The sequence below is a fragment of the Tachypleus tridentatus genome, chromosome 2 (assembly GCF_004210375.1).
Source record: "Tachypleus tridentatus isolate NWPU-2018 chromosome 2, ASM421037v1, whole genome shotgun sequence".
Taxonomy (NCBI): Eukaryota; Metazoa; Arthropoda; class Merostomata; order Xiphosura; family Limulidae; genus Tachypleus; species Tachypleus tridentatus.
Genome location: NC_134826.1, coordinates 118,992,254 through 119,056,429, shown reverse-complemented (window position 1 = coordinate 119,056,429; position 64,176 = coordinate 118,992,254). Strand labels below are relative to the sequence as shown.

Genomic DNA, 64,176 nt, shown 5'->3' with positions numbered 1-64,176 from the left:
TCCCTAATTTAGCAGTGTAAGACTAGAGGAAAGGCAGCTAGTCATCACCACCCACCGCCAACTCTTGGGCTACTTTTTTTACCAACGAATAGTGGGATTGACCGTCACATTATAACGTCCCCACGGCTGAAAGGGCGAGCATGTTTGGCGCGACCGGGATGCGAACCCGCGACCCTCAGATTACGAGTCGCACGCCTTAGCACGCTTGGCCATGCCGGGCCCTGAGCATTGTCTAACTTTATAATTTTAAATTTAAGGTTTTCTGTATAATATTTTGTTTTAGACAAGCAGTTTATGCGCTTGCTAAAAAGCTTTATCTAATTTGTTTTAAATTTGTAAGATATGCTCTGTTTTTCTTATATCTCCAACCCTTAAGACTGAAATTAATCCGTACGTTAATTTGATGTTTAAAGTTTAAATCCCACAGCTACAAGTCTGTACTATATTTTTCCATTGCGATCGATAAGTTTTCATTTCACATTTTGTTTGCTGTAGATTAAATAATTTTTATTTGGTACGAACGATCGAGATTGAAATTATTATTTTTTAAATTTCGCACAAATCTACACGAGGGCTATCTGTGCTAGTCGTCCCTAAGTTAGCAGTGTAAGACTAGAGGGAAGGCAGCTGGTCTATCATTACCATCCACCAGTTCTACGGCTACTTTTATACCAACGAATAGCGGGATTGATCGTCACATTTTAACGCCCCAATTGCTCAATATGTTTCGTGTGAAGGGGATAATGAACCCGCGACCCTCAAGTTAGGAGTCGAGCGCCCTAACTGAAATTATACTAGACAACTGTTTAATTGCTAGGTTTAAAGAATAACAAAGAAAAACAAAAGCTTTTAGTAAAAACAAGGTTGACATGCACTTCGAATGATTTTTCTTCTTCTTTACATCACAGTAATACCGTTTGTAATGAACGGAAAGTTGATTTGACTCCCACACACACACAAAACCTACAAATGCTGTTCAATTATAAAACCCACTGAGCAACTAACCAGCCTTGACTAATTCCTTACGTGAAGGTTATTTCATTCTTTCTTCTCGTAATAGCATGTGATTAGAATAAAAGAGATGAAAGATTGACTTTCTCTGGTATTTAGAATTAACCATAGTAACTAGGCTTGTCTTACCTAACTTCCGATGTGAAGGTTCTATCGTTAGTTTCTTATTTTAATAGTACTTGATTAGAATAAAGTGCATTTTAGTTAAGGTAACAGTTTTACTATAAATTATTCCATAAAATAACTATTCGAACTTCTGAAGATCATTAGTGTTTGGTAGACGAATACGTAGTGCCATGTACAATACAGTGTAGATACTTTCTTAAATGTCGGATGCTTGTTACTTCAAAGAATATCAATTCGCTTTAGTTCTAAGCAGGAAAGAAGAATTTTATTAAACTAAGCAGAGCTGCATCTATCTGCCTATCGAAGAAAAGTTTACATTATTTGTATCAATTAAATAAACTTTTTGTTTGAACTATTGATAACTCACTTAGTAATGTGTTTAATCTAAGAGCTGATACTGTTTTATACCTTACTTATAACAACCCTTTAAAAGACAGATAATGGAAATGTTTTAAGATTTATTACAGTCTTTATTCTCGAGTTTATCATCAGAGTGTAACACATAATGAATCTTTGTTATTTATTTAGAGTGTATGTGTATTTTATAGCAAAGCTACATCGGCCTATCTACTGAGCCCACCCAGGCGAATCGAACCCCTGATTTTAGCATTGTAAATCGTAGACGTACCACTGTACGAGCGGGAGGCTGTTTATAGTGCACCGTAACGTTACAACAACTAAGCCATTTAAATTTTATTTTAGCACAAGTATGTGGCCATCTTAGAACTAAAGAAAGCATAATTTGTCTTTCACAATACCAGGATATCTCAACTTCTGAATAAAAATTAAAAGAGCTAATGTTGGTCTGTCTCACAGTTTTTTAAAAATACTTTACTTATACATATATGTGAAAGTTTTAAAACCAATGAACATTTAATTTAACACTATTGTATACTGGTCTTAGAACTAATTTTTCATTTCTTTTGTTGAGAAAAAACGACAATAAATTAAACAACCCTCACTGTTTGTCTGTCCAAACTCTTGATAATAGACTTTTACTTCTAACACCAACGGCATAGCCAGGTGGTTAAGGCACTCGACTCGTACTCCAAGGGTCGCGGGTTCGAATCCCCGTAATACCAAATATGCTCGCTCTTTCAGTCGTGGGGGCGTTATAATGTGACGGTCAATTCCACTATTCGTTTGTAAAGAGTAGCCCACGAGTTGGCGATAGGTGGTGATGACAAGCTACCTTCCCCTGCCTCTCATTGAAAAATTAGGGATGGCTAGCGCAGATAACCCTCGTATAGTTTTGTGCGAAATTCAAAAACAAACAAACAACATATTGTTGACTTATTGAAGCAAATGTATTCATACACTCTTATAAAGATAACAGCTATTAATATGTAGCCTTTATCATTTGCATAGAGCAAACTTAAAAGGTTTTGAACTCCAAAAGCACTGACACGCTATAGTTTTACAGCGAAAAACTCCCTAATTCTTTTTCATTATTTAACATCGTTATATGTAAGTCTTAGAACTCGTATGAGTCAGGGCTTTAACAAATAAATTTTTCTCTCGTAATCATAATTTTTGTTATTTGTTCTCTAACACAGTTAACCCAATAGATTTATAACAACTCTTGACAACCAATGTATGTTTAACATTTGTCAAAACCTCTGATACATGAGATTAAATCTCGAAATGAGACATATCTTAAAACATGGAGAAATATTCGTGTTCACACCATACGATATTTAACGTTTTGCACCAACACGTGTTAATCTGTACACACGTTTGTAACATACATCAATTAAGAAGATTCGACGTAACGTTCATTCACAATAATTAAATATAACAAAAACCTACTTGGTTACTAAACATAGGTAAGAACAAGGAACACGAATTTGTATATCAAAATGTCTTTATTTTTACTATACATTAATCGCATGATGTTAAAAACAAATACAGAAAAATACATGAAGAAAAACTTTCTATTAGTATACAAAAATTAAACCCATATGTATATTTTAAGGAAAATTGTATTACTTGACATAAATTACTGCAAATTAGATAAGAATTAATGGGTTTAAGTACTTGCTAATTTTCTATGTTTAATTATTCGAAAGTAAAAATATGTATGTAAAACGCTTTGAGTACATAATACTACACATAGATACTTGGTATTACAAAAGCATAAACAAACAGTTACTATTGCTTTATTTTCAATCAGCAAGAAGGAAATAGATACTAAATTACGCATATTATAACTATTAACCTGAATAAAGTACAGAGAAATAGATGGGTTGAGCGCTGATTGCACATTGTCTAGTTTTACGCTATTAAAACAATCACAACAACCTAATATTATTTTAGTTATATATAAATGTATATAAACGTCCAGTTGTTTTCGAAGTGCTGCGTGCGCCGACCGCGCACCTTTTCAGACACGTCACAAAGGCTCCGTGTATCCGGCACAACTGCCGGCTGGTAAGTAAGAGTCATACGTGTGCAGCAAATGAGACCTTTCACTCTTCCTTCTTACTTTTCGTTGTCGAACTGATCCGTCGTGTCGTTCCTAATTTACAGAAACGCGTAGGTTCTGTAAAATCTAACAAGGCCTAATTCTGTTGAAAAACTTAATAAAGACTGACAATTCTGGATTGATGGGAAACTGCAGCAGCGACTAGCCAGAAGTTGATAGCTTGGAGTTTCGCAAGCAGTAAGATAAAAATATTGGTAACTAACTAGTTATTGTAAACTTGGAACAGGAATAAACTAGCTCATATTGCTCACAGAAAAGTTAGAACGGGACATTAGCTGTTGTTTATTAAAGTAATGGAAAAACAGGATAATAGACATTTATTTTAGTAGAAAATTTCAAAAGAAAGGTACTAAATATAACGTTTAAGACTTTTGATGAATCGTTTATTTAGTTTTTGAAACATATACATATAGGATATTTGAACAATAACATACTAGTTCCATTGCTTACTGGTTTGTGGTATCATAAGAACACTAGCTACATTATATTGTTTACTTCGAGACTTCAAGAAACTACTTAAATTACTTACACCGATAAACTGGAGCAGTGAGACCGTTATTAGCGTAATTGTTCATTTTATGTAAGCCAGATTATTGTTATTGATGTTATTTACTGGATTGACTTGGATTGCAAATACAAACTATATTGTTTGTTGGCCATCAATAGAGCAAAAGACATGAACTGTTTTCTTACACTAAACAGTTCGTAAAACACTAGGTATGTGGCTTAGTGGAGAGTTTTCGTTAAAATACAATAACTATGTGGCTTACTAAAAAGTTGGAGTTGTATAACAATATCAGAATGACTTACTGAAGAGTTGCAGTAGTAAAACATTATTTGTATGGCTTACTGGAGAGTTGGAGTGTAAGACTCTAGCTATATGATTTACTCGATAGTAAGAATAGCATAATAATAGCTATATGGTTTACTGGAGAGTTGGAGAAGGTTACCATTAGATATATGTAGTTCACTGGAGAGATATAGTAGTATAACAATAAATATACGGTTTTCTGTATTGTTTAAGTAATACAACAATAGCTGTAATGCTTATGAAGACACCATCTGTATTGTTTACGAGAGTTGGAATAGTAAGACATTGATATATGATTTATCAAGTGTTAGAGTAGTATAACAATACCTATATGATTTAGTAGAGAGCTAAAGTATTATAACAATAACTATATGGTTTACTAAAGAGTTATAGAAGTAAGATACTATCTGTATGATTTACTAGAGAGTTGGATTAGTAGGTCTACGGCTATATGATTTACTCGATATTAAGAATAGCATAATAATAACTTTATGGCTTACTGGAGAGTTGTAGTATTATAACAATTGCTGTATAGTTTACTGGATAGTTATAGTAGTAAGACACTATCTATATTGTTTACCAGAGAGTTGGAATAGTATGGGACTGACTATATGATTTACTTGAGCGATGGAGTCCTATAACAATAGCTATATAGTTTATTGGACAGTTTGATTAGTATAGCAACTGCTATACGATTAATTAGAGGTTTTGAATAGGGCAGAAATAGCGATATGCTTTAATGGATATTTGGAGTAGTAAGACAGCAGCTATGCGTTTACTGGATAGTTAGAGTAGTATAACAATGGATATATGATTTCCTGAAGAGTTAAAATGGTATAACAATAACAACAGCTACAGTGTACAGGATAGTGCAAGTCATTTACTAGAAAGCTGAATTTAAATTATTACTTACTAGACACTTAATGCAACAAGACACTAACTATATTGTTTACTGGACAGGTTTAACAGCTACAGAAAGGCTGGAGAGACGAGACAAAAACAGCCATTTCACTGCGGGATAGTTTTGTAGAGAGACTCGTGGCTGACTGCATCCAACACCAGCGAATACGCTTAGAAACTTCTAAAGGCTTTTACAGCTTATCAGAAAAGGTAAGGCAACTGTGTTGAAAATATAAATCCACGAAAGTTATTTTATCATCAAGATATTAAGGAAAAATAAAACTGTATTATAAGCACAGTTTGTTTAACAGCTTGTATATACTTCTTTAAGTCTTTACTTTGAGGCGTGAATTGGTACTGTCATAGACCTCTGAATTTCTGAGATAGTAAGCCGGTTCGAATCTATGCAATAACACAAAATATTCTCCTCACTTTAAACTGTGGGTGCATTAAAGGAGTGACAGGCAATCCCTTAGCGTGGTAGAGTGCTGTTGACTGCTTGCTTTCCCCCTGTCAGTAGTTCAAATTTAGAGAATGAATCTGTTTCGTGTAATCATTCCTATATGTATGAAATATATATATGTATGTATAATACTTATAAGCATTAATACGTTATTCGTGTTTGACTAGGCCACGTATGTAGTCAAGGGTAGAGAAGTGTGTATATATGTTAATTTAAATAATGACAGATACACAGAAATGTTACTACATTATTACTACTTCGTCTTGACTAGTATCCAGTCACGGGTACAGAAGAAGTACTTATGTATTAGTTTTTTTTCTGAAATCGTCAACACAAACATGTAAAAAGAAAGAGAGAACTAAGCATTGGCGAGTTGTGATTACTATTATTTAATGTTTCTATAATTTTTTATTTTTTCCTGTTCAGATAAAAGGTCTTGTGGTTATATCTAATGAGAAAATACAGCCTTCATTTATATAAAGACATTTAGGCAGTTGCAATGAAATCTTGAGAGAATCATATTAAGTGAAATATTAGTGGTCAGCATTTTTAGTGAAAACAAAATTAAAAGTGGTGCATATTTGTTTCTTTTAAAAATATGATTAAATTGGTCTCTTTATGGCATAATTACTAGGACTACCACCACTCCTGCAGGTATGCTGCTCGTTATTTACTATTAAAACAGTGATTCCCAACCTTTTTTTTATGCCCCGCACCCCTAAAAATTTTAATATGTTCTCGCACCCCTCATAGTAATTATTTATTTAAGAATAAAGGTGAAGGTGGTCAAAACAATTTTTTATAATTAGTTTTTAATGATATATAAACAAAAACGAAACATTTGGAAAAGAAAAAATCTTATCTCGCACCACCTGGAACGCTATTTCGCACCCCTTTGGGGTGCAAGCACCTCTGGTTGGGAACCACTGTATTAAAAGAAGTAAGAACATTAATTAAATAAGTGATTCAGCAGTCCAGATAGAAACAGGTGATATTAATGTTTGTTCAGAGACACAGGTGGTTTTACTCGAAGCTAACACTATAGAAAGACAAAACATTGAACTGCAGGAAAAAAGTGCACAGATCTTTGAAAGCAACTGATTAAACGAATCTAATGTTTATTAATCATTTAAAATACAGTCATGAAAAACATCCCGTAAATCTCTTTAATGTTTTTCTTCTCAGCAGAAAAGTGTGAAATATTAAAAACACTGGGAGTTTAGGAACATTTGATTGTGGCATTGGATGAGTGTAAAGTTTCTTTAATAGTGATACGCGAAAGCGGAAAGATATTTTCGTAGTAAACGCATTACATTTTCAAGGTCCTTATAAAACCAATGAAATCACTGACCAAATATATCAAAATAACTATATTTTTCTTACAATCGAAAGATGTAAAAAGTATGTATACATATTAGTACTTTTTGGTAAAAATTATATGAAACGGACATTTTGAATATAATTATATAATATAATATAATAAATACCATATGTAAGAATATCAACTGGTAAATATTTTATATTACATATGTTGTAGGTAAGTCTACAACGCGCTGAATTTTGTCGATAAGTGTACCAGATGGGGAAATTCTCTTGATAACGCTGTATATATAACTAATGCTTCCTTTAATCGACAAGTACATAAGGCAGTAAATGTTTCGATGACTATACCATATGTCGACGGCTTGGCCTAGTGGCTAAGAAATCGACTTTCAAGTTGTGGGTCGCAAAATTGAAACACGTATGAGAAAATGCTGTCCCTTTCAGCCGCGGAGTCATTATAATGTGACCGTCAATCCTACTATTTGTCGATAAAGATATTTTGAGCCGTGAGGATGGTGTTGTCTAACTACCTTCCCTCTAGTCTATCACTTCCAAATTAGGGACACCTAATAGAGTTAACCCAATACTAGCTTTGCGCGAAATCACACAAAACAAACGAACCAATTGCCGAATATTGTAGTTGACGATTAAATAAGTGTGTATTATAGAAAGAAAATATTTTCAGTAATTATGTTGGCAAGTATATCACGTTGTAATAGACTGAAGAAGATAGAGTGCACTTTGTTTTACCATGTATGTATTATCTGGTGAAGTATTTTTGAAAAATAACAACAGATCATTATCTGCGATCTGATGAATTTAATGTCGTCTGGTAAGAAGTCGTGCTCAGATGTGTATGAAGAAGACACGATTTATTAGAAGAAGCTCTATTTTCAAAAGGTTAAGGATTTATGACCTAATCTTCTGTTCGTGTGATACTGAAACATGTTTAATAGAAATGGAAGTAGTGCGTATTAATTTCGAATTTCGTCTGTGTTTTATTGTAACTGATTTTGTATCTGATGAGACGGGGTTTGTTCATTTTTTGTTATCTACTGTGTCGTTTATATGATGTTGTAATAGAATATGTTATCTGCTACAGCTTATATGATGATGTAATAGGATATGTTATCTGCTACAGCTTATATGATGTTGTAATAGGATATGTTATCTGCTACAGTTTATGTGATGTAACAGAATATGTTATCTGCTGCAGTTTATATCATGTTGTAGCAGGATATGTTATCTGCTACAGTTTGTATGATGTTGTAACATAATATCTTGTCTTTTACAGCGTTGCCGTGATGTTGTAACATGATATGCTGTCTGTTATAGTGTTTGTATAATATTGTAAGAGTTCATGCTATCTTTTACAGTATTTGTATGATGTTTTAATAGGATATCTTATTTGTTACAATGTTCACATTATGTAATAACAGGATATGTTATCTGTTATGGTGTTTGTACGCTGCAAAAGGGTGTAGTATCTGCTGTAGTGTTTACGTGATATTTTAACAGAGTATGGTTACCTGTTATAGTGTTTGTGGGATGTTGTAACACGTTTATATCCATAAAGACGGAAAGTAATTATTTTGTACGTTATCTAGTTTATCACACATTTCATATCTTTTAATGTTGTTTTTCAAGAATTTTAGTAACACAAAATGCAAGCTTATTATAAATACTTTACTTCATTTACAAATGTTAGTACGCCTAGTGTACATTTGCTAGAAACGTTTTACTTCATTTACAAATATTAGCACCACCTAGTGTGTACTTCATAGAAACAGTTTATTTAATTTCCATACATTAGTACCAAATAGTGTACTTTGTTATAAATTGTCTTATTAATTTAAAAACATTAGTACCACCTAGTGTATACTTTCTAGAAACTCCTTACTTCACTTACAAACATTAGTACCGCCTAGTGTATAGTCTTAGAAATATTTTACTTCATTTTCAAATATTAGTACTAAATAGTGTACTTTGCTACTGATGTTTTTATTTATTTACAAACATGTTATTTGTTATTTCATTTTCAGATATTAGTATTCCATGGTGTAAAAATGTTACAGACATTTTATTTAATTTCCAAACATTATTCTTCGATGGCGTCAACTTGCTACAAACATTCTGTTTATTTTCCAAACTTTAGTACCATGAGGTGTACATTTCCTACAAACATTTTTTATCATTCCTAAAGAACTCAGCATCACAGTGCACATTTGTTACAAAAGTATCATATTATTTCAAAAATGTTTTCTTAAGAGAGTAAACTTGCTACAAACATTTCTATCATTCAAAAATAATGTTAATACCACAGAATGTACACTTACTCAATATAATAATATCATTAATAGACCTTTTTACTGTACAGTATATAATAGAACACACGGTCTTATCTATTAATGTTGTTATGTATTACAGTTTCAAAGACTAAGTTTGAGTTAAACTGTAATTCAGATTTAGAAGTTAAATAGATATCGTTATGTATCAAATTTATTATACTTGTCAATAAGATTGATACGCACATTTTTAATACAAATATATTTTAATATGCAAACAATAATACAATTTACAATAAAGGTTATTAAAAATAATGACCTATGTATAAAAATTTTACAAACTTACAAAAATATCGAGTTTTCATTTTGGAACTTCCTTGATTTCTTATTGAACCTTCACTATAAGCGAATTAATTTCGAGTTTATGTAGGTACAACTTACTTTACAGGGAGTTAGCTAGCTCTGTGTTCTTTGCTTATCACCAGTGGAGTTCATCGTTGCTGAAGCTTTGCGCTGGCTGTCCCTAATTTAGCAGTGATAGACTGGAGGAAAGACAGCTAATCATCACCACAAACCACCAGCTCTTGAACTACTCTTTTACCAACAAATAGCTGGATTGATCATAACTTATGACGCTCTCATGGCTGAAAGAGTGAGCATGTTTGGTGGCACGGGGATTTGAACCCGCGACTCTCATATTGCGAGTCAAACTCAAACAGAAAGTATTGTTTTAACAAATACTTTAAAGTATTTATATAAACACTACCAAAGATATTCACTACATTTACATAAAGAAAGTGGACTCGTTTTTTACGCCATTTATATTCAACTTTGAGTACACTTTACGCAGACAGATAAATTGTACCGTACAGTTCACTTTCACCAGAGGAGAAACTGGTGAAAGTTACTGTTGCTATAATAAATCCTTGTCATTTATATTTAGTTCTAAAACATACACACTTATACTTTAACATTTCTATTCGAATATAATAAATAGAACAGTTAATGTACCTTAAAGTATAACATACACCTTGTAGTTCACGTACAATTTCAAAGCAGGATCTCTCCGTATCATGTTTTCTTCATCGTTTCTTTTCATCTCTGGAACTTGCAGAAAGTATTGGTAATATAGATATTTCACGTCAGCTCTGTTCAGCACAAAAGTATATTAGAAGACTGTTACAATAGATAGTTTATCAGTTTTATTTACTTCCAAAAGATACTAGTACTACTCTATTAGAATCCTATTTCTTTTTAGTTACACAACAAACAGAAGTTACAGTTAGTAATGCGGTTCTAATAAGACATCCATAAGGTAACGATCTTGCAAATAAGGTCTCATTTCCATCGAATTTTTAACACTTTCCCCGCCAATATTTTTAGAAGGCCCACCTTGGCCAGATGGTTAAGGCACTCAACTCGTAATCTGAGGGTCGCGAGTTCTAATCCTTGTCACAACCAAACATGCTCGTCCTTTCAGCCGTCGGGTGTTACAATGTTACGGTCAATCCCACTATTCGTTGATAAAAGAGTAGACAAAGAGTTGGCGGTGGGTGATGATGACTAACTACCTTCCCTCTTGTCTTACACTACTAAATTAGGGACGGCTAGCTTTGTGCGAGATTCAAACTATTTCCAGAAACACTCCAAGTGTTAGAATGAAGAGCACTAGTAATGCTATTTTCCTTATTTAATTTACCTTTAACGCATCAGCTCTCACCGATAAGCCTTTATTAGGCTCTGTTTGTGCCTTGTGTTATTATTAAATGGCCAGATATATAAACGGAAAACGAACCAATATTAGCAAATAAAGCAATAAAAGTAATATTTCAGTATATGGCGTGCTGTAGTGCTTCTATTTGTTTAGCGTGTAATACGCTTTCAATATTTTTATTATTAAATAATATATTAAGCTTTACTACTCAGATTGTTATGTAATATTGTGGGCAGTATCGCCTTGATTGGTATTCCGTTTGGGAGAAAATTATGTAATGTGTTAGGCTGCATCTTTGTCTGTTACTATGTATTGTGACAAGTTGTAAGTCTTCTGTTGGTCATTTTTGGTGGTTAGCTGTAAATTTTTCTGAAGTTTGTTATGGGATAAGCTGTATCGAATGCTATTTTTATAAATAACAAACACAGTAGACTGTTGCTTTATTTTATTAAATAAAAGAAATAGTTTTTAATTGTTACTTAATAGAATATAAATTTTGTCTTTTTCTGGGTTGTGTGACGAATTTTTGAATCGTTATTACTTTTAGAAATCGAAGGTGTTTTTTTTAAAGTGCTAAAGGAAAATGAAACCACTTAACATTTCAGCCGCAAGTATCTCTTTAAAATTCAATTCTATGAAAGATATGTGAAGAGCAGTTTGATATGAAAATGGAATAATCGGTGTTGATCAGTTTTTTAAAATGGAGAGAACAAGAAGGTTTGTTTTCTCTGGTTACTGATTGTGAAAATCAAATTTTTTAAAGTGTATAATATTCAAGTCATATCACCCAAATCATTCTTTCCCTTCGTTTCAAATAAACTTTTTTGATGTTTTCTCTAAATTATAGTAGACTATTCATCACCAAACATTTTACTGGACATCTCTGTAGGAATGACAAAAGTTATTAATGTTCATAATGCATTTTGATGTTTTTCTTCTGACTTTGCTGGAATATTCACATCAGTGAGAAAGCACAAGGAGTTACCATAACGACATGATGTACGAGCGCGATAGCTAAGTGACACTGTGGATTATCATAACGAAGACGTGCTTTAAATATCGCCACATAGTGTGTAACTTTGTGTTCGAAAAGCATTATTCGGAAGTTTGCCGAAAACTGTTTAAAGGTTATTCCAGCAGTAAACAACTAAGTGCAGTTTTAGTTTCCCACTGTTTGGTATGAATCATAACTGAGTGAAGCAAAATAATGTGAACGATATTTTATCGTGCTATAAATCTCTTTCTTGTGGTTTAATTTGCTGTGAATTTCGCGCAAAGCTACAGGAGGGCTATCTGCGCTAGCCGTCCCTAATTTAGCAGTGTAAGACTAGATGAAAGATAGTTAGTCAGCACCACTCACCGCCAACTCTTGGGCCACTCTTTTACTAATGAATAGGGGGATTGACCGTCACATTATAAAGCCCACGGCTGAAAGGGCGAGCATATTTGGTGTGACGGGGATCCAAACCCGCAACCCTCGGATTACGAGTCCAGTGCCTTAACCATCTGGCCGTGCAGGGCCCCACTTTCTAGTGAAAATTAGATTTAAAGTTTGTTTCTACGCATTTTGGTTGCGAAATGATCAAACATTATGAAACATTAACAAATAGCAAGTAAATATACATACTCAATTTTTCATGTTATATAAAAGCAGTGTTCGATATACTGGTGTACATAAAGCTATTCACATATACTTTAATTATCATTCTACCACTAATCTCTTTCAGAACGTTGAAAGTATCGATTGTATGATTTTAAACTTTCGAAACAGCATGGTTGAAAGCTATGAATACTCTGTGTACGGTTAAGGCGCTCGATTCCTAATCCAGGTGTCGCGGGTTCGACTCCCCGTCTTACTCTGCTAATTTAGGGACTGCTAGTGCAGGTAGCCTTTGTGTAGCTATGCGCGAAATTAAAAAACAGACAAACAAAATTCCTTAACGTGTTTTTTTGTCTGTACTGATGGAATGCTAAACTAGCGCTTGTTAACCAAAGCAAATTTATTTTTAAATTGCTTTTCTTCTGTTTATTTTTTTGCATATCTAAAACAAAGTATTGCGTGATAACATTATGAAACGTTAGGGCTTCAACATTATTTTCAATTATCCCCTGGACTTTTCCACGCTAAATTCCAGATTTTTCTGACGTACACAACCACACTTACTACACACAAATGTTCAAACAATTTTTTGTAATTCTATCGAATAAAGCACATTAACTTATAATCTCGTAATAACGAGAAGCTCACTTGAAGTACAAATGTATTCTCAAGATGACTGATACGAGTATTAGCAAGTTAACCTGAAGATGACCTAAGGAGGTCAAAACGTTTGTCTATACTTTATTTTAACCATCTGGGCTTACCGGGCCACGTTTAATCGTGTAGTCGTTGTTGAGTGAATGATTTTCATTAAACAATTACGGTAAAAATTCTAATTAGCCAGATTTATTTAAAATTACGGTGGACAGTAATTTGTATATATATATATATGTAATAGTACTATCAGTTTTATGTTCATGTAATTATTTTACAGGGTGTGAATGAATCTTCATCAAAATTTTGGTATGGAGGTTCATTAGGCCATGCGGTGGTACATAGAAACTTTTTTATCAGTTCTTCAACTTCTTTTCATGGATATATACCAAATTTGGCATGAAGGTTTGGTGAGTCTATGCGAAGGTACATGCAAATGTATGAATTCACATTTTCTGTTTTGCAGTTTGTATGGACGTTTTTGCGTTTTTTTACTATTATATATAAAGGAAGCAGCTTTTCATGTCCTAAAATAACCCTTCCCCTTCAATAACCATGGGCCCCCAAATAGCACGGTATTATGTCTGCGAAATGATACCGCTTGAAACCGGGTTTAGATATAAGTCGTGGACAGAGCAAGGAGAGAGACTTTTGTGTAATTTTGTGCTTAATAGCAAACAAAACAACATTAATCACGAATATACATAACTTTCGCCCAGGGGACGGATACTCCAGCTAGTTTTAAATCACTAGTTGTTGCATCTGGTTATTCGCTAATTCATATATTCGGATTGTGTCTACAAACGATACATTATTTTCTGTGTTGATTAAGCTAATTTGTTCACTTCTTTTGACATTTTATTTTCTCAGATCTTATATAGGCAATAATTGTGTCAGCCCTTAAAATCAACTGAACGTTCCATTCAGTAAACTCTGTAAATGCTGAGATTAAACTGCAATGCAAGGGGTGAAAGGAAGAATCTTCCAGATTGTCAAAAATAATTGATTATGTTAAGAAAAAGAATGTCATTCTCTTCCCTCTGTGATCCTTATTGTTGTATCAATGAATCTCGTTACGATGAAGATAAGAAACTATTTTTTCATTGACGTCTTAAAGATAAAACATAAATGAAACAGTAAATATTCAGAAGGATGTTGGGAGTATTTTCAGGTGAGTTCTTAATATTTTCCTTTCTTTGTGAATTTTTTGCTGCATGTTTTTTTCATGATTTAACTCACCCGTTAACCCTAACACATGCATGGTTTATGGTTTGTTTATTTTACATCGATAAAAGCTGCGCAAGTAAATATGTTCGTTATAAAAGCAAGGTGAATTACTAATTTGTAACACCAAAAAAGAAAAACACTGTTTGAAGTGTGTTAGCTCTGAATCCACTATCGTGTACAATTTTTGAGTTACTTTTAAAATTACCAGGAAAAAAATTATTTTTTACTTCTCATATTTAATTGACATTTTTAATAGCAATCTACTGAAGAACAAGTAAAGATGAAAAGGAAAATGTTTTCCTCAAATTTAAAACATGTTTACCAGTTTTAGTCATAGCGATAATGACGTGATAAAGTACGGTTCACACTCAACATCATAGATATCCCTCTAAATCCGGTCACTGTTTTTGTTGCTTAGCTCACCTTTAACATTGTGCATATCCCTCTAAAACCGGTTACTGTTTTCGTTGATTAGCTCACCATCAACATCATTGATATCCTTTCAATCCGGTCACTGTTTTCGTAATTAGCTCACCTTCAACATTGTTGATATCCCTCTCAATCCGGTCACTACTTTGTTTATTAGCTCACCTTCAACATTTTGGATATCCCTCTCAATCCGGCCATTGTTTTCGTTGATTAGCTCAACGTCAACATCATTGATATCACTTTCAATCCGGTCAGTGTTTTCGTTGATTAGCTCACCTTCAACGTTGTCGATATACCTCTCAATCCGGTAACCGTTTTTGTTGATTAGCTCACCTTCAACATTGTGAATATCCGTCTCAATCCGGCTACTGTTTTCGTTGATTAGCTCACCTTCAACATTGTGGATATTTCTCTCAATCCAGTCACTGTTTTCGTTGATTAGTTCAACTTCAACGTTGCAGATATCCCTCTCAATCCAGTCACTGTTTTCGTTTATTAGCTCAACTTTAACGTTGTAGATATCCCTCTCAATCCGGTCAGTGTTTTTGTGGATTTGCTCAATTTCAAGATTGTGGATATCCCTCTCAATCCGGTCACTGATTTTGTTGATTAGCTCACCTTGAACATTGTGGATATCTTTGTAAATCCAATCATTGTTTTCGTTGCTTAGTTCACCTTCAACATTGTGGATATCCCTCTCAATCCGGTCAGTGTTTTCATTTATTAGCTTACCTTCAACGTTGTAGATATCCCTCTCAATCCGGTCACTGTTTTCGTTGATTAGTTCACCTTCAAGATTGTGGATATCTTTCTCAATCTGGTCAGTGTTTTGGTTGATTAGCTCACATTCAACACTGTGGATATCCCTCTGAATCCGATCACTGTTTTCGTTTATTAGCTCACCTTCAACATTGTGAATATCCGTCTCAATCCGGTCACTGTTTACGTTGAGTAGCTTACTTTCAACATTGTGGATATCCCTTTCAATCCGTTCACTGTTTTCGTTGATTAGCTCACTTTCAACGTTGTAGATATCCCTCTCAATCCGGCCACTGTTTTATTGATTAGCTCACATTCAACATTGTGGATATCCCTCTCAATCCGGCCACTGTTTTTGTTGATTAGCTCAGAGTCAACATCATTGATATTCCTTTCAATCCGTTCACTGTTTTCGTTGATTTGCTCAATTTCAAGATTGTGGATATCCCTCTCAATCCGGTCACTGCTTTTGTGTATTAGCTCACCTACAACATTGTGAACATTCTCCTAAATCCTGTCACTGTTTTCGTTGATTAGCTCGCCTTCAAAATTGGGGATCTCCCTCTCAATCCAGTCACTGTTTTCGTTGATTAGCTCACCTTCAACATTGTGGATATCCCTCTGAGTCCGGCCACTGATTTCGTTGATTAGATCACCTTCAACATTGTGGATATCCTTCTAAATCTTGTCACTGTTTTTGTTGATTAGTCAACCATCAATATTCCTTTCAATATCTCTGTTTTCGTTGATTTGCCAATCACTTGTGGATTTCTCAATCCGGTGATTAGCTAGCCTACAACATTATAAATATTTATCTAAATCCTGTCACTGTTTTCGTTGATTAGCTCACCTTAAACATTGTGGATATTTCTGTAAATTCAATCACTGTTTTCGTTGATTAGCTCACTTTCAACGTTGTAGGTATTCCTCTCAATCCGGTCACTGTTTTCGTTGATTAGCTCACTTTCAACATTTTGAATATCCCTCTCAATCCGGCCATTGTTTTCGTTGATTAGCTCAACGTCAACATCATTGATATCACTTTCAATTCGGTAATTGTTTTCGTTGATTAGCTAGCCTACAACATTATAAATATTTCTTTACATCCTGTCACTTTTTTTTTTTATTAGCTCACCTTGAACATTGTGGATATCTCTGTAAATCCAATCACTGTTTTCGTTGATTATCTCACTTTCAACATTGTGAATATCCTTCTAAATCCTGTCACTGTTTTCGTTGATTATCTCACCTTCAACATTGTAAATATCCCTCTAAATCCTGTCACTGTTTTTGTTGATTAGCTCACCTTCAACATTGTGTATTTCCCTCTGAATCCAATCACTGTTTTTGTTGATTAGCTAGCAATTATCACTGTTTTTTTGTTGATTAGCTCACCTTCAACATTGTGTATTTCCCTCTGAATCCAATCACTGTTTTCGTTGATTAGCTCACCTTCAACATTGTGGATATCACTCTAAATGCTGTCACTCTTTTCGTTGATTAGCTCACCGTCAATATCATTGATATCCCTTTCAATCGGTCACTGTTTTCGTTGATTAGCTCACCTTCAGCATCGTAGATATCCCTCTCAATCCGATCACTGTTTTCGTTGATTAGCTCACATTCAACATTGTGGATATCCCTCTCAATTCAGTCGCCGCTGCCTTTTTGGTGTTTAGCTCTTGATATTTGCACATTTTTTCTGCCGATTGATCAATACTGGTTATATTTGGCTCAGTACTAACTTTTTTCCAAGGTAAAGTGATTCAATACACGGGACGTATCTTGCCATGTTTGGTCGTAATAAGTTACACAATAAAGTTCGTTTTCGCTTGTAAATTATAGTGGTATGAATGGCTATGAAGAGATAACGTCATTAAATCGTTTCGCTAACCTGCTGTTCAAAGACATTTGTCATCATAATTTATCGACAATGGAAATAAATATATGTATATATATATATACCGCCAACAGATGGTTAATGACGGATAGAATGAATACCCTTTGGGACAGACTGTTGACGAGCCACAGGCATCAGACTGGATTATCAATTGATTATATATTGAAAATTGGTCATGATTTTACTACCTTCATCATTACATCTAAAGAACATTCCAAAACGTTTTCGTATTACGGTCAAAACATTTAGATAGCCCCCTAGTGGCACAGCGGCATGTCTGAATACTTAAAATACTAGAAACCATTTATTTATCTTTGTGCTTACATTTTAACAAACAAAGAAAGAAAACAGTTGGATGCTCGCGTATGTCATATGCAAACGCAGAAAGCGTTGCTTTAATTATATTTCGAATGAAAAGTGTGAATAATCAATACCTATCAGCATGTGATGCAATTGTTTTTTTTTTACTGTTTTTGCACTCATGGTATAGTAAACGTGTTAGGAAAACAATATGAGGTATTTAATCCTGCCTATGCTGTTCTGACGAAACAAGATGTTAAAAGTAACTACTTTCATGATGTTAAAAAAACATGCAGGTTCAAGAAGTCTTGACGGAAATGAATAAAAACCATATAACCCCAAACATGATTACTGATCAGCAACCAATCAACAACCATAAACAACTGTATAAACCTCTCACATCTTCTGACAACTTATGGAACCTTCTGAGTTTATGTTATTATTATGCTGAAAAGTGGCTCACCTCTGGTAATATTAACTGGGATATTTTTAAACGTTGCCAGGTACTGTTTGAATTGACCTGGTAAGTAAGATGATACTGAAACTTATTGTAGCTGAAAGTTGGGACTACTTCCAGATATTGACCTGGTAAGTAAGATGATACTGAATCTTATTGTAGCTGAAAGTTTGGGACTACTTCAAGATATTGACCTGGTAAGTAAGATGATACTGAACCTTATTGTAGCTGAAATTTTGGGACTACTTCCAGATATTTCTCAATTTCTATCTGTTCCAATGAAATTTGTTTGTTTAAAGTTAAGCACAAAGCAAAAGAATGAGCTATCTGTTTTCAGCCCATCACGGGTATTGAAACTTGGTTTCTAGCGCTTAAGTTCACAGATATCGCTATGCCACTAGGAGGCACCACTGATGTCTACAGTATAGAAGCCATTTTTTGAGCATTCCTTGGAGCATTGCATATACTTTAAAAATCATAAGATAAGCATATATTGTTTGGTAAACTGCATATCAGTGCCCGACAGTATCATTTCATACTAATTTACAATATAGTGCTTTATCTGTTACAAAACAAAAAAATTTATAGATTTTTGACAAAATAAACACGTTATTGGTCTGATGGATCACAGGACTCGAGATGTATAATTTTGATGTTATATGTGTGTGATACATAATTTCAGAGGCCCGGCATGGCCAAGCGTGTTAAGGCGTGCGACTCGTAATCTGAGGGTCGCGGGTTCGCATCCCGGTCGCGCCAAATATGCTCGCCCCTTTCAGCCGTGGGGGCGTTATAATGTGACGGTCAATCCCACTATTCGTTGGTAAAAGAGTAGCCCAAGAGTTGGCGGTGGGTGGTGATGACTAGCTGCCTTCCCTCTAGTCTTACACTCCTAAATTAGGGACGGCTAGCACAGATAGCCCTCGAGTAGCTTTGTGCGAAATTCCAAAACAAACAAACAAACATAATTTCAGTAAAACGAAGATATTTGATATTCAAAATAACCTTATTTTGTGTGATTGGAATAATTTAACTGTATGGACAAATATATTCCATGAAACAGTTAAAGGATAACCTGAATTTATAATATTACAGGTATAATAATAACTTAAATCACTATTTTAAAATAATTCCATTTTGGTATTATGCGAATCATACAATTGATGTTCAACTGCGTGTTTGGAATTGCAAATGGTTGATTATTTATGTTATGTTTTCTCACAATCTAATCGTACTTGTTGGTGGTAGAAATATGGTTTGAGCTGCAGCAAGCACTGTTGAAAGATCTAGTCTCTACATCTGATGAGATGGTACCTCTAAAATAACACGTATCAAAGATCACATCCTGTGTCCGTATCTAATGTAAAACACTTGGTCCTGACTTTATCCTGATGGTGATAAAAACTTGTACTGGCCATTCTACACCTGTCAACACATATATTGAAAAAGAAGAGCGGTTGGACCAAATGGAATGACACCCAAACTAAACAGCACAATGTGTACGGTTTGACCAAATAGAATGACACCCAAACTAAACAACACAATGTATACGACACCTTTGGGAGATTAGTCGCATACCATAAAATGATTTAAAATACTAAATATGCTCGTTTTTTTTTTTTACTCTATAGGAGTAGTAAAATATATCCCAGAAACTTATCAGTGTTGACTATAACCATGCAAATCTGGTGTCACCTGCTCCTGTTGTTTGATAATACTCCATACTGTAGAGCAGTGTCACACTGAACGCAGATTGTAAAATCACCGTTTACATCTGAGATCACATGACAAACTACAGGGTACCAGATTTGTATAAAACTGAACAGAGTGGCAATTTACATTATTTCTTACCTATGATAGTAAAGTTTTCCCTTATAAATTCTAATTATATTTTAATTTGTGTGTGATATATGAACTTCTAAAGCTACCTCCAGAATATTGGGAAACATTTTATATTATTTCAACTTAAATAGCGTTATTAATAGAGTTAATCTTGCGACTGACATCTACCACAGATCATTCCTATTTAGTTAGATATTTTATCCCAGTAATGTATAAGGACAGGAACTACAACCTAATTTGTTTCTTCTCTTTACCACTATCATCATAGATATTCCACGGTGCACCCTTTACAACATTTGACGTTTCATTAAGCCCTTGAGCCTTCAGATGTGGTTAATATATCATAACAACGTTAAAAAGAAGAAAATTTAAGGAAAAATTCTAGCTTTTGGATAACCGAATTACTATATTTTACTTTCTGTAAAGAAGTCTGCTTAAAAGCTTTTCTGAAACATGTATGAAAAACATCATTTTATGTTGCTTACACGAGACACAAGCACGTCAAGACTTCTTTTAGTACTGTTGTTAAAAATTTCATTATATGGAGTTCTCCATTGTATATTCATATGGTTTGAAGTGGATATTTGTTATTTTAATTTAAATAATGTAACATGTGAAACGCAGGGACGGTTATGGGCTTCTTCCAGGAGATTTGACTAAAATCTCATAATTTTCTGGTTTACGACCATCAAGAAACAAACTTTGATCTGAGGAACACTTGTGTGACAAACCTGCTGTAAAAAGTCTTATAAAATAACTAGACTTGTGTACGATATTTAGTTTAGGTATTAAACATTGTGATTACGTATTTACAATATTTCGTAAAACAAAGCTACCTATGTTTTCAGTTGAGTAACTTCATAACTTTTCAGAACAAAAATCACACCAAAAACTATTGAACATTCTTGTGCATCAAATATAAAGCATCCTGTGGTTCTGTTTTACAAATAACTTTAAGATTTGAATTGCTTAAAAGAATTAAACAACAAAAAAGTTCCCTATTTCGTTTATAACTTTGTACTTTTTTTTTCGGAAATTAGCGGTTAGAAACAGGAGGGCTATCAGCGCTTGCCGTCCCAATTGAAACTAATGGACTATAAGGAAGACAACAGTACTTACCTCCAACTTTTGGGCAACTCTAATCAAATATTGACATTTGTTCGTCAATATTTTAACTAATTCTCGGTTTTAAAGTACATATCTATAGCACAGGCAAAGTGATTTTCTAAATAAATTATTCACTACTCTAGTCAAGAAGCCACATATTTTTAGTTGTTTAGCATTCATGCATTACGTTCGTCACACAGTTTCTGTCATTAAGAAATAAGATTGTAAGATCAATTATAGTTTCTAAGCAGAAAACTTGGTGGTTAATATAATTGGACAGTGACTCACTAGTACGATCACCTAACAAATTCTGGCAAGTGATATTATAGCAATATAGGTACATAGTTAATATTATATTATAGTGATATATCTACATAGTTAATAGTATCTAATATTAACAAAGTACACAGTATATTATAGTAACGTAGGTACACAGTTAATAGTATATCATAGTAAGATGGTTAATAGTATATTACAGTAATGTAGCAACACAGTTAATAGTATATCATAGTAACATGGTTAATAGTATATTATAGTTATGGTTAATAGTAGAGGAGCTCTTACTTAATATACGAAATATTTATTTAGTTATGGTATCTTATTTTAAATGCACAAGGCTTATACAACTGTAGAGGTAATGCTTGTATATTTAAAGTAATTAAAACTGATAAATGATTTACTTATACGACTCATGAATGCGGTTGGGTACTTTAAGTTCTGAACAAACCTAATGACTGTGCAGGGCATCTCAATGACTGCAAAGTTTAAACCCAAGTTGGTTAAACCTATTTTCCAACACGTGTTATACACTAAACACTTGTACAATAGATACTTTGAGTCAATGGTGTGATCGATTCATCTAGTAAGAGACACCAGATGAGGCGACATTCTTAAAATCTGGGTATCTGAGTCAAGTATTGATGAAATATAAAAAACAAACAAAACCCATGCGCTTTCGAAAAGTTGACCTTTCAAAATCGCTAGGGTTTTAAGATTTTTTATTTAATACTTGACTCATTCACGTAGATTCAAAAATGGTAGAGAGAGATGAAATAAAAACTTATAACTGGTAATATAAATGTCTATAAACAAATGAAGAAATTAGCACATTAAACCTTAACGCACATAAACACTGATGGCTGAGATGGGGATCTGAGGAAAGATCGATCTATTCCCTAATATCTTCCCCTTTACAATGTACTATTTACACCCATCCTTCCCTTACGCATATATTGACAATGAAATCTTCTGTACTTATCTACTCCTAATTTTATTTTTGCATAAGTTAATGGAACTTTAAAAGCTTTCCATATACGCACACACTCACACACATTACTTTTCTGATTACATATAATACCTAATTACTGCAGCAAATTATGACTCATATAGTTATAACCAAGTGTGTTTTCTCGGACAGAGAATGAGCAAAATATCCCGTTAATTTATGGTACTGAAATTTTATAAGAGAATAAAAAATAATTAAACAATGATATTACCTAATTTGGGTAATTATCTAATTACCCAAAATAAACAGTAATAATATTGACTGAGATGGTAAAAAATACTATTAAACTTGACTCGAAGCTCAACAGATTCGTTCGCTTTCAAATTTCAGTTTTCCATTAATTAAGATATCATACAATCTTATCGTAATGGATAGAATATTGATTACATAGACAGACAGCCTTACCGATAGATTAATAAGCTGTCTAAATGACAATTAACAGAAAGTGTTACAGGTGGCTTTAAAATATTTTGAAAAAATGAGAGAGTAGATAAGTAGATAAATCAGCACATATTAAAGTTGCAAAGAAAAAAACAAAAAACGACGTATGGATGACTTAGGTATGAAATAAAATACTACCATTGAAACGAGAAGAAATAAGGTCCAGTTAAAATCCGGAAGAATTTAAACCATAATAAAGATATTGACGGATGAAGACACAGAGATAGCTGAATAATTAAAAATATGATTCAACGGGTCCTCAAATGATTTGATAGATAAAAAAACAAACAGACTGAAAAACGGAACATATGTTGTTGGAAATCGAGACCAGATTTATATTTAAAGAATTTATAAGCATAAGTTTGGATAAAAGAGACTCTATTATGTGGATTAAGAGCCAGCCATGAAATATTAACTATCAAATAGGCGTAGATAAATAAAAAAGTGCTGTAATATGCCAAAGACAATGAGTAGTTATATAAATTAGTAAATTACTACATAATGAATGGATAGCTAAAAGGGAAAGGATACGAGTGGTTGACCTAACTAGTGGATAGATGAACATAACGACAAACAAGTGAACGACCTGAATGCATATCTTTTTATCATGGGTCATACAAATCTCAACTAAAAGGTTTTATAGAATATGTTCAGATAGCGTGTCGTTTTTAATAAAACAAATGCAGTCGCCATCAAAACTTACTTTATATCTACTACTGTGATTTTTGTGGCGTCGGATAGTAAAATAATATAAAATTGGATAAAATAACGTATAATAATTTGAAATATATAGTTGTGTCTGACTGATTGCTTTCAACGCTAGATGATGTTTATTATCCATTTTCTAATGTTTTGGAGTCTGAAGCCACTTATTTCCATGTGCATGTTTTCCCTTCACATTAAACACTTTATTTTACTCATGCTAATATTTTATCAATATGTTGCCAAATTTTTTTTAGTTTTTTATATTAGATACGTAATGGAACTAATCAACCAACCATCAAGGTGATGACATGTTCGTATTGTGAGTTTCATTATAATTTGTTTTCCATTCTAATTTATTTACTTATTCCTGTCAAATAATGTTATTAATGTGTCATTTAAAGTAAATTATAGAGTCAAGTCACCTTGAGGCCCTTAACTTTGATTAAGTATAGCACGTAAAGTGACTTTTTTTTTACATTAACGACGTGCAACATTATTAGAAACCATATAAAAGTAGTGTAGTAAAAAAAATTAGTGATTCCATCGAAAGTATTTTGTCGGTTCTTTGTACTGAGTTATAACATGCATACAATTATTCAATAGGGCAGACCATGTATGCCCCCCTTAGGTACTGACAGTTTACTTGTTTCTTTAATCTCAAAGTTGCAGTGTACCACTCCCTGGTAATCGAACTACAATTGTTAGTATTATAAGTCCTCAAACGTACCGTTGAGTCATAATAAATGGCACAAAAATAGATAGATAATTTGAACATTATTTGCGAAATGTTAGCACAATATATGTTAACAGCAGTACCACTACATAAAATAAAGGGTAGATAGGTCTTACAATACTTTAGTAAACAAAAATCGCCTGTGGGCTTTTCTTGCTAAACGTCGGGTTCCGATACCCGCGCTAAACAAATAATTTATACAAATTGTGTATTTTTGTAATGAATAGGAAACAAAAACCAAATCGTTTTCATACACTATGATTTGGCAGTTATGAAGTCACCAATGGCACCTAAGTATATATCACTTTTTTTGCGATAACAGTTTCAAATCATAAACCATCAAATTCATAATCCTACTCACCTACACACAACACTCTTGTTCAGGAAAAATTTAAGAAAACTTATAATAATAATAGATTCATAAAGCCCAGCTGTACTGTTTATTATACGCGCCTGTTTCTTGTATGGCTGATAAACACAAAGTCTTACATTGAGATATCTGTGCTCTACATGAAGCGGGTATCGCAACCCAATTTTATTGTTACAGGCCATCACATTTAGGGGGGTGCGTGGGTAGTAGGTATGGCTTATGGCTGTCAAATATATTCACTTCCACAGTGTTATGACATTAACGAATTAAAATGTATAATTTTTTTTCTAGGTGTCATAAGATCAGTAAGTCATTAGTTAATCATGTTTCATGAGCGTAGTTCTTGTGTAAGTTTTATGAAATGATAAGATTTATTAGATTTCGCCCAAGTATCATGCGATCAGTGACGCTAATCGTTTCTTGTGTAGTAATGTTTCTTTGTTTATTTTTGAAGTTCGCGAAAAGCTGTACGAGGGCTAGCAGCATTAGCCGTCCCTAATTTAGTAGGATAACACAAGAGGGATGGTAGCTAATCATCACCACCCACCGCCAACTCTTGGGCTACTTTTGTTACCGATGAATAATGGGATTGACCGTCACATTATAAAGCCCCCACGGCTAAAAAGGCGAGCGTGTTTGGTGTGACGGGTATTCGAACCCGCGACCCTCGGATTACGAGTCCAGTGCTTTAACCACCTGGCTATGCCGGGTCTGTATACTAATGTCATGAGGTGAGCAGAATTTATTACTAATTGAGTAAAAGTGTCATAAGGTCGACGTATGTTAGTTTTGGTGTAAGTATCATGAAATAAGTAATATATTAAGCTGCTGTGTGATATGTTATGCGATTTGTCAAATTTATTACATCTTGCGTAAAATGTGTTAAGACTAATAATATACATCAATTCATATTAACAAGATTCTGTACATACAATTATGTACGTTTTCTCAGTTTCAGTGTGTAACTGATAAATGTGAAATGAATATTATTTATCTGCTTATGTTTACGATATCACACCCCTAGATATGAACCGTCTATCTGTATATACGACTATCATTAAATCAGTAAGAGTTATTTTGTATTTTTATCGTAAAAATACTATTACTTGAAAGCATCTAATCTATCATTTCATTTGAACAAATTATTTGTTGCTACTATACTATCTAATAACAGAGCATTATCTACAAACTCTATGTTGCTACAATACTATCTGGTAAAAAGACATTATTTACTATAATTTGTTGCTACTGTACTATCTAGTTATAAAAAAACGAGTACTAACTACCTACTTCAATACCGAATATCATGTTTGATCCTACAGTAAGATACGCTTGTTTGCTCAGCTGTCACCCAAACAAGTAATGTTTGTAATCACATATTCGCGGTGTGGTTATACGTGAAATAAAATTGAACAATGTCTACTTTACAACAAAAGACGTTGCTTAAGAAATCACAGTCATCAGACCTTTACATAAACATATATATTTGTAATATGTATTTGATATAATAATAATCAGTAACACTAAATAACACTTCTGTTAGTTGTTTTGTTTTCTACAATATTACCACATATTTAATACTCATGTGCTGATGACAACATATAAAGTAGTGTTACCAGATTATGTATAACATCTGTCAACACTACGTTAATATGGGTTGACACAAGCAGTTACCAAAAACACGTAAGCTAGTTAAATATTAGCTGTTAGCATACGTTAATGCTGTTGAAGAAATAAAACGTAGAAACATTTCGAATATATGTAACTGTTTTCAGACTCACAGTTTTCATCTTTATATAGTAAATTATTGAGCAAGTGAATTATTATATTCTGAAACTAGGGCTAGCCTAATTTTTAAGTACTTATTATGTAACACTGAACGTTGAATTTCTCTTTTAGCAACTACGTTAGTTAAAATTTACCCAAGTATTATCTTAATTGTTAATACAGCCTGACTGTAGTTGCCGTGTAACATGTTATGTAGTTTGACATCACCTATCAATGGCATGTTAATGTAGTTTGATACTAGTTACCAGCATCAAGCTATGACCTGAGGTCAGGGCACTCATCTGGTAATCTGGGAGTCGCGAGTTTGAAAACTCCCTCACTGAACATGCCTATCCTATATGGTTTTCAACTGAGCCAGTAACTCGAATGTAAATATATTTGGCTTACAAAGAATATCTACTAACCATACACTAGTTAAGATTAAGGTGCTAAAGGTAAAAAAAAAGAAAAACCATTTAAGTAGTTTGGTGTTAGCTTCAACAGCACATTCTGTAGTTGGTGATATTACATAATAGCAACTTATTGCATAGTTTTGTACTAGTTATTAGCATACGTATTGTGTTTTGATACTCGCTATTAGTAGCACGTTATGTAGTTTGATATCAGTTACCGTCAATATGTTGTTGAGTTGATACCAGTTATTATCAGCCTGTTATGCTGTACGATAGTAGCTATCCACAGCTAGTATTATATTTTGCTTTGTTACAATTTTTAGTTTTGTATTATCAGTAGCATTTAACGTCAATAATTGCCTTTATTTTTTACAAATTACAATTAGATAATCTAGTAATTAAATGTTATGATAGTACCAAATTTTGTATTAACTAGCATACGTATAATAGCATTTAATTAGAGCAGTTTACTTAATTTTAAACACTAAAGAGAACTAATCTAGTATTTCTTGTTAGTATGCTATTTAGCTTTATACTAACTATCAGTAGATATTATGACAAAATACATAATGTACTACTATGGTTTATGTAAAATTTAGCGTCATTTGCTTACTTAGGATTTTAAGGATATATGCTGCTTCTTGTTGTCCCCTAGTGGCACAGCGGTATATCTGCGGAGTCCCTCCTCAAGAACTGGGTTTCGATACTCATGGTTGGCAGAGCACAAATAGCCCATTGTATAACTTTGTAGTTAATAACAAACAATCTTCTTTTTGCTGATTCTGGAAGATTTTGAGTTTTATGACCTGTAAAGGATTTCAAATTATGTTTTAGTTTTGTGGTTTCTTCATGATTTGGAAGTCTGTTTAATTTTTTGACAGCAGCTACAGTCATGTAAAAAGTTAAAACACCCTATATGTAACATTTTTGGATATATAGATATTTAATCTTAATTTCAACAATACTGAGAGATTACAGGTATAAACTAAACAATTAAAACTGAAGAAAAGACATTTCAAGATCTTCTGCAAATGTCATGCTCCAAAAATGCATATTCTAACTGAGGAAAAAGTTAGGACACCCTACCCCCTAATAGCTAGTGTTACACCCTTTGGCTGAAACAACTGCAGTGAGACGCTTCTTGTAGCCATCTACCGGTCTCTGACATGGATCTGAAAAAAAGTTTGCCCCACTTCTCAATGCCGAATTCTTTCAGCTGTGAGATGTTTGAGGGGTTTCTTGCATGTACAGCCCGTTTCAAGTCACCCCACAGCATCTCAATGGGATTAAGATCTGGGCTTTGACTCAGCCATTCCAGAACTCTCCATTTCTTAGTTTTCAGCCAGTCCTTGGTGGATTTACTGGTATGTTTTGAGTCATTGTCGTGTTGCAGGGTCCAGTTCCGCTTCAGCATTAATTTTCGTACAGATGGTTCCACATGTTCCTCAAGCACCCTCTGATACACAGTATAATTCATGGTGGATTCTATGATTGTGAACTGTCTAGGTCCTGCTGCAGCAAAGCAGCCCCAGACCATGACACTTCCACCTCCATGCGTCACAGTTGGTATTAGGTTCTTTTCCTGGAATGCTGTATTTGATTTACGCCAAACAATTCCTCTGTTCTGGTGTCAAAATAATTCAAGTTTGGACTCAACTGTCCAAAGAACATTATTCCAGAAGTCCTGGTCTTCGTCTACATTCTCTCTGACAAAGCAAAGGTTTCCTCCTTGCACACCTCGCATGAAAGTTAAACTTGTGCATTCTCTTTCTGATTGTAGAGGCACGCACTTTCACATCAACAGTAGCTAGAGCCTGCTGTAGGTCCCGTGATGACATGTTAGGGTGTTTGGAGACCTCTTTTAGCATCTTTCGGTCTGCTCTCGGGGTGAACTTGCTTGGACGACCAGACCTGGGCATGTTGGCAGTTGTTTTGAAAGCCTCCCACTTGTTGACTATTTTTCGGACTGTGGAATGGCTGATTTCAAAATCTTTTGGGATATTTTTAAATCCCTTACCAGACTCATAAGCTGCTACAATTTTCTTTCTGAAGGCTTCAGACAGCTCTTTTGCTCTCACCATGGTGCTCACTCTCACTTCAACAGTCAGGAGCACACCAAACTAAATGTCTGAGGTTTAAATAGGACAAGCCTCATTCAAAATGCTGAGTAACGATCTTCTAATAATGTACATCTGGTGTGATACAGCTGTATGTGAGTTGAGCCATTTTAAGTGGGAATAAATGTGGGGGTGTCCTAACATTTCACCCAGTTAGAATATGGAATTTTGTAGAATTACATTTACAGAAGATCTTGAAAAGTCTTTTCTTGAGGTTTAATTGTTTAGTTATATTCCTATAATCTCTCAGTATTGTTAAAATTGAGATTAAATATCTATATATCCAAAACTGTTACAAAAATACACAGGCTTTCATTGGGTGTCCTAACTTTTTTTTACATCATTATATAAGTTAAGGAAAATGAGTAACTTCTATTGAATTTTGGATTTCCTAGATTTTTGCAGCTTTTTTGTGGCTTAAAATCTATACAAAATATTATATCGTATGTGAAATTTCAAATTCTATTTAGCTTAAGAAAGATTTGGGGATTCAGCTAAGATTTAAGTTCTGAACGGCTGTGAAGTGATATTTTGAAGAACTGGCCTCAGATTTAGAGTTTTACTCAGATACTTCATCAGAGTTCATCCTTATATATAAAATCGTGTAATGTCAGAAAACAGTCAGTTCTACAACATTTAATGCTACATTTAAAACCAGTGGGTTCCGTATAACCATAAATATTTTTCTGATTATGTGGGTATGGACGTAGGTCGTACGAAATACTGAAAATTAAAGACACGAATTTTCTTTTATATAAAGTATTAATATGATTATTTTCTCTCAACAAAGTTTTCAAACAAATATACTGTTAATCTTACAGCACTTTATGCTGCCTTATACAATATATATGCAAAAATAGTCATCAGAATGCGTCATTTGAATTTTAAGTTTCAAAACGTTCCCAGGTAGATCTCCAGCACCTCCACCAGCGTGAGGAGGAGATCCCCTAAATGCGTAACTCAAAGTTATACCTATCTATGCTTCTGGAAGGTGTTGTAGAATTCAGTGCTTATAAGTTGTTGTAGGTTTGTTTCTCAGACGCCAGGAATCCTACAGGATTTATGGTTGTGCTTTATCTTATTAACTGTGTATCGTCAATATGGTAGTATTTATAGGGAGTAAATTAGATGTACAATGCAAATTAAAATCTTAAACACTCTGCAAACAGCATGTAAACAGAACTTTATAAGTACTTTGCATACGCTATTGAGTAGTAAAGAAACCAACACTAGAGTAACAAGCCATCGAAGTACTTAAGAAAGTGGGTAGAGTAAAATCATTCCTCAAACCAAATATTTGTCAGTCTGATTCTCTGACTGACTGATTGACAAACATTCTTGGAAAGATATAGCTCTCTCCTGCCTTCACCTTATGCAAAATAAATGAACATGGCTTAATTACGCTATCTTTGCTAAAATCGTTTTTATTAGTTTTACTTATAACCTTGGTGATAACAAGTAATGACAATAACCATTTTGCAACACTACTAACGAGCTAAAATACATTTCATATAACAATACAATATTTTATAAATTCCACCACTTTCTGTAAGTTGGTAAGTAATAAAACACCTATATATTACGTAGCTGTATCAGCTAGATAAAAACATGAATTACGTAGATTAGAGAATCTAGGTTTCAACTGCGATTTAACCTTTGAAAGCAAAGTTGTCAGTTCTGATTCGAGGGTTCTGTGATGGACAAAGCAATTTTATCACAGCAGTCAGTGCCTAAGATGTGACTCTTTCAACTGAAGACAGAAGTTACCACTGCCAAAGTCTGACATAGCTTTGATGAAATGCTCTTGACTTAAAATAAAAATGATAACTTATATAATTGCATTGTTTTAATTTTTTTATAAAACTAAATGTGACCTATTGATATCTAAGTTTGTACTTGAAACAGTGCGATTTCAAAAAATATACCTTTAAAGAAAACAAGGTGTGTGTTTTTTTTTCTTATAGCAAAGCCACATTGGGCTATTTGCTGAGCCTACCGAGAAGAATAGATACCATGATTTTAGCGTTGTAAATCCGTAGAATTACCGCTATACTGGCGGGGGATAAAGAAAACAAAACGAGAGAAAAAAAACATTTTGCTTATAACCCTGGAAAGTCTTTGACCCAGTGAATAAAGCATTACTGCAAAAGTATAAAGAAATGTCAGAAACAGTAATGCTGAATATACAAAACAAGACTTTGCCATTAATTTAGTCAAAACGGAAGGAAAACTACAGGAACGATGTCAGAAAAAGTCAAGAAATGTCTGGAGATAGCTCTAAGAAAAGTTCCAAGAAAGTTATATCTAGAGCCCAGTCATTATCAAAACTTATTAGCAAAAAAAACTGCAAGTGTAAAAAACTTAAATAAAAAATTAGGAATGGGAAGAATTACATTACAACACTTGGTGTTTCTTGACATTGTGCAAACATTACAACACTTGGTGTTTCTTAATATGGTGCAACCTCGTTCCGCTTATTCCTATTGCTTCTTTCACTTTAATCCAACTATAGACTTGATGAACAGAGTTTTAACAGCTGCTAATCCTTTTTAAATATTAAAAACTTATCTAAAGATTTGTGGTTTGATGCTATTCTGTTGGCTCCCCACCATCAAGTAGCTGTAATGTTTCCCATAAGGAAAGTATACCGGTTACAGCTTTCTATGTGACTTTTGACATCGAACACCTTCCTTGAGATATCATGCATTGTTTTCAGGTCACGTAATTTCATTACATACATGTATCTGTACTTGGTTGCTGAAACAAAGTTTACAACATAGAAGTTTAGTTATATACACAGTTCATTTAGTATGAACTATTATCAACTTACAATAGCATCTGAGGTAGGAATAGATGGAATGAGGGCCACATCCATTTTGAGATTACATGTGTGTCCAAAACCACTAAGTATTGTAATGTTATCTCACTCGTTCCTGTCTGTTACCTTATTTTTGGTGCTCCCAATCCTGCTTCCTAATGTTTTATTTAAAGGTTCTTTTTACATTTGTATAAATTAGTTGGGCCCGGCATAGCCAAGCGCGTAAGGCGTGAGACTCGTAATCCGCGGGTTCGCGCCCGCGTCGCGCCAAACATGCTCGCCCTCCCAGCCGTGGGGGCGTATAATGTGACGGTCAATCCCACTATTCGTTGGTAAAAGAGTAGCCCAAGAGTTGGCGGTGGGTGGTGATGACTAGTTGTCTTTCCTCTAGACTTACACTGCTAAATTAGGGACGGCTCGGTGCAGTGGGCTAACAACTTACTCACTTAAATACCTGTTGAAGAATCCGCAAGCGATTGCGGCCCTATGTTCCTTGATGGAATCTAATGGTGAATGAATGATAGTTTAGTTTATCTGTTTTCCTGTGAAACCTTTATGATTTTTACTGTAGTTTAAATTTTTCAATCATTTATTTTTTATAGTACTGTCTAGAACTAAAAAAATGAACTTTTATCAAAGTTCATGAAAGTTCCATTTAGAAGTATATAAGTTTTGTAATGTTACAAATGGGAATTTTTAGTGACAGGATAAATTTAGGGCTAACAAATAGATATATATATGTAGCACCTTGGTATGTTTTCAGAATTACAATGCTAGAAACCGTGCTAGATTTGTGCTTAACTTCAAACAAACCAAATATAAATATTTCTATATCGTCGAAAAAAAAATATTTGCTTGGCACTTTGAAAAACGTTGCATGTTATTTATATCGAAATCTCAATTATATGAGCTTTGCTAACGTAAAGTACATAAAACACATGCTAATGCATTAGAGCCCTTGAAACCGGTTTGTTTCTGGTGTCGAATAATTTTAACACTACAACAATCTCTCTGAGAGCTCGTTGCTTTTCTCCAATTTTGATTTATGTATGGAATCTTGAGATATTTTAATAAAATACATATGTATGGTAATATTGCGAACTCTCTTTACAGATCATTCTTAAAGATTTCTCATTTCTGTCAGTGCAAGATCAGAATAAAAACCAGAATATGTTGGTGAAAACAAAAACTTGTACTTGATAGACCTCAATATGTTTTTCATAATAAGTATATCTCGTTTCTTATTGTTTATTCATCTACCTTAAGAGATGTGTTATACACACGAAAATTATAATTTTGTTTCACAGCATCACCTGTTTTTTTTTTTTTTTCAGGTAGCGTTGGCAAAGGGCGGAGAAAAAATAGGGCTAGTGTCTCACAGAGTGTTCCAAGACAAAGAAGTTCTTCTTTACAGTATAATCGTGGATTAAAAATGCCTGGTCCTTCACGTGGTCAGTTGGCACGAGCTGCTTCGATCAACCATGAAGATGATGTCCATCTCACTAAAGATCATTACCGACTTATTGTGATGGGGGGAATTAAGGTTGGTAAAACTTCAATTATCAACCAGTTTCTAAACGACAAGTTCACTTCTAATTACACACCGACTGTAGAAGAGCTTCACAGCACCGAGTATGAGGTAGGTGGCACTGTTATAAAGTTGAATATCCTAGATACGAGCGGGAGTTACGAGTTTCCTGCAATGCGTCGGCTCGCTATTAGCTCAGCAGATGCCTTCATGCTGGTTTATTCAATAGACAATAATGAATCCTTTGAAGAAATCACTCGATTAAGGGAACTAATTCTAGAAACAAGACCACCGTCTGTTCCAATTGTGGTGGTTGGCAATAAAAGTGATTTAGAAGAAAAGCGTATTGTGAAGAAAGAGCTGGCAGAGACGATGGTGTGTATTGACTGGGAGCATGGCTTCATCGAATGTTCGGCCAAAATCAATTACAATGTAACGAGTATTTTCAAGGAACTGTTTCTTCAAGCTCGTTTGGATAAACCAGGTTCTACTCCTCCTCTCCCCAAAGGACGGCGAAGAGCGTCACTTCCGGTAAACGCCCTATCGGCAACTATGAAGGGGAAACCAACACGGAAGCGAAACAGTTGTGCTGTGTCCTGAACGCCGGAACAGTGATGAAGTTGATGAAAGACGATGTGACCATCAGCTTGCAAAAGAGTAGTTTATCTAAAAATTATTGAAACAGTTTTCTATCACTTAAAAAAAATCAAAACAAAAAATGACAACTATACTTTCGGGATTTTATCATTCCAATAACAAATTAACATGTTAAAGTTTGAAATTCAGGAATCCAGGTAACTTACATGCAAACAATCTATTTTTATTAAGTATAATATTATCGCTACTGTAATTAAGAATATTATTTCAAATATTATTGACTATAAGACATTATTATGAGGTAAAACATGCCAACAAACAATCAGTCGAAATTGTACAAATATAACAAAAATTTCTAGGCTTTCTTCAAAGTGACATTTCCATAGAGTGGCTTGGGTTTTGAGGATTAAGCGCAATCAACTTTTGTGTGATTTTCATTAAACTGGGTGTCACGCAATCTGCCATTTGATATCTTTTACCAGAACTACTAGTAATATTAGAAACACACATGCAGGTTTTGTTAGAGTAACGTAACTATAATGAAAATACAAATAACACTTTCTCATATTTGTCAAAAATGCTACAATTTAGTACCAAGTGATAGAAAAATACCTTACTAAGCTGTTAGAAGTATTATAATTTAACTATAAACACTGTATTAAGGCTATCTGAAATAAACTTATATAGAATCGTTTAAAACATTATTCTTTAATTAAGAAAATTCGTTAAAAATACTATAATATAATTAGCAACACCACTCACCACACTTGTGTAAATCCATCAAAGTATTAATGTTCCTATCAATAATACTGGAAGCCACTGTCAATAAAAATTAGTGTAATACAACTATTAAAAACTACAAATACGTTTATATTTGTCAAAACTATTGAAATGTAACTACTAACAACACTAGAAACTAATTTAAATAAGTCTTTACAATATATAATATGTAACTGCTAACAATACTAGAAACTCAATTTCACATATTCTTACAATATATAAAATGTATCTGCCAACTGCAGTAGAAACACATCACGCGCTTCCCGGTGACTTAGCGGTAAACTATTCAGCTTACAACGCTAAAAATTGTATTTTAATACCCGCGATATGTAGAACATAGATAATCCATAATGTAGTTTTATGCTGTACAACAAATAATCATGCCACGTAAATTCAACAAGAGAATTAAAATATAACTAGCAAAAGAAATAATTGAAACATTTGTGTGACGTGTTCAAAAGAACTAATATTCAACCACCAACAATATTATGCACACATCAAAATATAACTGCCAATAATTATTTCAAAAACATATCTGATTTGTGTAGTACGCGAATTGTAACACTTAACGGTAAAAATTTCGTAAGTAGAAAGAGCAGAATTTACATTATACCATAAAAGTTACTTTTATCATCTACTAATTAAGTCGCAATTCGAGTTTTGATAACAATTTTACATGAAACAAATATTAAGAGCTGAAATTTAATTTCGTCAATAATTGAATAAGATAATATTTGGCATTAGCTAAAAATATACGTGCCTATGTTAAAGCTAAATCAATAATTTAAGTCTCAATGCCAAAATATTTTTCCCGTACGCGTGGTTTTACTGAGGTAGAGTTGCGAAACTGATATTTATTTTGAAAATGGGAACGGCGTTCCACTCTGTTCACCTATAATTTGTGTACCTTATTTGTATAGGTTCATCAAGACGGTTAAAATATTAACAGTGCACTAGAAACACATATGTACAGGTTTATTTAAACAACTAATGTTTAGATATTAACAATATAGAAATATATTTCTGTGTGTTCTTTAAGAGTAGTAAATTGAATCTGTTAATAATACTAGTGTATTGGTTCCTTAAGGGTACTACAACGTAACTTTTAATGTCAGGAACACATTTGTATTTGTTCCAAACAATACTAGAAACATATTTATATAGATTTCTTAATACTAAAATACAACTAGCAACAACAATAGAGCACGTATATATCCTGCATTTAAGTAAATATGTTTCGGTATGTTATTGTGAGCGGATTATTCATATAAATGAAAGTTATTTCTCCAGTTGTTTTGAGAACTAAGAAAATCAAACAACGCCCTTTCACCCAGCAATGTACGTTAAGTGCACAAGACGTTTCGGCCTCTGTTTATTATCTTTATATCAGGCCAAGTTTGCTTCCAGGCGATGTTAAAGCTTAAACATTGCGGAACGGTACACTTAATGTTTATTACACACATGACACCAATTTACCTGAACAACTCATGCAGTGTTTCTAAAAATGGTTAGCAGTGGGGTAACTAAAGACACAAAACAAAATAAAGTGTGTCACGTACGAGAATGTTTAATTAATAACCTTGCAAATAAATCTTTATTTGCTTTTCGTATATTCGCAAAGTTTGTTCAGAACTTCTTTGTGGCATTCGTAATGCATGAATGAAACTACTGATGAGCTAATTGATCAGCTAATTTTATGCAAAAAGTAAAACATAAAAGTATTCACAGGATTACATTATGAGTTCAAGAATTATTATTCTGAATAGTTTCAAGAACGAAGTAACAGTGGAAATATTTGATTAAGTTATTTTAATGTATTATACAGTATTCATCTTTCCGATGTGGTCCTAGTGAGCCTCGTATTTGGTTTTCAAATAAAGTTGTGAAAAAGAATCTCTAAACTACATATAATTTAGCGTTAAGCAAAATCGCGACTAATATACAGGTATATAATTCTTATACTTAATATTTATGCTAAGTTATAGTATGGCATAAATGTTTATCCCCCAAATATTTACTGAATCGCTTAATTCAGTGACAGATATTCGTCTAAAAAAAGAAAAAAAAGATTAATCATATAGTGGCTGATGTGAAAGATCTATTTAGAATCTTCTCTATGGGATTTGAATATTAGATATTTCTAGAAATATTATATTAACAAGTTACAACACTCGCTTCGTTTCATTTGTGTTTGAAAAGAATAAATATTAATCCAGCTTAACCTCTGTTTTCGTGCATGATTAAAACACTGTTGTGACTGCTTCACACAGTTCTGCGTGTTATATCACTAAAATCGTCTGCTTTAATACGTGTTTTAAGAGTAAGCTATTTCATAGACTTCAAAGATTTTCGATGTGTATGTGTGTTATGAATTTTTGGTGGCTGTGCGTTATAGTAGTACAAATATTACAATAAACTAATACTTTTGCTTTAGTTCGTTTTTACGTCGAACTTGCCAAAACAATATTATATTTGTCCTGTATAATTTTTATAATTAACAAAATATTACCTTAGCTTCAATCTCTTTCAATGATTGTTAAACAATAACCTTATATAATCTTCAGTTGTTGTTTATCTGTACGTGTTTGTGATTTCGTTTAAGTCAATTTTTAAGTGTGTTACAACAAAATATTACACAATTCTCGGATGGTTTCTGTATGATAGTATCAGTACTATGTTATATTTGATTTATGTGGTTTATGAGTGTTCTAACAATATATTATTACACTACTTCTAGATGGTTTCTATGTATGTTTTTACAATAAAAATTTAGCCTGCTTCAAATGGGTAACTTAATGTCTGCTTAACAATATGAATTTTCAACAACTTCATATAGTCTTCACTTATATGAAATTACAAGTGATTTCAATGAGAGTTTAGTTTAAAAATATGATATTACACCAGCTCCAGTTTGTTTCTATGTGTATCATGATAATAAACTATTAAAGTATTTGTAGCACGCAACCATAAGAATTATGTTAGTTATAAAGTATATTTGTTTTCATCTGTTTCTGAGTGTGTATTGTAACAATAAAATATTATAACAGTTCGAGGTGTTTTTATGTGTGATTTGCAAAACGTATATACATTCCTGTAGTAGTATTGATGACTATATTAATACAGCTTTACATTGTTTTATGTGTCTTACTGAAACAATTTTTAGTTGTTTCAAAATTTGTGTTCCAAGCCACACAAAGAGATGCCTGCGTTTAGCTATTCATAATTCCGAACTGCTAGACTAGGGCAGTAAGTCAACAGTACCACCACCAGACTCTTAGGCTACTTTTGTTTGACCAGATAGTTGGAATTGATCGTTATTCCTATGTTGCACCTACAATCCCAGAGTACAACGCGCGTTTTTGCGGTAAATGGCCGCGATCGAGCAACCTTAAAATCCACAACTAAGTTTACCAATATATCACGCTGAGCCAGTAAAATAGTGCGTTTGAGTTGGTTTATTTGTTGTTGTTGTTTTTAATTTCGCGTAAAACTACACTAGGGCTATCTACGCTAGCCGTCCATAATTGGTTTATATTTATATGTTCCATAATGTTACGTCAGCTTTAGAAAGCGTCTCTTGAAGTACTACCGTGTATTCGTTGTGTGGGCGTCGGTTAACATAATACCGACTTATCCGTTCATTTTAACTGTTTGATAAAGAAATGTAGTTCAGTTGAATTTTTACCTTATTATTCTCATAAATTCTTACGACGTCTTCAGTATTACTTTATTTTTCCGAATAGCATAAAAAGAAAAAAATAATGTAAAAATCACAACTTAACTTTTAAATTACTAACTTTTTTATATAGTTCATTTTGTAGGATCTACATACTACATTAAACTGCGTAATTTTTGGGTTGAATTTTATTTCTTACAACACTCAGTGAAAAGAACTGACAACACAAATTAAAGCGTTTTCTATGTAAAAGACAAAAGTGGCACCTAAGACTTTTAATTTGATTAATTTCAAACTTGATAGTGTGGCTCATAAGGCACAAGAAACGTTGTAATGGAAACGTTATGGACTCATAAAAATTTTGTCCATAAATAGCAAAGTTTTTTGTTTTTTTTTTTTTAATTTCGCACAAAGCTACTTGAGGGCTATCTGTGCTAGCCGTCCCTAATTTTGCAGTGTAAGACTAGAGGGAAGGCAGCTAGTCATCACCACCCACCGCCAACTCTTGGGTACTCTTTTACCAACGAATAGTGGGATTGACCGTCACATTGTAACGCCCCCACGGCTGAAAGGGCGAGCATGTTTGGCGCGACGGGGATGCGAACCCGCGACCCTCGAATTACGAGTCGCACGCCTTAACCTGCTTGGCCATGCCGGGTCAAATAGCAAAGAAAAACGTGTGTTGCCTATATTGACACTAAGGTTAGCTGTGGAGGTAAACCAAATCATGGTCAATTTAATGTTGACCAACGTTTAGTAGGAGAAAGAACATCCGTAATATACAACAAACAACGTAAGTTGAATCGCATTTTGAAATTCTGTGATTATGAAGAATAAATTAACTGGAATTTCTTTGAGGAAAGCTATAACAAACGTACCTTATTTAATGGTACACTATCTCAGATTAAATTATACGAGTGTAAAGCAATTTGCACATTAGCTTCTTGCTAAACGCTAATAAAAATCTATTGAAACAGAGCTTAAAACGTTACTGTTCCTGACTTCTAATTTATTTGACAGTTGTTCTTGTTTATAAAACGCTAAAAATGAAATTGATAGGTTAAATTAATTAATTGTATTATTTAGAACATGTTACACACTGGTGTGTCATGAAGAATGCTGGTACCGTAATCACTACTTCTCCTTACATATATATTTTTCCTGTCAGCTCAGTTTTTGAAGTAGAACAACAAACATATTTCAAATAAGTTGAGATCACGAAGGAGGTATATGATTGGAGTTTTTTCGTATGGTGGTTATAATTGTTTGTTTTGTGGGAAAGGCAGTACATTTCACATTAACTAGTTTAGAACATTATATTATTATGGTTGTTGTTGTTGTTTTTACTTAATCTGTCACTCGACGGTGAGTGTAGTTTAAAACTACATCACAAAACGTCTAACGTGTTTTTATAGATTATTCATAAGTATAAACAGGTTATGGTTAAATACGACTACTTTGTCTTATAAAAATTATTATCCTATAAGAGTAAAATGCTGCAACACTAATGAAGAGAAATAAATTTATTCGAAGTAATGAAGGATCTGTTGGTTAGAACGGTTGACCCGCATTATGAGGGTCGCGAGTTCCAATCTCTGTTATCAAACATGCTCCTCTTTTAATGTTGGCAACTGAGCTAGCCACCCATTACTAGTACACCGGGCAACCTTAATCTACGTGGATTTAAGATCGTAATGGATAAAAAAGGAGTTTCTCTTAAAAATAACCATAGTTTTTTTTTTATTTTCATCAAAACTTTGATTTAACAAAAGCCTACATGAGATTTTATTTTCTAATTGAGATTGAAATTTCATATGGATTGAAACTCATGTTGAAATCCAATGTTTACGTTTATACAACCTTAGTCTTTCTTAACAACAATAAAGTTTATCAAATACACAATTTTAATGTGAATTTGTAAATTATTTATCGGGTTAAGGTGATGTCAAAATTCATTCGTTACTTTACAAGATTCAATAATTAGAAAATAAAAATAGCTGAATAAATACAATGTTAAATGTCACGGGTTTAACATAAAAGAAAGCGGTAATCCAGTTAGTTAACTGTGAAATGATTCCTAATGTTTCTAAACGTGTTATGAATTCAGTCAATCCAAATTAATCGTACAAACGGTGTTAAGGTTTCTAGATACATTAAGCAGGCTCACGATCTGGTAATTAACACTAACTGTGAAAACAGTATTTTAGTTTTACACGTCTTAGCGAGTTCATGAACCAACAACTCACGTATGTAGAAGTACTGCTATTTCAATAGACAAACTTACTACTTCTTTTTATCTTTATTAACTATGAAACAAGATGAATGCTCTCCCAAATTATTATCAGTTTAGCTTTGAAAGGAATTTTAGGAGTTTTGATATTAGTTTAATAAACACGTAGACTAACATGCCATATCAACTGCAAAACAAAGATACTTGGAACGCTTAAAATTACGTTCCAAAGTGGCCATCTGTTAGTCCTAGCACAAATGTATACGCATTTTTAACGGGTGGTTTGTCAGACAGTCTTCCTGTTCATATCATTATAGAAAAGTGAATGTTAATCGTTTTAGTAACGATACAAAGAGTTATATTTCTCACAAAATGTTGAAGAGAAACATATTCGTCTTTGACCTGATTCATGACATGAGTGACATTTGTTGGAAAGGAAACGCAGAATGAAACAAAAAATTAATCATTTTTTTTACGTTTCGACACAAATCCTTCTTCAGCCTTTATTCTAAGCTGAACCATAATCTATAAATCTTAAAACTCTCAATGCTAGTTGAGGATCGGACAAATATTCTACTAACGGTGCAAAAAAACAAAAACAATACGGATTTAAATTTGACATATAAACCAGCTTAACAGCTGAAAGTAATAGAATGTTTTAAAATTGTATTCAAAATATTAGAGACTTTTAAATAGTTTTCTCTGTTATAATGTGACGGTCAATCCCACTATTCGTTGGTAAAAGAGTAGCCTAAGAGTTGGCGGTGGGTGGTGATGACTAGCTGCCTTCCCTCTAGTCTTACACTGCTAAATTAGGGACGGCTAGCACAGATAGCCCTCGTGTAGCTTTGTGCGAAATTTATTTTTTTTATTTTTTTTTAGAACTAACTCTGGCGTCGGATAAAATCACATTCAACTAAAACTTTACTGTTTTAAGAGTAAAATTTTCTATCATGTGACACAACAGCGAAATGTTGTTGGTAGACTTTCAAACGGCTACTTAAACTATCACTGGTGTAAATATAAACGATGCGTATATTTTCTGATTTCTAAGAATAAGAAAAATGTTAAACTTGATAATTAAATTTTTCTTGTGTTTTGTACAGCAAAATACTTCAAGTTATCCTGATAATTATATTAAGGTTTTATTATAGAATATTACATAAATACATACACTACCATCTAGTAATGTTATCAACGATTCTAAATTATATATATAGCGTTTACATATCTATGACAAAAACATTGTCCATGTGAAAAATATCTAGTAAAAAAAGGGTTGAGCTATATAAAGTGAAGAAATCAGACACATGAGCCAAGTTGGAAGAAACAACCGAAAAAAAAAAACAGTTTTATTATAAGTTTTAAATAACGTTCAATCTGTAACTGCTACATTCATTAACTGGAATTAAACACGCATAACAAGTTAGAGGGGAAATTTGGAGCAATCTTGACCCACATAAATGTTTATTTGTGTAAGCCAAGGGTGCTCCAAAAATATCTTTTAGCGTTTATTTTGTTATTAACACACAAGTGAAATGTTGAGGAAGTTTGGATGCTGTGTAATGGAGACGTGGAGCTCCAAAAGTCACAGCAACTGTAATACAAAATGTGACAAACCAGAGGAAGGAAACGTACGTTTTTGCTTTATTTCTCTTACTAGAGCAGAGATATTATTTATGTTTTCGTACTTGATCTAAGATTGCTTCAAACTGCATATTACGTCTGTTGTGTAGAGAACCACTGTAGTTCTCTGCGAACTGTTATATAAAAAAGGCCGTCTGAACTATCGTACTTCTAGGACGGTATATATATATATATATATATATATATCTAATGTGAGCACCAGCTGTTTCACAATATTTTAAAAAGAGTATAGTTTCAAAGCAACTAACTGTCATATTGTGGAAGTGGATCCGCAATTTCTGAATGGTCAGAGCAATTCTCATAATGCTGTAAAAACAATAATAATGGGATTTTTTGATTTTCAACAGTGAAGTGCACAAGAAAGAATGTTGGGTGGGTAGGCTTAAGCCAACTTCTAGTATTACACCCTAAATTATCCTTTTTCTCACTCACAAAAATATCTCACCAACTACTGAAAGGTATGGCTGATTTCGGACCTTGTTTGCTGCGAGCTATCACAGGAAGACAAAATTTAATTTTGAATATAAATGATACACAGGACTTGTAGGTCTTTAAAATAAAACCATAATTATGATATGCTGTTAGGTGTTACTAGGCAAGAAATCACCGTCTAGTTTTAGCTTTCAAATGTGTTTATAACACCAGTTGAATTGGAATAAAATAGAATCTGTTTGTTTATTATGGCTTTTTATTCTATGTGTACGAAAAGTAACTCATAGTAGCTGTAATTTTCTCTAACCCCTTTACAAAATATGTTTGCATTACATACTTGAAAAGCGAGTGTCCATTTTTGTCAATGAGCTCCTATTCTTTCAATGTTCTCTTCACGTTATGGATTTTCAACACGTATCGTCAAAGTGTTTCGTAGATAGTTGAGACGGATAAATAAAAGTTTTATATTTGAAGAAGGATAAAACAAGTTTTATATGAGTATCGGAAGAACAAATAATATTTAAAATCATCTTGAAATAAAAATATTAAAGAGAATCTTATTACTATTATCTTCTCAGATAATGTTTCCAAGTAATGGAACATATGTATGCGAAATAAAATTTTACTTCAATGTAACTCTTCCGGTTAAAAAATGTTCTAAGGAGCTATAGTGAAAAGAAGATACTGAACCTTTCTTTCCCCGAGGAGCTCATGTACAATCATTCTTATATAATCCAGTCAAAATTATTTGGAGTCCTTTAGCAGAACGTATTTTATGTTGTAAGTGCGAGGTTGTGGGTACGACAATGGAATTGTAGACGGTGCAATATGTATATATATATGTATATATTGTTCAATATAAATCCTTTTGTAGAACTACAGATTACACGTTAACAACAATATTAAATTTAGAAAATACCAGAGTTTTCATATAACGATGCATTTTAATTGTTAAATTAATTCATGATCATTTTTTTTCAATTTAAAGTTTAGTTATTCACCAAATCATCACCAGGTGATTAGGGTTTTTCACTCACAATCAAAAATAAAATAAATTAGTTCAGATAACATGTAGTTAGTTAAACAATAAAAAAAATTATGTTTGGTTTTGTTTGAGTTTCGCGTAAAGCTACACTTGGGTTATCTGCGCTAGCCGTTTTCCGTAATTTAGCAGTGAAAGGCTAGAGGGAAGGCAGCTTGACATCACCACCCATCGCCAACTCTTAAGCTACTCTTTTACGAAAAAAATAGTGAGATTGATTGTAATATTATGTAGCCCCCACGGCTGAAAGGACAAGCATGTTTGGTGTGACGAGGATTCGAACCCGTGTCAGAACTAAAGTGATTTTGATAATTATGTCATTTTTTCACTGCATGGGTTTATAAAAAAAAACGATGTTACCCCTGTTCTTACGGTATGACACTACAAAATATTAACAGCACTTCTAACTATAGGTGCATTATAAGAACGACAGTCGAACCCTCAGTGTGAATGGTGGGTGAGAGGATGCATTCCTTCTGGTCAATAGTTCAAAAATAGGGTCAGTGGTAGATAGTTATCTTAGTGGCTTTGCCACAGATACAAATTAGGTTTACCATAGAAAAAATAACACTGTTGAAATTTTACCTAAAGAGATGTCATCATAAACAACAACAAAAAAAAGCTGTTAATGTCTTGAAATTCTGACAGGAGATCTAAGGAAGGGCCAATCATATAACTTTAAAAGCGAGAGTTTAAAGTTTAAGGTTTTAAAAGTGGGCTTAAGGCCGATCATATAAACAATAGGGCTAAAGTACTGAAATCCAGCATTAAGCCTATAAAGAGTCCATCCAAAAAACTTGTAAACATTGGAGTTCGTAGATGAAGTCCTATCAATTGATCTAAGGAAAATTCTGTCATGCAAGTTAAATTAGTGTAAAAATAAATTTAGAAATATTGTTATACAGTTAATTGTAAATCAACATATATTTTATGTTCTCGAAAATTTACAAAAGTGTTTTTTATACTTCAGAAAAATCTTAACTTGATATATAATACTTTTTCTACAACTATGCTATAAAGTCATGATGAAATAAAATATTATCATTATTAAATTATGATTAAAGTAATATTACATTTTGCTGGATGGCACAGTGAAATGTTTGCGGACTTATACCACTATAAACCGGCTTTCGACAGCCATGGTGGGCAGAACACATATATCCCGTTATGCAGTTTTATGCTTAAGTCATAACAAATAAGTCCCCCGCTGGTACAGCTGTAAGTCTATGGATTTACAACACTAAAATCAGGAGTTTGATTCCTCTCAGTGGACTCAACAGATAGCCTGATGTGGCTTTGCTATCAGAAAACCACACACAAAAAAAATAAACGTATTGCTAAAAAATAACTATTACATTCACTTTTTGTAATCATGGCAACGCTACTAAGGATATCTGCTGCCATCTCTAATTTTAAACTAGTAATCAGATAGCAGAACTGAATAATTAGCGCCATATTACACACCATCCCCATTAAGAGACCGACTGTCACTCTTATAACGCACTCAGTGATTTGTTTTATATAAATACACAATACAGCTACATGTTTTAATTTTTTTACTATATTTTTTGTTATATCTAATAAGGGATTGAGAAACACAGCAGTAGTTTGAAGATAAGATCGGGACTTTCAAAAATTAATATAATATTTAAAATAAACTACTGGTAGTTGTTACAAATAAACGACAGCCAGCAAGCAAGAAAAATTAATTGCTTTTTGCATTAAGTATTAAAAGGTATTTTACTTATGTAGCAGGACACGCAAGCAAAGATGATATAAAAGAAAAAATGATTATAAGATATATTAATATTTTCATTTTACTAAGGGCCTAAATACTCCAGTTAAAACAACAAATCTGATTAACAAATTGCAGCTTCGTAAATAAAGATTGAAAGTAAAGAAGAGCGATTGACGACTAAATAAGAGATGACACGAATGTTTCTTGATACTGAAAACTGTAGAGGTTTATCACGAGACGTAATATACAAGACGACAAGTCTCCCCCCAGTGGCACAGTGATGTGGTTTGGTTTGAATTTCGCGCAAAGTTACACAGGGCTATCTGCGCTCGCCATCCCTAATTTAGCAGTGTAAGACTAGAGAAAACACAATTAGTCATCACCACCCACCGCAACTCTTGGGCTACTCTTTAACAAACGAATAATGAGATTGACCGTCACATTGTAATACTCCTCATGGCTGAAAGGACGAGCATGTCTGGTGTGACGGAGATTGGAATCCGTGACCCTCGGATTACGAGTCGAGTGCCTTAACCATCTTGCCATGTCGGGCCTCACAGTGGTATGTCTGCTGTATTATTCTACTAGAAACCGGGTTTAGTTACCCGTAGTTGGTAGAGCACAAATAGCCCTATGTGTAGCTTTGAATATAAAGACAAAAGAAACAAAAGAGAAATATTTCCAGTTGCTAACAATGCTACTAAGAAATACTAAAAATGTGACCCGACCAAGATAATTTATAGTTTAGTGTGTGATCTAATGACCAAAACAGGTGCAATTTCATTCCAGAAATATTTGAAAGTAAACTATTAAGTTGAATAACTATAATAGTGTTCTTTTAGTACCAATAATATATAGGCATGAGAAGATCTCCACCCTTGCTTCGCTAAAGAATGGTATTGTTTGTGAACTGTATAGTACTAAAGTACTTTATCAACAAAGAAAATAGAAAGAAAACCTTTAAAAGTCAGATCTTGCGGAACTCCACCTTCAGGTGAAATATTATAAGACATATCTTTATAGATCTTAAGAAAGAAACAAGCACAAAACTGGTGGACAACAGTTTTAGGAAGTTTAAGATGATGGAGCTTTTACTAAGATCATTATGCTAAATAGAATCGAAACTCATTTTAACATCTGAAAAGGACGCAAACATAGCATAACTATAATTAAACATTTTTATTACAGCCTTCTTTAGTCTCACTAATTGTTCCCCAGTCTCTCTTTTTCACCAAACAATCCCCAATCTGATGATTTTCGTCTGGGACATGTTAGTGTTATTAAGAAACTTAATTACGTACAGAGTTAAGAAAAGCAACAACAAAAATCGAAATTTACGCATAAAATGATTTTTACACATAAATTTCCAGTGCTATTAGGTAAGCACTTTTTTTGCCAGTTAGCATGTACGTCTCTGCTGCTTCATTTCTTGTGCGATGGTTGTAACACTGAAAACATTTTTACAAAATAACAACACCTTAATAGTGTCTTTGTTGAGTTACAAAATAACAACACCTTAATAGTGTTGAGTTCCAACATTTGCAACTCGTTATCTTTATTTTTTCTTTACTGTTTTTGCTAATTTATTACTGAAAAAATGCTGAAACAAAGATAAAAAGTACTTGGGTAAAAAATAAAATAAAAGGTATTCTTCAGAACTTTCCAAAAACCAACATCAGTATTAGAAAGCAACGACTGATCACAGACTTTTTAAAGGAGAAAAGAACTTTCCTTTATTAAAGCTAATGGTGACTTTTAAAAGCTAGTTTCAATAAAATACTAGATGTAAGATACCATTATGGTTTCATTCCGTTTTGTATTTTATTAAAGTATACTATTATAGCTTACGTTTCATTTTGTAAATGTTTCTCAAAATTTGTTGTTATTTGACCGAAGGGAAGTATAATGTCACTTGGCCTGACGTCTGGAATTTTTTCCACAGTTTTAGAGCAGTTTGTGTGTAATAAAACCAGACTTGGGCTAACGTGTATATATTATTGGATATTTAATTAGTCAGTGAAGTAAATGAATTATTACGAGAGAGTTTGTTAACCTGTGAATAAGTATATAACTTACGTAAATTAATAAGAGGTAGTTCTCCAGTTGAGTGCTGTGAACTTTTACTTATGCTTCGAAATAATAGTAGAGATACGAGAAATATCGTAAGAGAAATAAAATAAGTAGATTTATAAGTTACGCCTATCGCTTGATGAGAGTTAATTAGTTACGTAAAACCGTGAAAATACTAGGTCTAAAAATAATACCAAATAATCCAAAGCATTTAATAATTGTTGCGTGTCAGAACAACAAGGAGAATATCCTTAGAGTTCATGAGAGTCCTACATCTATTTTGTGTGTCTGTAATACAACCATATTCAGCAGAGTACAGAAAATATTCACAGAAGTAATATCTATAAAATATTAACAATGAGGTTTTTCTGTCCTTCATCTACTATTGTAATAAGCTTCCAGTTTTGTACTTACTTAAAGATAACAGAAAAGCTTAAAAATAAACTATCGATTCCTGAACAGACTGTCACTAGAAACATTAAATATACCTGGATGGAGTCACGTTAAGTTTATGGACTAACATACCTGAAATTTGGACATCAATTAGTCGTGGTGGGAAAAGCTTAGATAGTTATTTGAGGTTATTTTTCGCTTATCTATTATATATATTTTTAAAAACATTAAAAACAGGCGAGTAATTCCCAAAGTCTTACCAACTGTCGTAAGCAGGACGACAAAATTATGCCAGTCTTTGTATAGTTATTTTTGTAGCCACAGCTAGATTATTTAGGTTGTGCAGGACATAAAGTACCAATCTGTGCTGTTAGTAACAAACACAAGTGATAACAAATTTCCAATATTATCAGCTGCTACCGTGTTTCTCCGAAAATAAGACAGGGCTTATATTAATTTTCACTCCAAAATATGACACTAGGGCTTATTTTCGGGGGATGTCTTATTTTGATATATTAAAACAATGAAGTTACAAAGTAAAACTATTAAACTAACCATTTAAAATAAACTATTATTAAACTATTAAACTAACTGATTAATACTTAAACAAACTAATTAACTAACTATTAAACTAATTAATAAATTATTTTTTTTATTTCTTTTCTCTTCCTGCCACTCTTAACTAGGGCTTATTTTAAGGGTAGGGCTTATATTAAAACTATCCCCAAAAATCACACTAGGTCTTATTTTATGGGTAGGTCTTATTATCGGAGAAATACGGTATTTGCACGATCGAGTGGATAGTTTACTGTAAGCAGAACTTTCTGGCTTGGAGTACCAATCGGGCCAATGTACTTGCACTTTCGAAAATGGCTGTTTTTGAAATTTGTATTGTTTACTTATTTTCCTCTTTTTTTTTTTTTTTTTTTTTCTCACTGAGCTACATTAGCGCTATTATCTGTGCTAACAGTTCCTAATGTAGAATCGATAATCTAGAGGAAAGGCAGTTAGTCAATACCACTCATCGCCAACTCTTGGATTGCTCTTTTACCAAGGAATAGAGGGATTAAGTATACCATAATAACGCCCCTACGGCTGAAATAAGCAATGTTCAGTGACGTTCAGATTATGAGTCAAACGCTTTAATCACTATACCTGAAATTTGTAATTACCCTAAACACCCTAATATAACGTTTTATTTTTATTTTTTTAGTTGTGTGGACTATTTATTGTGAGACTCTTTACGATCTTTAATTGTTTGTTTTTGATTTTCGCAAAAAGATACACGAGGTCTATCTGCGCCAGCCGTCCTTAATTTAGCAGTGTAAGGCTAGGGAGAAGGCAGCTAGTCATCACCACCCAGCGCCAACTCTTGGTTTACTCTTTTACCAACGAATAGTCGAATTGACCGTCACATTATAACGTCCCTACTACTGAAAGGGTGAGCATGTTTGGTGCGATAAGGATTCAAACCCGCGACCCTCAGTTTACGAGTCAAGCATCTTAACCACCTAGCCTCGACCTTTAATGTACTTGAACCGCTGTTTTTAAATGGTACAATTTCCCTAAAAGTAAGAATATTTTGATTGATTTATTGTTTGTGTTACTGAAGCTTCAACATTCTTAGAATAATGTGCTGCCGTTAGAGTTTTATTACTTTAGTATCATTAGTCTTATTGTATCTTTAATATTTGACTTAATGGAACCAGCCTGTAATTCAGAACCATTCGGATCTTCTTTGTGTTTCAGAAGGAAATCCTGATCTACAATGTTGTTGCTTTTTTACTAATTTTCATAAAACATTCCGTGCTTTAAAATCTATTCCAATCTTTGTAACATTTTTAAAAAAACATGTGCTCCAGCTGTTTCACCTTGTTCGTTTAACTTATAGGATTTTTATTTAAATTTACCTATTTGAATGACATATACGGGCCCGGCATGGCCAAGTGTGTGAAGGCGTTCAACTCGTAATCCCAGGGTCGCGGGTTCGAATCCCGGTCGCACAAAACATGCTCGCACTTTCAGCCGTGGAGGCGTTATAATGTGACCGTTAATCCCACTATTCGTTGGTAAAAGAGTAGCCGAAGAGTTGACGGTGGGTGGTGGTGACTAGCTGCTTCTCTCTAGTCTTACACTGTTAAATTAGGGACGGCTAGCGCAGGTAGCCCTCGTGCAGCTTTCAGAGAAATTCAGAAGAAAACAAACTTCTGCATCGAGAATCAACATTTGAGTTTTCTTTGATACTCTCCTACATTCACAAGCAGATAAGAAACTTCAGTATCGTTGTAAATACAAATAATTATAAAGTATCGCCAAGAAATGACATATTAAAAGTCTTCTGGTGCCATTGGAGTAATAACTTTAAAGGGTTTGTTACAAAGTACTTCGATGCATCAATAATGCAAGAATAAATGTCAAGCTATAAGGTTATTGCTAAATATATTTGGTGTTAAAATTAAATATAACGTAAGATTTTATATGCTTTTCTATTTAATTTTAGACTAACTCTAAGATGTTAAGACTTCTTTATAAGAAGAAGAAACTTTGAAACTCATAAAACGCGTGTACATCGTTAAAAGATCAGTGTGTATAATAATGGTTGTTTATAACGGCATAGGCCGAGAAGACATTCTAAACTACTGCAGTGAAGTGCATAAAATATCTTTTAACAAAGCTGTCTAACAGACAAAATGACCTTATTCTGTTTATGTTGTAAGGTAAGACCTCAGAATAACGGTTAATAATATAGTCAGTGTTTACTTACTGGATATACATAGATGTTTAGTAATACACTTAATTATACTCATATAAACATTCCACCCAATCCCCCTCTGGATATAAATGAGTTATGTGTCACTTTTATGTGTTACTAATGAAAGAGATTAAGAAGATATTATGAGTTTGCTTATAAAACTTTCACAGCTACACAATGGGCTAGCTATGCTCTGCCCACCATGGGTATTGAAACCGGTTTCTACATTTGTAATTTCGCAGTTATAACGCTGTTTCTTTATACGTTTTGCTCGTTAAATGTTTATTTACATGTTTATTCAAATAGGAAATCTCTTGAAAATCCTTTAGTAGATGCATGTTGTAAAATAAGAGTTTTAAACTATTTTTAAGTTAAGTTTAATGTCTATCAGGACTGCGAAGTCCGCGTACTTTCAGTGGATCTGTTTTTCTTTTTCTGTACAGTAGCTTTAATATATGCTGATATTGTGTGTTACTATAGTTTTTTAATAGAACTACGCTGGTTGTTTGGTTACAGAGTGGCTTGTTTTCCTTATGAATCTGGCAATCCTGGTGTTTATGATAGAACAGTCTTGTTAATAAAATAGAACTATAAGAAGCGAAAAAACATAGTGTAGTGACTTAACGATGTGAAACATTCGTGTTTCCTTAACTAAATGATAACTCTGGAATGAATCAGTTTGCTTCGTATCTATACATTGATGTGTTTCTTGATGTAAGTCAGTTAAGACGCTTTTTCAAGTAAAACAATACCAGTAGATTACAAAGTAAAATTTTTTAATGAATTTATTTCTAAAGATATCTAAACTTAAGTATACTTAGAAAGGCTTATAAAGATGAATTTATTTTCGAACATTTCTAAAAATATGTATATGTAAGGGATTTTCAAAATATATATTATTTTGACGTAGATCCGGAACACACAAGCTCAGGTATGTAACTGATAAAGGTATGAAAATGCATTTATTTTAGAAAGTGTTTAAAACATACACTACGTACGTGAATATATTTAAATCACTCTTTTGTTAGTATTGGCATATATTAGAAAAAACGGCGTGGTTGAGAGTTGTTTTTAGAAGTCCAATATAACTTTACATGGATTACATATTAATTTTCTATGTTAATAATATTCATTGTTTCCAAGGGAGGAATCCAGAATCGGTTAATGTCTAATGCCTTGTACTACGTATTACCATTAAAAGAAACAGTTTTGGTAAGCATTTATTATATATAATTGACATATACAGAAGCATCATTTTCAATTCGTATTTAAATATTCCCGATTTCAGAACAACACAGATTAAAGTTTCTCTCAATATTATTAACTTTTTAATCAATTTTGGATAATAAAAATATTCATTACAAAAATCTAGTAAACATTCTATCAAAAAAAAAAATTACTTGTTTTTTGAAGGCATTAAGTGCCATATTTTTCTGCATTGAGAAAAAATATTGATTGAACGCCAGCACAAAAGCATATATTTTGATGTCAGTCTGAATAGAATTGTATAAATACGTAATTTTTTAAACCTTATGATAAACTGCTAAAATACGCAATCTGAATATTTGTTTTGACATCATTCTGCTTACTAACGACGTTCTTACACTTTCTAAGTAATGAATATCATCTACATCGTTAAGACAAAATTATTATAAATTGTTTTCTTTTTCTTCAAATTCTTTTCAGGCATCTCTGTTATCTTGCTATTTATAAAATACAGAAGGTTTCTAAAAATACAACATTTTACAACATAATATAAATGCTTACAAAATAACATAACACTTAGCCTTTGTTAACAGTTTATTTCAATCAAACTAGATATCTCTTCTTTTTTTCGTTCTGAACAAGTTTCACAAAATAAGACAAAACTAACACTTGATCATTGAAAGAACCTTGGGTCTAAAATAATGTTTAGTTTATGAACAAACATCTAGAAACTCTACATAATGAGGTAAACATTAACTGGTTTCTTTACTTTAAAACAATATACTACACGTCCAAATCTGGCTCTTAGACATGCCCTTTTCAAAAAAAAAAAATTGTATGACGTTAATTATAAACTTAACTGATATATATATATATATTATTAAATAAAATGTGAGAAAACAAATTAATACTGATAATTCTAAAATATAAAAGACTCTGTACACAGCTCCGTTTATGCATAATGTATTTGCTTGTTTAGATTTCGCACAAATGATAAACAGATACGATTTGGACACACATACGCACAAGAAATTTACAAAAACAACATGATTGCAGTTGATTTTCATTATTTTTGACACCATAACTTTAAAATTTAGCAATAGCTATTACTAGCTTTTCCCGATCCATCAAAAAACGACGTTTTAGAATTTTTTAAACGATCCCTAGGACATCTTCCCTTTCTTCAGCAAGTTTTGTTCGTCAACATTCTGTTTCATCATAAAAGATTGTTTCGTTTGTTTTGAATTTCGCGCAAAATTACACGAGGGCTATCTGCGCTTGCCGTCCCTAGTTCAACAGTGAAACACTGGAGGGAAAACAGCTAGTCATCACCACTTACAGCCAATTCTTGAGCTACTCTTTTACCAACGAATAGTGACATTCACCATTACAATATAATCCCCTCACGGCTGAAATGACGATCATGTTTGGGTGTGACGGGGATTCGAACCCACGACCCTCAAATAACAATTTTCAAATCTACCCATTTTCCAGAACATTCCAAGCATATTCGGTGCTGAGTAGCTGATAGCGAATTTTCTCGAACTTACAAGAATTTTCAAGAACTTTCCAGAATATTGTAAAACTTACAAGAATTTTCAAAAACCTTTTAGAATTTTCTAGAACATTCTACAGTAATATATAAACAGGAGCTCACCACTTCAGTTTAGTTCTAGCTGCCAAAGTGAACACATAGACCTACCTGATTTTATCACAGATGGCATCAAAAAAGCTGCAAGTATTCTCCAGACGGATTCTACTATGTATGTGGCCAATTTATTTAGAGAAGAGCGAAAAAGTACTCTGTAACAACACCTGCTAAAATGTGTGAAGCCTACAAGGCATATTTCGGCATACTTGTCGGGGATCAAGACAAAACCTGGGCACCTTATTTTACCTGCGAGCATTGCAAAAAAAAAAAAAAAAAAAAAACTCTAGAAGGTAAGACAGACAATTTTTGCTTGCTTGAATAGTAATATTTTATATTATACAAATTTTAGACCTTTTAAAATTTAAATATCTTTCGGTGCACCTGAAAGTGGTATACAACAGCGTCAAGACTTTTCTAGAAACCTTGAAGTATGATGAGTATAGCTGGAAGGTTATCGGAGACTTCAATATGATAACATTCCTAATGGGTCTCCAAAGAGGCTTTACAAAGCTTCCCTGTTAACTTTGCCTTTCGGACAGCAGAGACACCGTAGCGCACTACAAAGGGGGCCACCCGCCAGAACGGACCGAGGATGCACAATGTCAAGTGTGAGCCACCATTTCATATAAAACTGGGTCTAACTAAACAAATTGTCACAGCTCTTCAAGTACCTTCGGGACTTCTCATTTAAGCTGTCTGAAGCAAAGACCAAAGCCAGTGTCTTCGTTGGACCGCAAATAAAGAAGATCCTGGAGTGCACAGAATTACCCAAGTAGCTTAGTGAGAAGGAAAAAGACTTGGAGCAGTTTTGTCACAGTGGTTCGGGGATTCTTGGAGAATCACAAAGCCAAAAAATCATGTGGAACTTGTTAAAGTTCTGGTGAAGAACTACGGCAAAATGGGCTTCAGGATGTCTATATCCTTGACGATCATCTTGATAAATTCAAGGAGAACATGGGAGCATACTCAGAGGAGCAAGGCGAGCGCTTCTACCAAGAGTTACTGGACTTTAAACGCCGCTATCAAGGAGCGTATAACGAAAACATGATGAGAGACTATATTTGGGGGCTGATACGTGAAAATGATTTACATTAAAATCGCAAATCCTGGAAAATTACTCATTTCTAAACATGTATGTTCATTTTTGTATAACTGTAGTATAAATATAAGTAAATCTTGATTCATATGTTGTTTTATTCAGACCTTAGGTAAATAAAAATGTGCAAATTTGTCCGTTTTACATAGAAAGTAAGTTAATTTCTAAATTTCATTATCCAGGTCACAAAAGCAAAGTTTGAAGGAAATAATGGCCATTTTCTGTACTTTTACAACATAAGAAATTAAGAAATAACACATACTACCCAGGAACAAAATTACATAGTGTAATTGATCTTCTGACGCAACTGTACCGTGTGGTTTAGATAACGAGGCCAGTTGAAGAGAGATAGTGTAACAATAATAGAACAAACAATGTGAAATATTTTGCCTTTTCCAGATAAAAATATAAAAGGGAGTTAAATATGGGCTATATACTTAAAGAAAATGATATAACCCTACATTAAATGCATAATCATATATCAACTTAACTCGTTTTAGAGGTCCAGTGTTACTTTGCATTTGATTGATGTATCTTCATTAAAAGCTTAGATGGGTATAATGAATGTTCTTCCTTCTTTTCTTTTATTTCGGTGATGTGAGTACTTTTGAAAAGTTTGTATCCCTATTTTGAGTTGTTTTTATAAGTAACCACTGTTAAAACTATCACGTCAAACGTTAAACACTTGAACTTTCATTTTTCACAACGTTTCTGTGAGCTCCCGCAGGCTCTCTTCAGGGTTGATATGAATGATGGTAATGATAACCATGGTAGACGTGTAGATACGTGACATTGATGATTATCCAGAAAGAACAGTTCTGTTTCTTTTCTCTTACTTCGCTAGAGACTTTCAGTGAAGAAATCACTTGATCTCTAGCTTCTTGCTTCAGTGACCTGGAAGATTCTGATTAGACGTCGGTTGCAAGAAATGAAAGAATTAATGCATCCTTTTTTATATACTTACAAAGTTAATTGAGGAAGAAGAAACGCCGTGGTTGAGAGTTGTATCATTAGAAGACATAGTTGAGAATTTATGTAAATGTTAATTATCTCGAGAAATTACATAAAAGTTTTGCGAAACTGGTCTTTTTGAGAAAAGCTATAAAAATAGAATATTATATACTCGGAATGAATTTCACTACATGAGCAAGAATAGTCAAGAGGCTTAATTCTTTATCAAGTAATACTGGGTTACTTATTTTCTATTGTTCTAGATGATGGTTTTCATGATCATTGAAGGAACGTATAATTTGTATGTTAATTCTATTTGTTGTTCCCCAGGGGAATCCAGTCTAATCTTTTCTACTAAGTATTACTGTTAAAATAAACAGTTTTGGTAAGCGTTTATTATATATAATTGGCATATACAGAGTTATTATGAAGTCGCCCTCAGTAGCACAGCGGTATGTTTGTGAATTTACAGTGTCAGAATCCGAGTTTTGATACCCGTGGTGATCAGAACACCTCTAGCCCTTTGTGTAGCTTTATGGTTAATTTGAAACAACAACTATTTATTACAAAGTTTGTCGGTCTACAGTCATACTTTGAAAACTAATCAACAGAGAATAATAATATTTGTTAATTTAGCTAATGAGGTGGTGGAAAAGACGTCTACAGTGCCAAAACTAACCATCGCTAGGTGGCGTAGATTTCGAAATTTGAACAGTCAACAAGTTGAAAATTGTCATCATGACCCTCATTCATGTCTAATTTTGCATTTTAAAAAATGTTTTTTCGTGAGAAAACCTGATAATCTGCTGAAATGTTGTCTAATTTTCTGATGTTTTACTTGATATCGTGTTAAATATTTCAGGTCTTCCAAGAGAGCGAGAAAGCCACTGTAAATGAATGACTTGAGTTGGCTCCATACCAAACATAAACGAAATAAGACCTTGAAACCATGTTTATCATGCGCCTGTGTGGAAATTATTGGCTGCAAGTTCCTTGAAAGCTTGCTCGACCAATGTCCTGATAGTCCGTGTAACGTGGAGTTAGTACTACAAGTGGATATTGTCATAATATTTGTATTAAACATATCACTATATATTGTAAACGAGAAGCCAAGCTAATCTCTTGGTTATTTTTTTCATTATGTTGCTACTTGTAAAAGACAAAAATATTGAGAATCACATGGCAGTTCTGTATACCGATTCGAAAAAATAGTACAAAGGTACTTATTGTTTTTTTATATCCCCGGTCGTGAAAAACCAACACAAATGTTGAAGAAACACAGCAAAGCCGAAAAACGGATTTGAGGCGCCAAACAACGTGACCGTAATCCAATAATACAATATAAAAAAAAGCTTTTTCTTCTGATTGAAAAACTATGCTCACGAGTGAAATCTGTAAAAAGACTTGTCAGGAACATAAACATAGGAAGAAAGGAGATTGCGACGCCTGTGGTATTTGTAGATGCTGCTTAACTTTGGATTCCTGCTCTGAAAAGGCAAATCATATTAATTGGAAGCGAAGAAATGATACTGAAAGTGTAAAAAGAAAAGTAATGAAAAGGACAAATCTGATAAATTAAAATTGAATTAAATTACGAGAAAGCAAGATGTATGATATTGATTCTGGACAATATGAAAACGCTAAAGCCTCTAAATCCATTACCGTCAGATACAGCTGTATCTTTTCTCATACTTCATAAATTTCAAATCTGAAAAAAGATTCTGAATACCATAGTCGAGTAGTTTATTTCTACTAATCGGCGCCTTTTGGGACAAAATATTTTAAAATTTATCTTGACGCCTGGAAGGGTTGGTTCTTCGTGACCTGGGTTGTCAAAACAACGTCAGGGTATACAGATAATACCACTTATTCTTATGCATAAAGGCTGCGTTAGTCATAAATCATCTTCTCTAAAGTTAGAGAATGATAACATATTCCAACATAGATAAGTAGTGACCACTGTTATAAATCCGTTATTTGCGGTTTACCTCAAAGGGATTATGAAAATGTTGAATTTGTTCCTGAAACCTAATCACACTGTTCCTGTTCACCTGCAAGTGCTTTCACAAAGGCGTTTAGGCTCCTTTCTCCACAGATGACTAAGTCACGGGTGTTGACCTAGTCATGGAGAGAAAAGTGGTACCTGTCAAAAATAATCTTATAATAATTATGAATACATAATCTATCATATTTAACTTATATTCGCAGACATCACACACGAAAGGAGACTTATCTTAGTAATTAAGAGCAAAAGAAATATAAGAATTGGAAGATGCTTACGTTAGACCTAAATCTATATACGAAGCTAACAGAACAAAATAATCCCAATAATAATAAAATTTAGAAACTGTAAAATTATGGATATGTGTGTGTGTATGAATGCGTGTGTATCGTAAGCATTTAAACCAATACTGTTCATGGAAGTAATTTTGAAAATAAAATAAAAACATAACTTTATTTACAAGGTATGTCAAAAATATTTTTCATGCACTATTAATAAGAGAGAAAATTTTGGAAAGACTAGGCGTTATTATTGTTGCTGTCATGGTAAATTTGCTTTGTACTATCTTCATTGTTAGAGTTATGATCCCTAGGTGTGTATTGAAGTTCCACTACTGTAAGCGTAATTATTAAAGACAAGTTGATAAGGTATGAAACGTAACTTCAAAGACTGACTTATTTGCCTAAGAAATGCTGGCGTATTTACTTTGTTATCTGATTCATTATCACTTACCTCAGTGTTTGCGATGTGTGGCGACCCTTGAAGGGGTGTAAAGGATCTTGGTGGTTAACTGTTATCCAGAATACTGAAACACACCTCTTTGGTCTTGAATTCCTGTAAATATGTGGCCTTAGAATAGTTCCCTAGGGTTAATCGACTGCTCCTGCTGTGCTAGAGTCAACAAAGTACCAGTGTTGGATGTTCTCAACTAGTTTTGTGAATATTGTGTTTCACGCTGGTGTTTGGGTATAGTGCTCACAAAGCCCTGGCATTGCTGCAGTGTCTTTGTTTGATATTGTAGTGAGTCCCTTCGAAGGACTCCATGGTGTACATAATTATTCCTCCTTATATCATGGATATCCTAAATGTTGGTAAAAATAAAGTACTAAAAACACCTCATGGGTAAACAACCACAGCAGTCTTCACCCCATTCTGTATCTTTACCAATGCATTCTTTGTCAGACAATCTTTTAAAACAAATGTCTTCCATTTTTTTCAAAAGGAATTAGAGGAGCTTGCTGGCTCTCCAAAGCTGGTCAAGAAGTTACGCTCTGGAGGCATTATGGTGAAAACATCTACACCGACACACAGTGAACTCCTCCTGAATTCAAACCTCATTGTGGATATACCTATGGAGGTTACTCTTCATGCTACTTTGAGCCCTCACAAGGATGTATTATTGAGAGGGACTTGATGAACATCCTCGAGTCGGAGATTCTTCTTGGTTTTTCTAATCAAGGAAGTTCTGCAATGAGATGTATCTCCACTCATAAAGAAGGAATTATATTGCTAGCAAGATTCTTATTTTGACGTTTTCATGACCACGTCCACCTGCCTCTATCATACAAATTGTAGCGTAAGCTCTCTTGTTCCTAACCCTTTTCCGTTTTTCAGTGTTAACAGGTTGGATATTTAAAGACATCTTGTTGTGATTCTTTGATATGTGCTTGTTGTTGTGGCAAAGACCACAATGCTTACGAGTGTCAAGTGGGCCATCACCATATTCTTGCCTTAAGTGGGTGGTGGGGAAAGAGGTATAATATTTATAAACTGTTAACAACATTTATTATCTGAAGGCTCCAAAGTTATTGTCCCTCACTTCATCTGAAACATATGCTGCTGCATTACATTCTCCTGCTGCAGTGGGTGTGCATTTGCTGTACCTCCATCAGAGTCTTTTTCGCATAATATGAAGATTCACTTGACCCTAATGAATAATCGAGTTGATGTCCACTCATGTCTCCATCCCAAATATCCTTTCCAGTAACTTTGCAGTTCCCCTTTCTTCGGGCCTCCCAGTGACACAACGGAATTTCTGCGGACTAACAACGCTAAAAACCAGGTTTCGAAAACCGAGGTAGGCAGAGAAAAGACAGCCCATTGAGTGGGTTTTGCTTAATTCAAAACAAGAACGATTTCTTTCGGCTTTGACTAGTAGTGTCTGCTTGGTCCCATTCTCTTTAGCCTAGAAAGACAGGAAGATTGTTTTCTCATTCTCTCTGTCGCTGGAATCTAAATTTACTGACAGATACCTACCTGATCAAGGGCAGGATCCATGGAGGTCGACAAACCTCCTTCTAACATAAAAGGTGATGTGGTTGTAAACAGAAGGGTCCTCCACCAAGTTTTCCTCCATCTAAGTATAAATGGCCACTTTGATGCAATGAAATCGAAATTTTCATTCTAATCTGAATGACATTTTTTAATATCATCCTGTTCATCTTTCCTTACAGGACACATTCTGAAACTAACCAATACAGTCACCTTTTGGCAGTTTTCTTTATACCAGAATGACAGGTTGATGGATAGATGATTACATGTAGGAGTGACACTGGTGGTCTACCAGCACGTTACCTTGAGACATACCATCAATGTTTGTTCTCTCTACCTGTATTCTTGAAAGACTCATGGCCATTCAGACTTTGTTGTTCTCATAGAATAATTGTCATCTCCATTTATAATCTAGAGAAACTTTAATGATTAAAGAGGTTTTTTCTGGAGTGTATAACTCTCGGACCATGACATTTCTCTCTTCAGTACAGGTTCCTTTACTTACGTTCATACAGCTAATCAATCTTTCACTGTTATTAATCTATCTATTCTCCTTCACTTTTCTCTGGTTTCTCTTGAAGGATTGACAATGCCCTATGGTTAGTGATAATTTTCCTGTAGTTTTGCGCGAGACTGGTCGTGGTCGATGTCATCTGACTTGAGTTTTATAATGGAAGTTAGACCAAGCTATCTTTCACTTCTGTCGCAAAAATCGATCCTACAGTCACGTCATTAGTCTCCTATCTTTTAACAACTGCGTGGAAGCAGTAACTGATTGCATCATTCAATCAGCTATCTATTCTATTTCTTAAACCTCGGCAAGCATAGAAGACACAGAAATGGGCTTGGGATTCCTTTTGCAGGTAAACCAATCTTTCTAACAGCATTTCCAGCATGACCGTGTCCATGCTTGATAAGTCAGATGTCAAAGCCAAAAGGAACCTTGGATTAAGTTTACAACTGTCATCTCTTCTACTTCAAGTTCCAAAATTTTGTTAGGTGAAAGTTTTTCAGAGAAAGTGGTGTATAATCTTATAATTTAAGGGTCGTCGACCAGACGCTGCTATCTGCCACACCTTTAGTAAACAGGATTGCCACTGTCTCGTATTGTATGTCAAATGTTATCAAACCCTAGCTTTAAGATGAATAAAGTAGTAACATCTGCTGGTACTGGCTTGTGCATAGTTGTTAAAGTGATTGTTATATTTTCCTGCTGTCCGTGGCAGCTCCTCCTTCACGGGCTCAAAGGTCTGTTTGTGTCCTCCTTCCCCAAAAATCACTGCCATGGATATAATGGTCTTCAATCCCATCAAATGCTCATAATTTTGAATTCTGCCGGAAATTAAGTCAAGACTGACTAACTTCGAGAATAATATAAATAATGGCTAAAAACTGCAGATTTTATAGTAAATAGTCAGAATTTAAAACATGATCAATAAGATCACGACCCATGCTTAAGTTGGAAAAAAAAGTTATTTGTATAGAAATGAAGTGTATATGTTATATTTTATACGATTCATAACATGTGCACGTTTTACTTCGATCTCAGAGAACATTTTCTTTATCTAAATACAAGTGTGTAAGCAATCTGCACGCCATTGTATTTAACATCAAAAAATAACAAACTACCTTGACTGTGAACCGGCTCCTAGCATCGGCTATTGACCAATAGAAACAGCCATGCTAATGTTGTTTCTTCCATTATCAAATTTTTATTGAAACATATCCAGTGTTCAATAAGAAAGAGAGGCTAGCAGTGCAATTAAACATCTTATAGGGGTAACTGAAATTAGGTAAGCTTCTTTCTAAGCAGTGAAGTTTCCTAATCTATTCAGATCTGCAACTTTTTTACTGACAGAAACTAAAAATAACATAAGTGAAATCGTGTGCAAATTGATAAAAAAACCATAGTCATATTACTGTAGTTAATACAAATACTATGATATCAGAGAATTCAACTGCATGTAATTATCACAAAATATGCAAAGCCAAATATGTTTTAATATGTGCTAATTCAATATGTTTCAATCAAAATTACTCAAAAACAACAATGCACTGTGTTTCTTTCATTTCATAGCTGAAATGATAACCTACTGTCACCACATTCATTTAAATCATATTTTCCACAAATGCAAAATAAAGCATATATCAGTTCAACATTGCAGACAAACAAGAGATGCTTGTAAGATCACTTTCATCATCTTAATACAACTTTAAATGTTACGTTCTTCCATTTGTACTGCCATCAATGGTTCTTAGTACATGTTAACAACCATCAAACGAATATTACAAGTACTCAGTAAAACATTAAACATTTTGTGTAATTTCTACTGTATGTTAAAATCTCATGCTATATTACAGCACAACTTCCTTACTTTCTTTATGAGAGACTGGAATGTACCAATCAGATTATTAAGCACGATCTTACATAGCAACGCAAAACATAGTCATGGTGACTTATTAGCTGTATATTGAGTTCATTCAGAAATGTTTTCAATGGTAAAACTTAACACAAATGTTAAAAAAGCAAGGTTTGCATGGTATTTCAAACAAATGAATTTATTAGACCTTTTATGGCTTCCAACTATGAATATGAATTTATATAACAATACTAGTTCGACTAGATTTTTATCCGGAGTATTTTAACAGATTCTCTAAGGTAACACCATGTAACAAAATTTTTACATTTTCTTGTTCCTGGGCAGAAAGTTTATTTCCCAATTACTTATGCTTAAAGTAAATGGAAAAGACCTATTTTTTCCTATAAACTTTGATTTTCTGACCTGAGTAAGGAAATTTTAAAATTTACTCATTTTCCAGAATATTCCAGGCCGTTTCAGTGCAAAGTAGCTGATACAGAAATTTCTCGAACTTACAAGACTTTTCAAGAACTTTTCAGAATGTTGTAGAATTTAGGAGAATTTTCAAGAACCTTTTTAGAATTTTCTAGAACTTTCCACAGTAATATATATAGAGGAGTTCACCACTCACCAATTCAGTTTAGTTCTCGCTCCCTAAGTGAGCACATAGACCAATCTGATTGTTATCAGAGATGGCATCAAAAAGCTGCAAGTATTCTCCAGACGGATTCCACTATGTATGTGGCCAATTTATCTAGAGAAGAGCGAAAAAGTACTCTGTGACAGCACCTTTTAAAATGTGTGAAGCCTACAAGGCATATTTCGGCATACTTGTCGGGGATCAAGACAAAACCTAGGCACCTTATTTTACCTGCGAGCATTGCAAAAAAAAACAAAACAACTCTAGAAGGTAAGGCGGACAATTTTTGCTTGCTTGAATAGTAATATTTTATATCATCCAAATTTTAGACCTTTTAAAATTTAAATATTTTTCGGTGCACCTAAAAAGGAATAAAACGGCGTTAATACCTTGCTGGAAGCCTTGAAGTATGATGAGTATAGCTGGAAGGCTATCGGGGACTTCAAAATGGTGGCATTCGTGATGGGTCTCCAAGGAGACTTCACCAAGTTTCCCTGTTATCAATAGCCACAACGAACCGAGTTCTCTGTGTGGAGGCGCAATGTCATGTGTGAGCAACTAGTGGACCTCCAGAAGGTGTCGTTCCCACCATTGCACATAAAATTGAGTCTTATGAAACACTTTGTCACAGCTCTTGATAAGGAGTCTGCAGCTTTCAAGTACCTTCGAGATTTCTTCCCTAAGCTGTCTAAGGTAAAGGTCAAAGCTGATGTCTTCGTTGGACTACAAATAAAGAAGATCCTGGAGTGCACAGAATTCCCCAAGAAGATCAGTAGGAAGAAAAAAGCTTGGGGCTGCTTTGTCGCAGTGGTTTGGGGCTTCTTGGGCAATCAGAAGGCCGAAAATTATGGGGACGCTCGTCATGATAAATTCATGGAGAACATGGGAGCATACTCAGAGGAGCAAGGCGAGCACTTCCACCAAGATATACTGGCCTTTGAAAGTTGCTACCAAGGAGCGTATAACGAAAACATGTTGGGAGACTATATTTGAAGGCTGATACATGAAAGTGATTTACATTACAGTCGCAAATCTTGAAAACTACTCACTTCTAAACATTTTTGCTCATTTT

General features: G+C 33.7%; 1 pseudogene across 3 annotated transcripts; it reads left to right on the top strand.

Moving 5' to 3' along the window:
• Nucleotides 1–3,532: 3,532 nt before the first annotated feature.
• LOC143244935 (ras-related protein Rap1 pseudogene) lies at nt 3,533–37,986 on the top strand (annotated as a pseudogene). 3 transcript variants are annotated; one of them, XR_013025393.1, is made up of 3 exons: nt 3,533–3,799; nt 5,394–5,543; nt 33,377–37,986. The product of XR_013025393.1 is annotated as a ras-related protein Rap1 pseudogene, transcript variant X2 (transcript). The 3 variants fall into 3 exon arrangements; XR_013025392.1 differs by having other exon boundaries at nt 3,533–3,816; XR_013025394.1 differs by lacking the exons at nt 3,533–3,799; nt 5,394–5,543 and adding an exon at nt 25,439–25,658.
• The last annotated feature ends 26,190 nt before the right edge of the window (nt 37,987–64,176 follow it).